This window comes from Cricetulus griseus, chromosome 3 (genome assembly GCF_003668045.3).
Source record: "Cricetulus griseus strain 17A/GY chromosome 3, alternate assembly CriGri-PICRH-1.0, whole genome shotgun sequence".
Taxonomy (NCBI): Eukaryota; Metazoa; Chordata; class Mammalia; order Rodentia; family Cricetidae; genus Cricetulus; species Cricetulus griseus.
The window spans coordinates 196,644,226-196,715,253 of NC_048596.1; the positions used below are offsets into that span (position 1 = coordinate 196,644,226).

Here is a 71,028-nt window from a genome sequence, read left to right on the forward strand (position 1 = left end):
GCAATGTCAGGGATTGAACCCAGGTTCTATTTCCCTGAAAGCCCAGGATGCAGCCCACAGAGGCCACCATGGACCACAGTCCTTATATGGCTCCTCTGATCCAGAACGGAGGAGGCATGATCCTCCCCATTCATTCCATAAATATTTATTGAACAGAGTTGTGTCAGACAGACTCTGGGACTCGGTGGTGAGTAGGCTGACAGGTCTGTGGAGTGATTAATTCCCACAAGGCTTTCCAGGAAGGGGAGCCCATAGTGAGCAGAGGTTCACTGGCGGGCTTGGCAGCGGGCACTCTGGGGTCAGGGGCTGGGCTGTAGGAACAGCGTGTGCAGAGGCTGGGCCGGCAGCTGGTGTCTTAGTTCTGACATCTTCTTGGCAGGCTTCCCCAAACACAGAGCAGCTGGGCCACATGATGCAACAACCTTCCCTGTTGGCCCCTCGTTTCTGGACCAGGGCTTTGCTAGCTTTTCAACAAAACAGCTTTTAGACCCCTAAATGGCATCAAGTGCCATCTGGGACTGGTGGGGTCACTGGAAAGCTAATACAATGACAGCTGCATTGTCTTCAAACCTTCAGAAATCCGGGTTTCCAGTCTTCATTCTCCCTCCAACTTGCCACGCAGACTGCCAAACCTTTTAATGTGTACAGGACTCAGCTTTGTCTGCTGCAAAATGGGGCTGCAGACCTGCTGTCCACAGTCATGTCCTAGTGCATGCCACAGCCCTAGGAATGTAGGCACACCAGCAGAGTTAATTTCACAATCTGAGTTTCACCATTGACCCTGGGATCCAAGAGCACTGTCCAAGCTTCCTGTACTCCCTTGCCTTGTTCTTGTGGGAGCTGGATGCTTTAGCTACCTGGGGGCTCCTGAGTTCTGTTCTGTAACTCTAGCAAAAGAGAACACCATCTTGCAGAGACCCTCTTGGCTGTGTGGTCCTGTAGCCTATGGGGGCAGTCCAAGTTGCTGAGTGATGGAGTGTCAGAGGTTGGTAAGGGGAAGCTTCTCTAGGAATGATGTTGAGAGTCAGAGGGATGGCTCAGTGTGCAACCAAATCCCTGTGCAAGTGTCAGGACCAGGGTTTAGATTGCTGGGATTGTTGTAAAATTCGGGTAGGTGTGGCAGACCCCTGTAATACTAGCATGCAGGAGATAGAGGTGGAATCCCAGGAGCAAGCTGGCTGCATGAACTAGGCAAAACACTGAGAGACTCTGCCTCTATAGACAAAGTGATTGACATCAACCTTTGCACATGCATGTGCACACCTGTAGGTATACATGCAAACATGTAGGGACATGCATATTCACCCATGCACACCATGTACAGAAAAGAAAAGAAGCAAGGGTGTGGAATTTGGTGAGGCTGAGGAGAATCAGGTGAGAGAGACCCAGGAGTGCGGGCCTTAGCCCAGAAACAGAGGGAGCTGGGGCCCTGTTCCCCACTGTGACCAGCTGACAGACTGAGGAAAATGAGGATGCGGCTGCAACTGGAGAGGGCAGCTCACAGTGTGTCAAGGACATAGCACAGATGGTACTGTGTATGTGTTTACCAAGGAGGGGTATGTCCTGGGTCAGTATCCCAGGGGCTTTGTTCATCTCCCTGGGGTGACACATTAGGGAGTCTTCACCTACAGAGTCACCACCCAGCATCCTTCCCAGGAGGCAGGATAGAGTGCCAGAACCCCAGGGCCAGGCCTTGTTGCTATGCTTTTGGGTGTCCCTTAGTAGGGTGCACTGGTATTCTCCAGTCAAAGGGGAGCCCTTCTGGAGACTGTCATGCAACAGTGAACACCCCTCTAGCCCCAGCTCCTGTCTCTGGCTGTCCACTGCTGGGCAGCCATCTTAACGCAAGCTCTGTCCCATTTGTAGAATGGAACCACAGGACCACGGCTCTGGGTAATGGAGAGCCATGACGGCCAGGTGCTCACACGGAAACAGGAGAAATGCAGGGTCCCTTCTAGAATCTGCCAAGACTCTCTGTCAGGATCAGTTCCGTCATTGCTAAGCTCTGGACATCCAGGACATCATGTATGCCTCATTCACAAAAGGTTTTTGGGCCAGTTAGACGATTTAGTGAGTGGGTAAAGGTGCTTGCCTTCAAGCCTGATGACCTACGTTTAATTCCGGGGACCCACACCGACTCCAGCAGGTTGTCATCGGATCTTCCTGTGCACCCCATGGCAAGCACATATCACACACAAATTAAAATGGTAGAAAGGGCAGACACACAAATGCAGTGCCAAGGAATGAGCTTGGTCCCATGCATTCCAGCCCTTTCAAATTTTTATTAAATTTTTCAAAATTAGATTTGCTTATGTGTATGAGTGCTTTTCCTTTGCTTATGTTTGTGCACCATGGACATGTCTGGTATCCATGGAGGTCAGAAGAGGGCATCAGATCACCTGGAGCTGGAGTTATAGATGAGTGTGAGTGAACATATTGGGGCTGGAATCGAACTTGGGTCTTCTGCAAGAGCAGCAAGTGCTCTTACCTACTGAGCCATTTCTCCAGCTGCTTTTTTATTTTGGCATAAGATCTTACCAAGTTGTGTGGGCTGGCCTCACATGTAGGCTAGCCTTGACCTTGTGATCTTCTGGCCTCAGCCTTAGAATCCGGGAATGTGCTGCCACATCTGGCCCCGACTCTAGTTTTTTTTTTTTTTTTTTTTTTTTTTTTTTTTAAGATTTTATTTATTTATTATGTATATAACATTCTGCTTCCATGTATATCTGCACACCAGAAGAGGGCACCAGATCTCATAAGGGATGGTTGTGAGCCACCATGTGGCTGCTGGGAATTGCACTCAGGACCTCTGGAAGAGCAGTCAGTGCTCTTAACCTCCGAGCCATCTCTTCAGACCCCGACTCTAGTTTTGATGCAGATGCCTGAGCAGTGGATGGGGAATGGTCCCCACAGGCTGGGATGTTGACATGTCCCTGTGCCCCATGCTGTGGTTTACGCTTTGACAGCAAGAACCAGGTCCCTCAGGCTCTTGTCTTTCTCCCTCCCTCATGTTCCTTACTGCTACAGCACAGCAACACCTGAGCCACACCTCTTCTTCTTCTTCTTCTTCTTCTTCTTCTTCTTCTTCTTCTTCTTCTTCTTCTTCTTCTTCTTCTTCTTCTTCTTCTTTTGTTTTTGCTTTTTCTTTTCTTTTTTTTTTTTTCGAGGTTTCTCGAAACACAGGGTTTCTCTGTGTAGCTTTGGAACTATCCTGGCACTCTCTCTGGAGACCAGGCTGGCCTCGAACTCACAGAGATCCACCTGCCTCTGCCTCCCGAGTGCTGGGATTAAAGGTGTGCGCCACCAACGCTTGGCAGCACACCTCTTCTTGCTCCTGTATTGCCTGGTGTATTGGTCTGCTGCGGCCTGGCCCCACAGGCCACATGTCAACCACAGTGCCAGAAACCAGGAGCCAAAGATGGAGCTGGGGGTGGAGCTGGCTCCTCCTGGTGTCTTCCCTGGCTTGCAGGTGGCACTGTCTCCCTGTGTCACCCCCCCCATGCTTGTCCCTCTGCTTGTGTTTGTGTCCTGATCTCTTATTTTATTTTGGTTTTTCAAGACAGGGTATCTCTGTATAATAGTCCTGGCTGTCCTGGAACTCACTCTGTAGACCAGGGTGTCCTCAAATTCACAGAGATACACCTGTCTCTGCCTCCCAAATTCTGGAATTAAAGGTGTGTGCTACCACACCTGCCCCACCCCCTTTAAAAATTATTATTTATTTATAGCATGATGTGTAAATTTGTATATGAATATGTACATGTGTATACAAGTATACATGTGTCTATTGTATTTGTCTCTGTGTGTACATGTGTGTATGTATGTATGTGTATCTATATTTGTATGTCTGTATGTCTCTATGTCTGTATGTCTGTGTATACAGGTATATGTGTGTGTGTTCATCTCTCTCTGTTTATCTTTTTCCAGCTCTAAGGATGTAGGACAGCCAGGTGGCCCACTGCCCAAACCCACATTTCAAACATATGTACAGCATCGTTAGTGCCATCTTCTATCAGCTGTTTTTAAATGCACCACCATGCTGTATTTATTAAGACCAAAGCGCAACCCTAGTTGGCTCCTTTTACCTGCTGTATAATTCTCTGCCCAATTTTCCTTTTCCATCACCAATCAATTTACCATCCCCCCTACTGATTGCACTTTGATTGTGTCTGCTTTCGTCAGGCCTAGGTTTTCATCTGGTTGATTGAGGTAGTGTCACATGACAATGGATGCTTTGGGCCTTTGGGCCCTGTCCTTCATGCTACTCAAGCACAAAGTGGGGCATTGCCGTGATCCCAGGGTGGACAGGCAGTGACATGTTTTGGTGTGTCACTTTGACCCGACTCTGTGCAGCTGGAGACGTGCCTATATAGTGGTGTAATTGACCTGAGAGAGTTTGGACACTTTGAATGTTCTACATTCTTGGTGCGCTTTCCGGCTGGGCCCTTGCACACAGTGGGCATCCCATGGTCCCCTGGGCTCTGGCCCTGAGGCCTCCTCCCTGGGAGCAGGGCAGGGCTTCACTCTGGCATCTAGAGAGCAGCTGAGCCCTGCCTCTCTACATAGTGCCTTTGGTCTCACAGGCTTAGCTGGGACCCTGGAGGTTTTCCAGGGTGGGAGGTGAGAATCGTGGCTTTCTCAGGACACCCTACCTGCCCTGCAGATCTCTCTAGAACTCTGGTTCATCTTTCATCCCCTCTCCGCCTATGTTCACCCTGCCCCTGACAGTCCCAAGCCCACGTGACAGGTACACACGCGTTTCTGCATGAGCAAAGACTGGGGGAGATTTTGGCTAAAGGGACAGAGTCCTCCCTGTGCTGGTTTGGTGGTGTTGGACATAGCTGACTTAGGTCTAACTTGCTGTATCCTGCTTCCTCTTTTCTTTCCAGAACCTCCGGTGCCCAGCCTTGCCTCAGGAGCCCAGGCTGCCCTTTCCCCTTAGCTGTGGCTGCAGGCTTGGGGCCATGAGCTGTCTTCTATATAGTGTGATCCCAGTGGGGCTGGCTCTGCTGGTTTGTGGAGCACAGGCCTTTTTCCTCCCCAACACCACAAGCCTGGAGAAGTTGCTGAGCAAGTACCAGCAGGCAGAGCCGCACTCGCATTCACGGGTGCGCAGGGCCATCCCCTGGTCCGATCGCCAGGAAATCCTCATGCTGCACAACAAGCTGCGAGGCCAGGTGTATCCTCCTTCCTCCAACATGGAATACATGGTGAGCAGCCCACAGGGGTGAGGGCAGGCAGGGGCTTTTTGAGAGGTCTCGTGTAGCCCAGGCCGTCCTGAACGTGCTATGTAGTTGAGGGTGACTCAACTTCTGATTGGTCTGCACCAGCCTCTTAAGTGTTGGGGTTACTGGTGTGCATGACTCTCTTTCTGACAGCTTAGGCTGGCTCCACACTTGCCATGCAGTCATGATGACCTTGAACATCTGATTTTCTGCTCCATCTCTCAAGTGCTGGTATTGCAGGTGTCCACCAGCACGCCCAGTTTATGCAGTGCTGGGATGGAGCCCAGGGTTTCATGCATGCTAGGCAAGCACTCTGTCCACTGAGCTACCACACTCTACCTACTGAGCTGCCATACTCTAGCCACTGAGTTACCACACTCTACCCACTGAGCTGCCACACTCTACCCACTGAGTTGCCACACTCTACCCACTGAGCTGCCACACTCTACCCACTGAGCTGCCACACTCTACCCACTGAGCTGCCACACTCTACCCACTGAGCTGCCACACTCTACCCACTGAGCTGCCACACTCTACCTACTGAGCTGCCATACTCTAGCCACTGAGTTGCCACACTCTACCCACTGAGCTGCCACACTCTACCCACTGAGCTGCCACACTCTACCCACTGAGCTGCCACACTCTACCCACTGAGCTGTCACACTCTACCCACTGAGCTACACTCCCACCTCACCTTTTCTGTTCTGATGCCTCATTTCTCTCTTTCCTTCAGTGAAATCAAGGCCTGACTTCTCTCCCTGTTCAGCCCTGTCTCTGTCCTTGTCCCCCAAGTTACAGCCCCACTCCCTCCGGCAAGCAGCCACTGATTTTCTTTCAGAGACTTCTCTGGTACTAACAGGTCCTCCATGGTCTCAAGATCTGGAATGAGTGGCCAGCTATGTGGGCCATGAGCAAGGCCACCTTTGGGGGACACAGTATGAACCCCATCTTTTTCCCTGGGAAAGCTGGGCACTCTTCCAAGATGTCAGCCCATGGAGTGGCTGTGTGCTTTTTTTTGGGGGGGGGATTAGAAATATAAAAAGACACCCTGGGTTCCAGGTGCTTTTGCAGCTGCTCTGTGTGATGCCTGGCTTTTGCCAAGGATGACAGATGCCAGAGAGGTCATCCCTCCTGAGCTCTTGCTACAAGCTGTTGGGGTAGCCAGATGAAGAGCTCATTTGTCCCTGAATTCCAAGGTGGAAACATCCCCCTTGGCTGGTTTTCCAGAATTGGAGTAGGGATGAGGATGGGGAGAGGCTGGTCACACCCCACAGGGTCATCTGCTGTCCACTAGCCCAGATCCTCTACCTCAGTAGCTTTTAAACCTTCAGACACTGAGTCCCACTGCTCCCCAGGCACTGCCCAGGGTGGGTGGGTGCAGCTCACACATGGATGAGGCCTCCAGAGATTGCTCAGAGAGGCCAGGTCCTCATACCTCCTTGTCAAGGCTGAGGCAGCTCCTGTTGGGGGGGGGACCATGCCCTAGCAGCACTCCCTTGGCAGGTGGGTGGGGTGGAGTGTCATCCCATCAGAGATGCCATGGAGAACTGGGTTGGCGGTGTGAGCATGGGGACCTGAGGGACCCTGGTGGGAACCTGGGAGAACAGGAAGTATTAACCTCAATCTGCAGATGGGAAACTAGACTCAGAGAAGCTGATCTGGAAGGGACTGGCCCTTGGCATACATGGTGAGGCTGGCTGTTCCCACACCTGCTGCTCAGAGAGGTATATGGTAAACATGAGAGTGTTGGGAGACTGGGCTCCCTTCTCTACCGTTCAGCCTTCTGCATGCCTGAGGCTTAGCTAACTGGGGATTTCTGTGGAGTTATTGCACCTATGTTGTATGCGTGTACAGAGGAAGAACTTGTCCTTATGGGGCTGCTGACCAGAGGAACAGCCCCCTTCCCCCCCTAAGCAGGCTTCTAGAGGCTGAGGTAACATTGTGAGAAGCTGAGTAGAGTAGCAGGTGAATGGAACTCAAAAGGCCAATGCGGGACTCAAGGCAGTGGCCAAAGCTCGAGGCTGAGGTGGTCACAAGTAGGAGTAGGAAGAGTGAACTCATATGCAGGGAAGGGTGTGAGGGTGGTGAAGCCTCACCACCTCCCACATCTGGTTGCCTAAAACGGAAGCAAGTAGGGTGCCTCTGAGGAGCTGTGTGGTATTGAATTTTTGATTTTTTGCCAACATGTCATGGTGTTCCTCCTGGATAGTCAGTTGCACTCATTGGGTCTCACAGACCTACAGCCAGATCCTGTCTCTAGACTACCTGTGTGTGTTTGTGAGTGTGTATGTGTGACTGTGGCCCAATGGCCTGACTTCTCACAGCCTCGGCTCTCTTTTCTGTCAAATGAAGTAAATGGGCACTCTCCAAGACTGTGGCAGGAAGGCAAGGAGAGACTTGGATGCATCCAGGGATAGCAGTGAGGATGTGGGTGGACTCTCAGCTCCTGAGGATGGCCAAGGGTGATCAGGGCTCTCACCTGCCCTTTATGATTGCTGTCTTTGGGCATCTCCTCCCCCCCCCCAGTTTCACACTCACTGAGGCTGAGAGAAGCTGGGCTCACAGGCATCTGTTAGAGGCCCAACGAGAGCTCTGACAGCCCTGGGATTGGGGTTTCTGCCCTGCCCTCCTGATGTCTGTGCCGTCTCTCTCCCCTGCAGACTTGGGATGAGGAGCTGGAGAGGTCTGCGGCAGCATGGGCACAGGAGTGCCTGTGGGAGCATGGGCCCGCCAGCCTATTGGTGTCCATCGGGCAGAACCTGGCTGTGCACTGGGGCAGGTAAGAGTAGCCGGCACTCCTAGCTGCAGCATCCTCCCACTTGAGTGTGATCTGGTGGCTGCAGGGTGGCTGGCACAGAGAGCTTGGCGTTCCTGTGTGTTGTTAAGATGTGGTGTGGTAGAGTACTTGCCTGAAAGGTTCAAGGCTCTGGGTTCTGTCCCCAGCACCATAAACAAACAAATCATCTAATGGGGCAGCCTGCAGCTCTGGAAGGCTCAGCTCTTCATTTATGGCCTACTGCTTGGCCAGAGAGTGATGTATTTTTACAAAATTCCAACTGCAGCCCAGTCTGCCACCCTGGATGGTACCCCTTTCCTTCTACCAGCCTGCTTCCCTCTAGATTCGTGGTGTCTCCTTGTGCAAGAATGGCTTGTCCATCTGACAGACCCACATACAGCCTTTCTGTACCCATGGCTCTGGCTTGGAGCTTGGCTCTGTTCTGAGGCCCTTCGGTCATCCCTCCAGGGGCTCTGGGACGGTGATGGGATCCTTGATGGGTAGGTTTCCTCCCCTAAGGCATACTAGCATGGTACAGTGTTCCTAGGAATGACAGGAGGGCTCCCTTCTGCCCTAGCTCTTTATGACATGTGCCTCCAAGGGGCTGACCAGGGTGGGAGGCTGTGTCCTGGGGACTTGCTGACCGCAGCTGCTGCTGCTTGGCCCGGGCAGTAATTGTTACAAGACCTCAAACTGCTTGGCTGACCACAATGCTGTCACAAATGGTCATTCTCTACAAACCACTCTGTTTACACTTGCTGGTGACCAAGGGACTGTGGGTTCACAGAGGAATTATTATTCTTCCTGATTGAAACAAAACAGAACAGTGGCTCACACCTGGAATTCCAGTGCTCAGGAAGAGGAGGCATGAGAATCTTGAGTTCAAGGCCTGGGGCAGTGGCCCCCAGCTGTGGTCTTAGCCATGTGTCATTCTTCCGCTATTTACTTTGTGTCTGCTGGCCTTGATATCCCCTTCAAGTGAACCTATATGGGTGTCTACCCTCCTCCTCTCTGTCTCCTTACAAAACCCTCCTGCTTGGTCCTGACCAACCCTGTTTCTGTCCTCCCTCCCTCCCTCCCTCCCTCCTCCTCTCCCTCCCTCCCTCTCTCTCTGCCTCTCTCCCTCCTTTCTTCCCTTCCTCCCTCCCTGCCTCCCCCTTCCCTCCCTTCCTCTTTCCTTTTCTCCCTTCCTCCTTCCCTTTCTTCCTCATTCCATTCTTCCCTCCTTCCTTCCTTTCCTTCTTCCCTCCTTTCTTTTTTCTCTTCCCCCACCCCTCGGGAGCTTCCCACATGGAATCACGATTGCTGAGCCACACACTCCATCCCTTTTCTCACTTTTTGAGTCAAGTTCTCACTGAAATTGTCCAGTGAACTCACTCTGTAGCTCAGGCTGGCTTTGAACTTGACATCCTCCTACCTTAACATCCTCAGTAGCTGAGGTGACAGGCCTCCAGCCCCTTGCCTGCCCTGCACACCCTCTCATCTTACACCAAGGTGGTCTTGGCTGCAGTGTGGCTGAAATCTTCGGTTCTTGAGTTGTTTGTATTTCACCTGTTGTGTATGAAAATGAATACATAATTAAGCTAGCAAATATAAATCTCTCCTGTACACACAGGTGGCTTGGATGCCACCCAAGATGGGGCAGTTTCAGACAGGCGCTGGCAGGGTTGGGAGCCTGTGGACCACCCACCACTTCTGTCCCTCTAGGTACCGCTCTCCTGGGTTCCACGTGCAGTCCTGGTATGACGAGGTGAAGGACTACACCTACCCCTACCCCCACGAGTGCAATCCGTGGTGCCCAGAGCGCTGCTCAGGGGCTATGTGCACCCACTACACACAGGTAATTTGGGGTGAGGCACTTAGCCTGTGTCTCAGACCTGGGGAATGTGTTTGCAAATGTGAATGCTGCAGTGCTTACTACCTGAGGCCTTTGCTCTAACTCAGTGCTTCTCAGAGCACACTGGTTGGGTCCTGTTGCTTGCTATGGATGAGTTCACAGGATGAGAAACTTGGAGTATGCTCTGGAAACCTCTTTGGCAATTTACATGGCTGAGGTCTTTCACTATTGTGTGCATATAGCTTGTTTTTAAAAGGCATGTGCACTACCCCAGTGGGTTACCCTTCTCTGGTGCCCCATATACCAGAGTTGCTCTGGGGAACCCTGCCCCTGAGCTGTAGTAACACAGTGATGTCTTTTCAGATGGTCTGGGCCACCACCAACAAGGTTGGCTGTGCTGTACACACCTGTCGAAGCATGAACGTCTGGGGAGACATTTGGGAGAATGCCGTGTATCTTGTCTGCAATTATTCTCCAAAGTAAGATGGCATTGTCTTGATCACATAAGATGGCTGGGATGCACTTGTTTGCCACAGGGACAGAGGAGGGGATTAGCTAAAATTGGTTTCAAGAGTGAAGTTTTAGTTACCTCACCAACAAAGAGTCTAGAAATCACTGCTTCTAGGTGAGCAAATGGCTTGGATAATCAGCAAGGACTTGGGCCCTTCTTAAGGTCCTCATGGCCCCAAAATGGCTGCAGAGTTCCAGCACTGCATCTTTCTATACAATTCTACTTCACATTGTAGAAATATAGGAATGGGTTGTCTCCTTTGACATCTCTCCACAAAATGTTCTTGGCCAGAATTAGACCGATCATAGACAAGGGGACCACAATTGCACCAACTGAGTTTATGAGTCATCTCCCAAGGCTACTTGGAGTAGCTGTTGTCTGGCAGAGTGGAGAGAGAGGAGGGGGCAAGAGAGAGTGAAAGGTAAGGGAGGGGAAGGGGCTGAGTAGTTTTGTTTTCCCTGCAATGGAGCCACCAATGGAGTCCAGAAGACATGCTCTCCCACCAGGCTGGCTGGTTTGTGTCAGCTTCTCCTTCCCTTCCTGAAGAGGCCACACCAGGTCTCTCCTCAGCATCTCTGTCTCAGTGCGTCACTCACCCAATGGCTCACTGCACAGATATGTGCAGAGCAGAGTCACTTACCCGTTTGCAGTCTGCGGTTTGAACAATGATGCTGGCTGCCATCCCGGCACGGGCACTGGCACTGTGGCGGGCTCTCTGACATGCTTATTTACTGGAGAAATAATGCAGGCCAGAGGAGGTGGAGTGAGGTGGAGGTTGGGAGGGGAAAGACTGGAGAAACCATGGAGCGTGGCTTTGGGGCTTTGAGGCAGCAGCTGAGCAGTGACATTCTTGCAGGCTCTGGTCCCTGAGGCAACTCCTAGCACAGCTGATGGTAGAAAGTGAGGGACAACTTGGATTAAATCTTTGTGTTTAAAAAATGCTGGCAGCTCTCATCAGAAACACAACTCTTGGGGCTGGTGAGATGTCTCAGCAGGTAAAAGGGCGTGCCTCCAAGCCTGATGACCTGAGTGTGATCCCCAGGACCCATATACCAGAAGGAGAAAACCAGCTACCACATGTATACACAGTACACACTAAATAAGTAAATGTGAAAAGATTTTTTTTTTTTTAAACAGAAATGAAACGATCCCCGTCCCTGACACTATTCACTCCCCTTTCTTGGTAAAGGTACCATATTGTCACGATCTTCTACTTTACCAGCCTAGGACCTGTAGTAACCACTGCAGGCCAGGGCCTAATGGCAGACACTTGCTCATGCACTGTTTGGGAGGGTAGACATCTAGAATGAAGGCCTGGAGGCTCTGGTGCTGGGAAGGTCTCCCCTGGCTTGCAGATGCCTATCTTCCTGCTGTGTGCCCACATGGCCATGAGAGACAGCAGATACCTGGTGAGCGTGTGCTTTGAGACTCTTCTCATGAGGGTACTGGTCCTACCGGAGCAGGGCTCCACTCTCCTGATTTCATCAATCTCAGTTACCTTCCTAAAAGCCCATATAGAAATGTGGCCACCGGGAGGTTGGGCTTCATTGTGAGGGAGGGAGGCATTGCCTGTGAGACCATCCACAGTTTGTTTGCTAGTTACCTTGGACTGCCGTATGATATTCCGTGCTTCCCATGGCCTTTTCCTTCAAGAGGCATCCCCGGTCTCTGAGCTGGTCAGGCCACCATCGTGGAACCAGGGATGGAACAATGACCAAGAGCTGGGAATGGTGCAAGATGAGCCTGGCTCTTGTTCCTGTGGCCCTCTTGTGTAAGGAGAATGCCATGAGCTGGTCAGAGGTTTTGGAGCCTGGCCATCTACTGTCTGACTAGAGAGGCCAGCCAGCCTCTGTGAACACTGGTCTCTGCCCTTATAGGCCTGAAAGCCTGGGGGTGTCTATCATTGAGGAAACAGGATCCAGTGTGCTGAGGAGAACTGCTTTTGGGAAGCGGGACAAACCCTTGTGGGGCCTCAGCTTTCTGGCTCTCCAATGAACAGTGCGGGGAGGGGGGATTTCAGTCCATACCTGATGTCCCACTAAGGTTTATCTCAGAGTTCCCCACTGTGTGTCCCCAGCTCAAATACTTGCAGTGTTAGAACTGTGGAGTCTAGCCAGGCATTGGTGGCGCACGCCTTTAATGCCAGCACTTGGGAGGCAGAGGCAGGCAGATCTCTGTGAGTTCAAGGCCAGCCTGGTCTACAGAGGGAGTGCCAGGATAGACTCCAAAGCTACACAGAGAAACCCTGTCTTGAAAAACAAAAAGAAAACAAAACAGAACAACAACAACAAAAAGAACGGTGGGGTCCACACCAATGCCCAGAGGTTGTCTTGACCGTCCAGGTGGGTCTGTGGGGGAGGTGTACTGTGGTAGTAGCAGAAGAGGAGGCAAGACCCCTTCCCTAGTGTGGATACCCCCCTCTGTGGCTCAATGATGTCATCACTCTTTGGCCATTGGAGTGGGCTACAGGATGCATAGAAGAGTCTGTGAGGTCTCTCAGTGGCTCTGGCAGGAGCCCCGCCTCCCTAGAAATCAACCAAGGATCACCCTCTTTGCTTTATAGACACTATCAAGAGTCTTTCCCAAGGATTATCCTGGTGGCTACCCACTGTATGGTTAATGAACCATGGCTCAGGGGAGGGGACACTGTCTGAGGTTGCTCAAATAGGTCTGGGGCTGCATATGTCACCCAGGGAGCCATTCCTCACACAGTGCTCAGTGGCGACAGTCTCATCATTGTGCCCAGAGTTCCCTGGATGACTGGAACTGGAGGGGGAGGCTACTTTTCCTGTACCAGGACGGTGTTCTCCCAACATTAGGGACTCTGTTTGAGGTTTCCCCTTGGGCCTAAAGGATGGGGTTCATAGTGTTTCTGGTCTGTCTCCAGGGGAAACTGGATTGGTGAGGCCCCCTACAAGCATGGCCGTCCCTGCTCTGAATGCCCGCCCAGCTATGGAGGTGGCTGCAGGAACAACCTATGTTACCGAGGTAGGTGGTGTGAGGGTCCCAGCCCTGGTGTGGCTTCCAGCCCTCTGAGCCACAGGTGGTGAAGGCTGAAATGGAAATGAAAGTCAGTTCCAGACTCACCCCTGTAGCCACCCCTGCCACCCTTTAGGTCTGTGTCCCTCTACTCTCTGTACTTGGCCCCTGCCACCTGCAGACCCCGCTGTACTGAGATGTCCCCTCTCCCCAAGGTGGCTTCATGGCCTGGCCACAGTGTACATAGCCCAGACTCCCTCCTCACCTTCTTTAGTGTGTCTACTTAAGACAGAGGGTTGTAAGTCAGAGGTGGTGGCTCATACCTGTCATCCCAGCAGTTGGGTAGCTGAGGCAGAAGGATTGCCACAAATTTGAGATTGGCCTAGACTACATAGCAACTCTATTTTACCTCCTGGAATCTCTCCACAACAAACCTACACACACACACACACAAAAAAAAAAAAATCAGGTTTTTGTTTGTTTGTTGTTTTTCAAGACAGGGTTTCTTTGTGTAGCCCTGGCTGTCCTGGAACTCACTCTGTAGAACAGGCTGGCCTTGAACTCACAGAGATCTGCCTGCTTCTGCCTCCTGAGTGTTGGAATTAAAGGCGTGCTTCGTCATCATCCAGCAAAATCCAGGTGATTAACATGAAATGCAAAGCAAGCGGTTTGTGTTTTGCCCAATCAGTCGCAGGCACTGGTGCCCTTGTCCTTTATCTTCTTGAGAGTGACTGCTGTTAAGGCTGTCAGGGGGAATGGCTGCTTTCTGCCTGTGACTGTTGGCTCACACAGGGCTGCTTAGAAAGCATCCATTTTCCCCCCACCAAAAACACCATATGTTCTCACACTTAACACTGTCTCAGCATTCTGGAATAGTTCTGTCTCTCAGAAGTTGTATCTCAGAAGTGTGTGGGGGGGGGGCGATCCCCAGCTGAGCAGATGTCTGTGGCTGAGATTTATGTTCTGTATGACACTAACAGCTGGCCAGGGCTGACAGGGTAGGGGGTGAGCAGGCTCTGCTGCAGGGGAGGGTGGGTATGCAGTGGTTACCCTCTTGCCTGTACTGTCCTTGGATGGACACCGGGTCAGTCTGTGGGGCTCTGGGATGTGAAATAGCAAAGGTCCTAGTTCATAGAAGGCCAAGCTCTTTCCCACTCCAGCTAGCTGATATGAGGGACAATACCAGAGATAGAAGCAGGGACAGATACCAGGAACAGAAGCAAGGACAATTGAAACTCCTGGGGGTATGGGACATGAACTGCCTTGTGCCGTCACTGTGACAGCTTTTGCCTGGAGTCAAGTCTGATGTCCCCATCTTCAGGGAGTCTAGATGTCAAACAGACATACACCTGCCACCATGTTCTCATGACCTCCAAACTCCTCGGGAACTTGGTTACCCTGTTATTACAGCTGCTGGTGCACTCCAGGGCCCTGGGCAGGTGTGCCCTGCGTGCTGGTGAATAAACAGACCCTCTCCTCCACAGAGGGCTCTTTCAAGAAGTCAGAGCACACAGAGGCCCCAGACACGAGCTTACCCATCCCACGGTGCCCATGTACTTATTCCTTTATTTGTGGTGGAAAACACCCAACTTTGCTTGGCAGACATTGTCGTTTTCTTAGCTAACCATGCAGAAAACCTCCCCTAACTCAGCTTATCTACATAAGCCACTAAATAAGGGTGTGCCATGGCACCCTTAAGGCCATGACCTATAATGGGGACACAAGGATTTAAGGATAAGGATAGAAGTTTCATTTTATCCGGTACCTCCCTGTGGGGGATAACAGGCCAGGGAGGTACCCAACTCCCTGTCCCAGCTTTGTGAGCCAAAATGGGCCTCTTTTCCATCCCCTTGCCCCTCTGAGCCTCAGTTTCCTCATATGTTAAGTGGTTGCCATGTCTCTTATGGCAGAAAGATGAGGATTGAGGGTAAGGGCCTGAATGCTTAGATGGCACTAGTCACAGAGCCAGGGGGACCTGTAGGGGTGGCAATACCCTGGGCCCTGAGACCCTGGCTTGGAGCAGACTATGTGTTGAATATCCTGGGATTGAACAGAGCCTGGTCTATACAGGGATAGTTATTAGGATGTACCTAAGTCCCTTTGGGACACACATCTCACAGAGGGGATTGGGTGCATGTTTTTCAGCTTTCTGCTTTCATGTGTGGGTCTGGGGGCTAGGACTGCCTGCCCTTGTTTTGAAAGGGTGCATTACCTCAGACCCTTCCAAACCAGATTTCTCTCAGTAAAGTTGTCCTTTTGAGTCATCAGATCCTAAAGCCAATGGAAGAAACCCAGCTCACTCCCAGACAGCCTGGCTGTCAACGACGGGTTGTGATGGCTGCATTGATGGGACAGGCATTGAGGCTGCCTGTGCAGCTCAGGGGCTCTGTGGAGGTTCAGCCCAGACTTGGTGCTGCTATACTTTGGGAATTCCAGCCTTGGGAACCTCAGACCTTGCTGGTGGGTGTTCTTTTTCCTTGGCTTTCAAGGGTTTGAGTCACTTGTTCACTTGGGATTTTGTTGAGCTTGTCCTGTGAATGGGGTGTTGAGGGGTACGGTGGGCCATGAAGTTGGGGCTCCTGGTAGCATGCCTTTTCACCTCTGCCTTCCCTGTCCCTTCTCCTCTCAGGCCAGGGCTAGTCTGGGATGAATCAGCCCCCACTCACTGCCCAGTGCTCCACCTAGAAAGACAGGGGCACCTCACTTGTTGGCCCTTCGTTTGGGTACCTGTCATGGTGGCAGGGGACATCACTCAGTAGCCCTTGGGGATGATAGGCCTCTGTGGAATCAGAGGCCTGTGGTGCTTCAGTCTTCCTCCTTGAAATAGTCTTGGTCCAAGTACATTTACTGATTGTCCAACTCTGCACGGGAGATAACGTTTTCTCATGAAGGAGACTGCTAGCTTGGGGGACGGAGGACTCACTCCCCTCACTGGCCTCTGGGAGTGTTAATGAGCAAGGTTAAGGTGGGTGGGCTGAGCTTTGAAGGGGTGGTGAGGGAGGTGTGGGTTTATTGGACATCAGAGAGCTTCTGTACCTTCTTTGAGGTGTGTGGAAGGTGCTTCCTGGCTCTACCATACAGACATTTGTGGAGAACTGTGGCTCTTGGTGGGGCCGCCTGGGGGTAATGTGGCACAGGAGGCCCAGCTCACCCTCAGGCTCTGCTTTGGCTGGAGGTCAGTTTGGTGTCCTGGTAGTCCCACTTTATTGTCCTTCTGAATGGGAATGGAGGTTAGTGACCTGATGCTTAGAGGCGTGAAGTGCTTTGAAACAGGGTGGGGGCATGGGGAGGGGAGGGCATGGTAATGGAGGAGTAACATATGATGCCCTGGGGTGGAAAAAGATTGACACCGAGCAAACCGTAATCTTTTAAACCAGGAGCTGGGGCTTCCCATACTTCCATGTACCAGGTCTAATGCTCTTTGAGACAGGATCTGGTTATGTAGTCCAGGCTGCCTTGAGCTCACAATTCTCCTGCCTCAGCCCTAATGTGAAGGTTGCAGGTCTGTGCCACAAGTCCCGCCCTTTTAATAGAGAGTGTACTGGTTAGGATATTTATTTATTTATTTATTTATCTATTTATTTTGTCCGCTTGACATAAGCTAGTGTCATCTGGGATGAGGGAGCCTCTACTGAGAAAATGCCTCTGTCAGCTTGGCCAGGAGGCATGCCTGTGGGGGCATTTTTCTAGATTAGTGATTGATGTGGGAGCGCCCCTCAGCAGGTGTTCTTGAGTTGTATAAGAAAGAAGGTTGAGCAAGCCATGCAGAGCAAGCCAGTAAGCAGCCCTCCTCCATGGTCCCTGCATCAGCTCCTGCCTCCAGGTTCTGGCTTTGGCTTCCCTCACTGAACTGTAATCTGTAAGTCAAACAAACCCTCTACTCCCCAAGTTATGTTTGGTCATGGTATTTATCACATGAATAGAAAGCCAACTAGGGCATCTCACAATGTGGGCTAGATTGTCATGTTACTCACTTTATAGCCACGTTGGCCTTGAACTTGAAGCAATCCTCCTGCTTTACCCTGCATGCTGAGATTACAGGCATGAGCCACTAGCCAGGTCCAGTGTTAAGACAGTAACTCTCCATTGCTGAGCCATGGCTTGAGCCAGGTGAGCAGTCCCTGTCACTAGGGGTAGAAGTGTGTCTCTGTCCCTGTGTCTCCAACAAAACCAGAAATCAGAGGGACCTTGGAGAGAGTTGCAGCTTTGAGGCTATGGTTAGGGACGGGGACAGATGATTGTATGGAAGAGGAGGTGGGACAAGTGACCATTCTGACATCCAGGTGTGCGTGCTACACTCCACCTCCACCCAGGGCTAATTCTCCGAGGTCCAAAGTAAACATGGAAATGAGCTGACCTTCCATCCTCTCTCTGGGCTGGTAGAATTCCACCTGGACAGGCCTCTCCCCAGCGTAACCTCCTCTCGCTAGTTGAAATGACTCTTTGTGAAGCCAAATCTCAGAGCTTAGTCTGCAGTTTCCAAATCTTAGATGGCTCAGGCTGAACAAACCTTTAATCCTAGCATGTGGGAGGCAGAGGCAAGCAGATTTCTGAGTTTGAGGCTAGCCTGGTCTACACAGCCTTAACAACAAAACAAAACCAAAGAGCATTTTGGTTGAATCCAACATGTTCTCTTTCTTTTCCCTTATTACTTTAGAGGAGCCCTACAGTCAGAAACCGGAGGTGGATGAGATGAACGAGGTGGAACCACCCCCTGCTCCCGAGGTTCAGCCCAGGGTGGTCAGACCCTCGAAGCCCAAGAAGACCCCAACCATCAACTTCATGAGTGAGTTGATGTTCCCAGCCTCGGGGACACCATCCCCACCCCCAGCCACCTTAGCTAGGGGCTGGTGGAGAAGGGGAACTGGGTATCCGGCAACAGGGAGAATGTGGGCCAGAGCTGGCTGGGGTGCAACCCCAATTCTTATTTGAAAATGATACTTTTTTTTAAAGATTTTATTTATTTATTATGCATACAACATTCTGCTTCCATGTATATCTGCACACCAGATGAGGGCACCAGATCTTATAACGGATGGTTGTGAGCTACCATGTGGTTGCTGGGAATTGAACTCAGGACCTCTGGAAGAGCAGTCGATGCTCTTAACCTCTGAGCCATCTCTCCAGCCCCGAAAATGATACTTTTAAGTCATGGAAGCAAGCCTGACAGGAGGTTGCTGGGACGGCGCTTTCCTCCAGGCAGAATGTTGTGTTTGCTTGTTTGAAGGCAGAGTCTCATGGAGCCCAGGCTGTGCTTGAACTTAATGTATAGCCAAGGATGACCTAGAACCCCCTCATACTTCTGCTTCCATATCCATCACATCTAGTGTTCTCGGTGCCTAGGACATAGCCCAGGGCTTCCTGCATGCAAAGCAAATGCTGTACCCACTGAGCTACACACCCCACTCCAAGGCAGATAGTTTAATTTTAGATTTCCCCTGAGTCTTTCAAAGGGAATCTGGCATGGAGTTGGGCTTCTCTGGGATATACTGGCCACTCAGGAATCAGTGTGTACATCTAGGCTGGTGCTGGGATGGTTCAAACATCCTTTCCCAGGTTCTGACTCTCAGATCAGGCCCTTTCTCAACTCTTTAAGGCTCCATTTACTCATCAATACTAGGGAGTGACCACACCTATGACAGGCTGACTGCAGAGATGGCTTGCAGGAGTGTGAGTGAGCCACCCAGAATCAGTGGATGGCTCCCTGCACTTTGATAACAGTGTGAATTGCTTCTAATCCCCAGGATCCTTGTGTACAGGCTGGAATGAGGGCTCTCGCAAGCCCTGTGGCCTATGAGTACACCTCCGACATCTAGCCCTTGTATAAATCTCACTCTGTGTATATTCCACGTCCCACAAGCCATGCCCCTTGTATATCCCTCTCCTTTGTAAGCCTTGCCTTCTCAGAGCAAGGTGAGGTTATGGCAACCTTCATGGTCACATGGTTTTTATTTAGTGCTCATAACAACCTGATTAAGGGTAGTAGTTGGATCTCAGTGGAAAATAACTTGTATAAAGGTCACAACTTCCTCTGGAGCTGGGCATGGTGATGGAGGCCTGTCATCCCAGCATACTGGAGGCTGAGACAGGAGGATTTCAAGTTTGAGGCCAGCCTAGGCTAATAGTGAAAACCTGTCTTTAAAACAGAGGAGGGAGGGGGAACTTGGATTGGAATGTAAACAATAAATTAATAAAAAAGCTAAAAAATGACAAGAAAAAAAAACAGGAAATAGAAATAAAGTCTATTTCTGCTGTTCAAGCCGCCTACAGAAACCCATAGCCAGGAGGTACAGCTCTTGCTCTGGTTATGGTATGGATTCCAGAACATTCCAGAATGTCTCTTGGAATGGGGGAGGGGTCTTCTAACCCAGATTCACCCTCCTGGTCTCACAGTCCCATCTCCATGTCTCTCCTAGCCCAAGTGGTTCGCTGTGACACCAAGATGAAGGACACATGCAAGGGATCCACCTGTAACAGGTGAGGGTGCGGCTGGGCTGGGCTGGGCTGGGCTGGGCTGGGCTGGGCTGGCTGGCTGCCTTAGGACCCTCCTGAGACACACGTCCGTCACATGATCTGCTTGCTTCCTTCTCTGAGCCTCCTGGAAACATGTGAGTCAATGGCACTTTTACTGCTAGCACAATGCACACCAGACTGTACCATGTGCTCCATGTACTAATTAGACTGAGCTTGACACTCCTTTGTCCCATCCCCCAACCATGACACCCACTGTCACACCTGACCACCACCTTCGATTGAGCACTTGGCTGACGAATGATCTATCTCTGTTACATGTCATCAGACTTACTCAGCTGTCATTCCTAGGGTACATGAGACACTGAGGTGGGATACCTTGTATATTAGGGAATTTTGGGCAATCTCCAAGACCTTGATCTCTATCAAATGCCAGTGGGGACAACCAAAACTGGGGATAGCATCCTCAAATAACCAGTGTATCCTAATGGGCACTGGGCACACATTACTGCCAAGTGCTTTGTCTATGGTCCAGAGATGGCTACACCCTGTGGGTATGTGTGTGTGTAGGTCCCCCATGAAGTGTATTATGGGAGTAGTAGACAGGAAACCTCTCATTGTAACTGGTGTTTCTCAACCCAGATAGGGGCTGGCAAACCATTGCTCACTTCAGTTTGTAGCTGACCCCTTCGTGTGCATCCTGCCCTTGGAGCTGGTTTCAAGCTCCCTGAGGTTTAGTCAGCAGCTGCAGTCTCTAAGGGTGCAGCAGGATGCCCTCCCTAGGCAGAACAAGAGACCTGTTCCCCAAGGGGTGTTAGCCTCAGATAATGGAGTGTTGAGAGAGTGTGACTTAAAGAGTGTTGAGAGAGTGTCACTTAAGGCTTCTTGCCAGCATGCTAGCACAGTTTGAGTCTATCAAGAGCTGAGAGGAGATATCTGAAGCACCCGTTGGAAGAAGGTGGCTCTCCATATGACCCAATGGACCTGGAGTCCATTCTGTGGGAGAGTCCTTCACTCACACAAAGAGTAACATGAAACAGTAGCCAGGATGTGGCTGTCCCAGGGGTACACCCATTGGGTGCCCTGCTCAGCTATGGAAGCCTCTGCAGTACTGTCCTGTGGGAGGAAACCACTGAGTGTTAGTGACAGAAGCCAGATGTGGTGGAATAACCACACCCAAACCCAAGGCAGCATTTGCCGTCTGCACTGGGTAAACAGGGTAGTATGCCTGGACCACATCTCATGAGAGCTCTGGAGCCGTCTAAGCTCAGCCGGTGAGATGGCATTCCCTGGACAGGAAGAAGCTGTGGGTTTGTCTACAGAGGCTACAGAGGCCTCCAGTCAGCCAGGGTACCACAAACAATGGCAGCCCAGCTCACTGTAGAAGTAACATTCACTAGGCTTCCCCACAACACCCCCACCCCACTTTAAAGGTATTTTAATTCATTGTATAATGTATAAAAAAAACCCAAGCCAAGCATCCCCAAACCCCCTCAGCTTGGCATGCCCCCCTTCTTTATCCAGGTAGCTGAGGCCAGTCCTGCTCATGCGTTCACTGGTCATTGTTGAAAGTCCACCAGTATTCCTCAGACCCTTCGTTTTTTTGTTTGTTTGGTTTTTTTTTTTTTTTTTTTTTGTAGCTTTGCAACAAACTGACATATGGTGACACAAAGTTACATTTGGCTGTGCCTCTGTCACCTGCTGCCATGTGTCTAGTCCCAGTACACTTTATGCACAGTTGGATAACTTGTTGACTTTGTTGTTGTTTGTTTTTCAAGACAGAGTTTCACTGTGTAGTGTTCTGGAACTCATTCTGTAGATCAGGCTGGCCTGGAACTCACAGAGATCCACCTGTCCCTGCCTCCCCAGTGCTGGGATTAAAGGTATGCAGCCCACCACCCTTCGAACTTGCTGATTTTTTACTGGGCATGTACATATTTACTTTTTGTTTTGTTTTGTTTTTGGTTTTTGGTTTTGTTTTTTGAGACAGGGTTTCTCTGTGGCTTTGGAGGCTGTCCTGGAACTAGCTCTTGTAGACCAGGGTGGTCTCGAACTCACAGAGATCTGCCTGCTTCTGCCCCCCCCCAGTGCTGGGATTAAAGGCGTGCGCCACCAACACCCGGCCATGTACATTTTTACAAGGGAAGTTGGAGGGTCTGTGGACACGAACTTGGAGGCTTTCCTATAGGTTAGTTTTTGGTCTGTGGTGAACAGGGGCCTCATTGTTCTGTTAACCTCATTAAACAACAATCCTTGGGCTTGGGAGACAGCTCAACACAGGTAAAGACTTGTTGTGCAAGTGTGAGAATCAGAGTTTTAGCATCCATAAAAAAGCTGGGTGTGGGTCTATAACCCGAAGGCTGGAGGGAGGAAGCACGGACGGGGGACCCCAAGGATTTACCAGCTAGTCTGCCTATCTAACGGGTGAGCCCCAGGTTTAAAGAGAAACTTGTCTCAAAAAATAAGGTGGAGAGCGATCAAGGGAGATATCCAACATTGGCCTTTGGCCACTGTACCACATATGTACTCACACACACACACACACACACACACACACACACACACACAGACAGGATAGTGTACACCTGTCACACTAACACTGAGGAGCAAAGGCAGGAGGATCGTCAAGTATTTGAGGCCAGTCTTAACTACATAATAAGTTCCAAGCCAGCCTGGGCCACAAAGTAAGACTCAGTCTCAAGACAAATGGGCTAGAGAGATGGCTCAGCAGTTAAGAATGGCTTCTCTACATGGAGGCTAGACTTTGAACCCTAGCACTTACACTGATGACTTACAAACACCTTTAGCTTCCTCTCCAATCTATCTAAACAGCTCTTCTGACATCTGCAGGCACCCACACATACACACAGAAACACACATAATTGTTCACAGTGGTGACATTTCTGAATTCAATAAGAAAGCTAGCAAGGAAACATGGCAACGTCACTGGGCAATTTCACCAATGAGCTTTGCTTTATTTACCCATCAGGTACCAGTGCCCGGCAGGCTGTCTGAACAATAAGGCGAAGGTTTTTGGATCTCTGTTTTATGAAAGTGTGAGTATGGGCAGTATTTCTGTACCCGGCACGTGCAAAACCCCACCAAGTAGCTTAAAGGAAATGAGATTTATAGAGACTGGTGTTCTGTCCTGGCTCAACCTGAATGGACTGATCCACATGGACTAGTGGCGCTAAAGCCCCTGAAGCCGCTTCTGGGAACCAGGACTGAATGTTGCTGCGGCACTGGGGTCAACATGCTTGGCTAAAAGGGCTTAAGCAGCTAGGATAACCTCTTAAGCCATCCAGGAGCAAAGGTTGGGCTAAGGACGGCAGTGAAGGGCTGGGTGGGGTGTGTTTTGGTCCAACTTTTTGGCATTTGGTTGGCCAGGGACAAGTGCCTCAGATGGTTCTGGGAGAGGAACTCTGTACATTGTGGTCTCTTTTGTGCTCTGTAGTCTTCCAGCATATGCCGGGCTGCTCTCCACTATGGTGTCATTGATGATCGAGGTGGCCTAGTGGATGTCACCAGGAATGGGATGGTACCCTTCTTTGTCAAATCCCCAAAAAATGGTGTGGAGTCCCTGAGGTACCTGTCATGTATGTGTGTGTGTGTGGGTGGGGGGGTACTGACAGTGTTCTTTTATTGTAAAAGCAATTTTGAGGGCTGGGAGACGGCTCAGTTGTTAAAAGTGCTTGCCTTGCAAATACAAGGACCTGAGTTTGAGCCCTGTGTGGGCATGTATTGTAATCCTGGCACTGGGGAGGCAGAGAAGGAGGGTCCCCAGAGCTTAGTGGCAGCCTAGCCTACCTGCTGAATTCCAGGCCAGCAAGAGGCTCTGTCCCTTGCCCCCCAAATGTGGATGGAGCCTGAGGCTGATCTCTGGCCTTCACACACATGTTCACACACTTGCATGTGCACACCCAAGCATACAATCCCTCACCCCATGTATTACTGAGACTCTGAGAAGTATCTAAGGAAACAGGAAAACAAAAGACAACCCACGTGGCACAGCTGACTAACTCCTGTGGGCCACCAGCCAGCTGATCCAGTCAGAGGTCTCCAAGAATTGGGCCACCTGGTTATGTTCTGGATCTTACTTCCTCTAGCCTCTAATCCCTGGCCCTGCTTTACCTTATGCATTTAAAAACCTTTATTCTGTCTGAAGCAGGATCACCATGAATCTGAGGCTAGCCCACAATACAGTGAGTTCCAACACTGCTGGAACATATATCAAGAAACCAAAAACAGAAATGTATTAGTCTAAGAAAGGTTCTGGCTGGGCAGTGGTGTTGCACACTTTTAATTACAGCACTTGGGAGGTAGAGGCAGGAGGATCTCTGTAAGTTTGAGGCCAGCCTACAGAGCTGGTGCCAGAAACAGTCAGGGCTACACAGAGAAACCCTGTCTTGAAAAACCAAAAAGAAAAAAAAGGGGGGGGTGGGGGATTCCCCAGGCTGCTGGAAGAGTCCTTGGCGACAAAAGTTTATGCAGTCCCATTCTAGAATAGTCTAAGCTTTTCAGTTCCCATGCTTCAGGCAGAGCAGTGTGAAGCACACAGACTGTTAGGAGGACTCAGTGTGCTCTGACTCGTGTTTTCCTTTCCAGCAAATACAAGCCTTCCAGCTCCTTCACGGTGTCAAAAGTGAAAGGTAAGCAAGCCAGGCCTCGAGGGAGTAAAGTAATGCACCGGGCTCTGGGATTTCCCAGGAAATCTCCCTTTCTTTGTAGTTATCATTTCAGCCTGAGGCCAATGTTTCTAAGAAAGGCTATCAGGAGAGGCCATGTCTCTCACTGTTATTATTTCCTTCTTTCCTTCCTTCCTTCTTTTCTTTCTTTCTTCCTTTCTTTTCTTAGAGTTTCTCTGTGTAACCCTGGCTGTCCTGGCACTCACTCTGTAGACCAGGCTGACCTGGAATTCAGAGATCTGCCTGCTTTAGCCTCTACTATCCACTTGTTCTCTCACTGGTTTCTAAGCATATCTCTGGTTGTAAATGGCCAGAGACTCGGGGTCATGGCTGCCATCTGAATACCATAGACATGGTCAGTGCCAGGGCTGCTGTTTAAAGGCCTTGATGGGTGGAATCACCATCCTGGAAGGGATAGACGCTGGGGAGATGAGAAACTGAGGCAGGAGCTAGCGATCGGGCCATTTTGGCCACTGGGATCATCAAACTTCTCCACGAGTAGACACAGAATCACACCTGGGATAGTAAAAGATGACAGCAGGGGACATGTTTCAAAAGCAAGCATCAGTGTTCAGATGGCAAGCATGAGACTCTCATAGAGAGACCAACGGAGATGTATTCACCTGCAGACACACTGGGCTGTGGGGCTGTCTCCACTCTGTTGACCCATGAGCCATGACCTGACACTTTGTCTCCTGTTCTCAGAGAAGGGTGTGGACTGCCACACCACAGTCGCACAGCTCTGCCCCTTTGAGAAGCCGGCCACCCACTGCCCGAGGTAAGAGGGACTGAGGCCTCTCTCCTCAGCTGTCCTCCTGCAGGCTTATCTGGGGTATGGCTCTGTCCATGCCAGGTATGCATAGAGGGCTCTGTGCTGGGCTGTACCCAGAAGTCATCTGTTATCTAAGCTGGAGATACCTAACTCCCACCCTGGTCCCCCTGCTCCTCATGGGTGGCAGGTTAAGATCATTGACTACCGTGGGTCCCACAGACCCAGAGCCTCAGTGGGAAGAGCTTTCAGCATGGGCACTTCCCTACCCTAGCTTTGGTGAACAGAACAGCCACTGTGTCTAGCTGAGCCTTGACTCACCAGAGAGGGCTCTCCTTGTCCTGGAGACCCATTCTCTAGAGCCCATTGGAAGGGGACACAGACACACAGACACTCAGACACACACAGACACACAGACACACAGACACACACACACACACAGAGACACACACAGACACTCAGACACACACAGACACACAGACACACACACACACACACACACAGAGACACACACAGACACACACACACACACAGACACACACACACACACACACACACACACACACACACACACTTTCCCTGCCTGGTGCCTGGTCCTTCCCTTCCTCCTCAGGAGCTGCCTCAACCTGGCTGATTGGCTTCCTTCCTGCCAAGCATCCTGCCTGTCTCTGGGCCAGGTGGCTTTTAGCCGCCATCTTGGCTTCATGGTCCCTGGGCTCAGTCTGTGGTAAACTGTTCCAGACAGACACAAAAGGCCTTTTCTTAGGCAAAGCTAATGCTTTCTTCCTGGCATGGGGCTTGCCAGCCACCTGGACCCACCCATTTCCAGTCTGAGGAGCCCTCTTCATCCCTGGGGCCATCAGTTGGGCTGAGGCCCCCAGTGCCATAGTAATCTAACCCTTCCTTCCTCAAGTTATCTGTGCCCTTCTTGGAATATTCTGAGTCACTGAGGTGAGGGCCCTCCACCCTTCCTCCGCATACAGGGAAGTGGCCTTAAAAACTCTGTTGATAACAATCTATGTTCTGCACCCACAGCACACCCCGCCAACACCCAGGGAAGGAAGGTGTAATCCCACAGCCCAACACACCTCTCCTGAGACCTTATTCCTCTGCTTTGTTTCTTTGTGACTTTTTCTATGGGATTTTAAAGTTCTACATGCATGGTTAAAGACAAGGATGTGTTTCCCACCGCCACTTTGGGAACATTGTTTCCTTTCCCTCTGTCAGTGCTGGGCTTGATCCTGGGCCCTGTATGTTCGAGGAAATGCTCCACCCCTGAGCTATGATTCCAAGGCCTCTGCATTGTGGTTTTTTTTTTTTTTTTTTTTTTTTTTTTTTAAAGAGAGCAAGCTGGAGACTAGCAAGATGGCTCGGTGGGTGAAGGTACTTGTTGCCAAGCCTGACAAGCTGTGTTCAATCCCCAGGACCCATGTGGTGAAAGAACAGACTCCTGCAGGTTGTCCTCCAACCTCTACACATATGCCATGTCATGTTTGAGTTCATACACATATGCACCACACACACACACACACACACACACACACACACACACACACACACCCCAAATGAAAATGTGATGAACACAAAGAGCAAGATGGTATGATAGTTTTGTTTCCTCATTTAAAGAATGTGAATCTGAAAACTTAGACAAGGAGTGATTGAAGGACGCCGTCTCCTGCTGGTCCCCCCTTCCTACAATTGCTTCTCCATTTCCAGGGTCCAGTGTCCTGCACGCTGTGGAGAAGAGCCGTCCTATTGGGCACCTGTGTTTGGAACCAATATCTATGCTGATGTGAGTAGGGCCAGCTTTCTCAGTGGCCACCTCAGAAACCCAGTCCCAAGGTGTGGAAGCCTTGATCTGAGATCCCATGCCATAGCCTCTGGTTACACTTCCTGCAGCCATGGCCCCAGTGTCCCATTCACAGATGGGTTAGACTTCCTCCTGTCTGTCTTTGTGAATGGATGCTCTAGCATGTCTCCCCTTACCTAGAAGGTCTTCAATGCTTTGAAGACCTTTGTGTTTCACAGACTTCACTTTCTCACATATTTAATCATTTCCACAGCTAGGGTTTCTATTGCTGCCAAAAGCAATTTGGGAAGGAAAGGGTTTCAGCTTACAGCTCTCAGGTCACACTCTGACGGAAGTCAGGGCAGGAATCTGGAGGCAAGAGCTGACTGACTACCACTTATGGCTCCTCATGGTTTGCTCACTTTCTTTCTTTCTTTCTTTCTTTCTTTCTTTTTTAATTTTATTTACTATGTATATAACATTCTGCTTCCATGTATATCTACACACCAGAAGAGGGCACCAGATCTCATAATGGATGGTTGTGAGCCACCATGTGGTTGCTGGGAATTGAACTCAGGACCTCTGGAAGAGCAGTCAGTGCTCTTAACCTCTGAGCCATCTCTCCGGCCCTGCTCACTTGCTTTCTTACATAACTCAGGACCACCTGCCCAGGAGTGGTACTGACCCTAGTGAGCTGGGCCCTCCCACATCCATCATTAATCAAGAAATGCCCTGTGGACAGGCCAGTCTGATGGAGGCATTCTCTCAGTTGAGAGTCCCTTTACCCGGATGACTCTAGCTTGTGTCAAGTTGACAGCAAACTAGCCAGAGCAGCCACCGTCGCATTTCTCTGTATTCTTTTGACAGGTGTTGGTTAGTCTACTCACTGTGTTGTTTCACCTGGCAGGCTCGTAGCCAGAAGCACACAGGAAAAACAAAACAAATTTGCTCTGTCGAGACCCTGGTACATTTGTCAGCCCTTGTCTTATGTCTTCCCTCCTGACTCAGATGTGAAGGCTCGGTTTTCCTTTGTTGATTTTCAGAGCTCAGCCTGTTCTCTCTGGTGTCCATGGCTTAGGGACACAGTGACCCAGAAGGTTCGAGCACCCTCACCCCCCACTCCAGCTGCCCACAGGCTGTGCAATCCCTCTGAGGAGTTCTTTTCCTCTCTGTGAGTGGAAATCCCAGAGCCAGCCAGACTTCTTCCAGTCCAGGGTATCTTCTAGCTCTAAAACCTGCCAGCTGGTCATACCATTTGTCTCCAGCTAATGCATTGCTCACACTTTCCCTGTCCTGTCCATGGTCCTCTCTCCTCACCGCCGCCATCTTTGCTTCCATCTGCCTTCAATTGTCCCAGATTCCTGTAACCGTGAAGTCACTTGGTTCCATAAGGCCAGAGTAGCCTTCATGACTAAGCTTTTTTCCTTTTTTCTTTATGGGTCTAAAAGAAAAAAAAAAACAGAAAAAAAAACCAAAACACAACTTCTGGAAAGCTGTTTGGCTGAGATTAAGTTCTAAAAGTTAGAATTTTTATGAAGAAGTAAAATAGCATATGCTGATTGTTATAGTTCACCAAATATGAAGCTCTGAGTTCCATCCTCAGAACTAAAAGAAAAGAAACAAAGAAAAGAGAAAACAAAACAAAACAAGCCCTATTGTGAATTTAAAATGTTTTCAAAAATAAAAGAATGGACAAAACTATTTCAACCAGATACAAACCATTAAAAAAGTTGCAAGGTCATTAGCTGATAAAATAAAATTCCAATAAAATTCCAATTCCAAAATTCCATTTAAATGGCCTGAATGGAACAAAGCAATTCTTCATACAAGAACAAGAGATGCAGTTTATGAAGATATGGAAATCAAATCTGTATGCGCCAAATAACATAGCAACTAAACCCATAAAGCAAAAAAAGTTAGAAATCCAAAGCAAGAGTGCTCCACTCTTTTCTCATCTACATGGGGCTGCCACACTTTTTATGTGGTACCTGCTGTGTTACAAGTGGTTTTTTTAATACCTTGTTCAGGAATCCTTATCATTTTGCAAAGGGGGAAAATAAGGCTCAGAAGAGCTTGACCCAGGTCTCTCAGTGAACACATAGCAAAGCGAGATGGGTTTGCACTCTCCCTTTCCCCTCTTTCTGCTTACCTGTACCTCCACCATCAGGAGCAGGCACATTTGTGAAGGAAGCCTTTAATGAGTGTGTCCACTTAGGCTTTGAGCCTTGAAAGCGGCAGAGCTTCTGTCTGGGCTTGGCTCACAGTAAAAGCTCAGGATTCAACAACAACAACAAAAAGATGCTGCAGTCATTGATGCTAAAATCCCTTCAAAAAGAAGGTAGTAAGGAAGGAGAAAGGAGGAAACAGTGTGTGGAGGAGTGAAGATGGAGAGAGGGCTGCAGGCAAGCAGGAGGAAGAGTGTGCCTCCATCTCCAGGCTCTGCTGGCCTGTGTTTCTAGGTCACTTTGTATTCTGGGAAATGATGCTGCCTCTTGGAAAATGTCTGTTTAGCTAAGAGATTTATTTTGGGAGTGTAGTCTCCAGACCTTTGAAGGGCCTCCGAGTGCCACGGATACAGCCTTTTGCAGAGTGCCTGTCCTGGCGGCAGCTCCCTTTGTGGTGAGCTGCAGGCAGGATTGTCCGGGCGTGGCTCAGACAGCAGATCCGAGGTCAGGAGGCCCAAACTGGCCCCAGCCAGGGGAGTTACCCATGTGGATGTCTTTCCCCACTGAGCCTCAGTTTCCTTTGCCCATCTGGCCTCATCTACTGCACAAACAAACTCCTGCTATGTGGGCATCAGGATCCCAGAGAGGAGCAGTGTTCAGACGCCTCCCATCCATTCCTCAGTTGTCCTGACCCAGTGGACCTGAGTAGTGCTGCAGAACCTGTGTTTGAACACCTTCCCAGGTGGCATGCTGCTGGTGATTGTGGTTTGCAGCTGTAGACCCTTGGTGGTCAAGGAGAGCCCTTGAGAATTTGGGGTCCTGGTGATGGTGACACTGGGCTTGGCAGTTGCTGGCCTTTGCCTATGGCAGCTATTGTGCACCAGATCATGTGCAGTCCTGAACCTTGCTTTGAGGAACATGGCAGCCTTTGTTCACAGTCCCTGTCTGTGGGATCATGGCTCTGCTGTTTTTCTTGAGTGACTGTGGGTAGGTTGTTTTATTCCTGGCCCTCCACCTCTCATCTGCTGAGAGGGATTGATAATGGCCACTTCCTTGGGGGCTCATGAAGTCAGAGTAAGTGACAGGCTGGGCACAGCTTCAGTGTCACCTGTGCTGGCCCCACTACACAGTGAGCAGTGGGTACAGGCCTCAGCAACCGAATACCAGAGCTGGCTGATCGGCCTCTAGGCTCACAGAGGTTGTTATGAAATGGCCGTGAATGAATGTTGAACCAGCATGAGCAGATAGTGAACACACCCTACATGTGGCAGGAGAGCAAGGGAAGGAAGGATGTGGGCAGAAAAAAGGAGAAAGAACGTGTCTGTCTACTGGTAGTCGGAGATGTGAGCATCCCCAGGCGTGAGAAGTGAGAACAGCCTGCCATGCATGAATGTTTCATCCAGGAAATGTGGGCGTCATGGTATCTGGAATTCCTCCAGGGAGGGGGTGAAGAAGGGCTGTCCCTCAGGCTGCAGCCATAACCTCTTGGCCTCTGGAGAAGGTGCACCTCCCTTGGGGTGAGTGTGCAACCCCAGGGGACTTGGGGAATACTAGGAGGCCTTTCCTGGCATTTGCCCCAGCAGAAGCTTTGCCTTGCTTCTGGAAATGGCAGTCCCTGGACCGGATGAGCATCACTGAGGGACAGACATAGTGATTGGCTGGCTGCCAGTCAGCACAATAAACGATTTGTGCTCCACTTGTATAATGTGCCCCCGAGAAGTAGTTTCTGGGGATTCTGAAACTGAAAGATGACTTGATGTGTCCCCTGGGAGACAGACATGCTCTGTTGCCTCTTAACCTTTCAAAGCACAAACCTCTCTGGGAACTGGAAGTTGTGGATCCTTCTTCAGGGGAAGAAAATAAAATTGCTTCTCCATGAAGACAGGATGACCAGCGGTCCTGCCATGCTCGGGATTGGAACTAGACCCAGCCAATCACCAGCTTCTTCATGGCCTCACAGGTTTCTTCCCAGGAGCACTTGGGGCTAACCATCCTGTTTGCACCATTTGTTGGCTGAAGAAGAACAGAAGTGTCCCCATAGTGTTAAAGACCAGGCCATTGGTTATTTGAGCTTGGGTGTGGGGGTGTTTGAGTGGCTCCTGGACTCTTCAGCTTTTGACAGAAGATCTAACTGGCCAGTGGGGAGGGTAGCTTATCCTGAGGAGACCATGTGATGTTGATTCCCAAAATGGAGGCACCCATAGACCAAAGAAAGAATTCTGTCCAGATTCAGCTTGGTGAACCAGTGAGTTTATTGGGGTTACTTATGGCACTGTGGGTGACTCATAGACCACCAGGAAGTCACAGAGATGGTGTTTAGGCAGCCATACTAGTGAAGAGTCCCTCTGGGTGGCTCACGATTATATAGGAAGAGACCCCACCCAGCCAACTCTTCATCTTCTGAATAACCTCAAGCAGCAGGGGGGTCTCTAGGTATCCTGGGAGCCCCATTCCTTTCATTCAGGAATGTCCACAGGTCAGATCATTCGAGGGCCTCATGTAATGATCACAGCTGCCTCACTGAAGATGGCCATGGCCAATCCAACCTGGAGGAAATGTCCACATACCTTCTTAGGCATCAGTGACTCTTGAGTGTCATGGTTTTGGAGGATGGACATCAACCAGCCTGAAGAAGGCTCTCCAACGAGTGCCTGGGTCACAGTTTTGGGAGGCCACACTCCAGAATCTGATCCTCCATTCACACGCCTCTGGATACTGTTGGGTGTGCTGCTGACTCCATCCTTCAGTGCGGCAAGAGGACAACCAACAGAGCCAGTGCCCAGGCCTCTACTAGTCTCTCCAGGCCACCCACATGCCTTGGCTCCTGACCTATTCAAAGTCAGTAATGCCAGAGGCATCTTACATGCTCCAGCTCTGAGCCCCTCCCTGTTACAGGACTCTGCGATGTCACTGGGCCACTGGGATAAGCCAGGTAATCTCCCATCCCAACATCCTTAACTTAATCCCATCTGCAAAGCCCCTTCTGCCATTCACGGGTTTGGGGATTAGGCTGTGGCCTTCTCTGGTGACCATTGTTACACTGACCGCAGAAGCAGACCCTGCCCTCACCCTGACTTCAGTTGGCGTCGACAGTTCTCAAGTGGCTTTGGCAAAGTGATTGACCCTGTGTGCCCAGCTCACTGGCCTGAGACACGGGAAGAATGGTTGCCACCATCCTCATTAGATCAAATGGGATGACAGGCCACAGCCAGGACTGAGATTCACTCAGGGCTAGCATGTGCTCACACCCAGCAGGAGTTGGCTCAGCCCCACTGTGTGCAGCTGGGACCTCCAGGAAGGAGGTTAAGATGCCTGGGCATTATCTTCATGACAGGGCGGCAGTTAGTCGCATGGTACATTGAAGACGGAGGCCACAGTGTAGGGATGCAGTTCCCAGGCAGGGCACTTGGTTGGCGCTGGCAAGGCTTCGGGTTCCATCTCCATGGAACACACAGGATGAAGAGGTGGAATCCACAATCTAAACCACAAGGCTGCCACAGCCTGAGGAAAGCACCATGGACATGGGGGAGGTGACTCCGTTGCTGTCGGCCTTAAGTGGACGTTGTCTGGGACCCCCCTGGATGGTCCTGCCTCTGGGTGAAAAGTAGATGGATGTGTCCTGCCCATCCTCTGTCTAGTGTGTGCTAAGACCCAGATGAGCCTTGAACTCAGAGCCTCATCATCCAGGCCCGAGTAACCTGAGGTCTAGAAAACAAAATACCCCACACCAGCCTGAGTCCTAGTGCGTACTAGGCATCTGATAGTGCCCACCTGTGTCCACGCTGCCCACCTAACTCACTGTGTCCCAGACATCCTAGCCTCCCTTCTCCTCCTGGGACATGATCTGTTCACTCCTACCTCAGGGCCTTTGCACAGTCTGCTCTCTCTGCCTAGAACACTCTGCTTACAGACAGCCACATGGCTGTGACTGCAACTTCTCTGTCACTAGTTTGCCCACCGCTGCCCTAAAGTGACCTCTTCCAGTCAGTCACCTCTCACAATCTAATTTTATTTTCCTCATCAACCTTGCTTGTGTATTTGTTTTTGTTTGTTTGTTTGTTTTTGTTTTGTTTTTTCGAGACAGGGTTTCTCTGTATTGCTTTGGAGGTTGTCCTGAACTCTCACTGTAGACCAGGCTGGCCTCGAACTCACAGAGATCCAGCTGCCTCTGCTTCCCGAGTGCTGGGACTAAAGGTGTGTGCCACCAACACCCATTGCTTGTGCATTTGTTTATTCACCCCTTCAACTCCGTGGAAGCAGAGTCTTCACTTGGTCCTGGATAAACCCTGCAGGGTCAGGCACAGAGTGACTGCTCAGAAAGCTATTTGTGGGACGAGAATAGAATTTGTGGATGAGTGACAATGGCAGTTTTCTGAGGGACAGTGAGGACCCAAGGTGGTATGGGCTGTTTCCTGGAGTCAGCGTCGTCAGTGGCAACAGGTGCCTGGGTGCCAGCACTAACCCCAGCCTCCTGTCCTTGCAGACTTCCAGCATTTGCAAGGCAGCTGTGCATGCAGGTGTCATCAGTGATGAAAACGGCGGCTATGCAGATGTGATGCCAGTGGACAAAAAGAAGAGCTACGTGGGCTCGCTCAGGAATGGGGTGCAGTCAGAAAGGTAGGGCTGGCCCTTGGGCCGGGCAGCATCTTACTTTGCAAAGCTGATTTGTTCTTTGTCACCATAGTGTCCAGGTTGAGTCTGGGATTCTCTCTCTTTTGATCCTTTTGTTTTCCAAGTTTCCTTTTTCTATTTCTGATGCATGCTTTGTGAAAAGTGTAGAGAGTTTAAATTAAGTCCAAAGCAGAGCATCCGTCTGTTGTCCATCACCTGGGAGAACTGCTGTACATTATTTTTGGTGTATAGGCTTCTAGCTCTTTTTCCTCATGTGTGCATTGTATGTACATATATGTGTCTGTGTGTATATGTGCATGTGTATGTAGGTGTGTGTGCGTGTGCGTGTGCGTGTGCGTGTGCGTGTGTGTGTGTGTGTGTGTGTGTGTGTGTGTGTGTGTGTGTGTGTGTGAGTGTATGTGTGCATTTAATTCATAAGACATAGGGGACCAAAGTCTAGCTTCCCAACAACTCTGAAAGCTGCATACGACTGTAGAGTCCTGCAGACGGCCACAATCTCCAGCACTGTCTGAATCCGTGCTGAAGCCTGCCGTGCTTTGGGTGACTATCATATAAGCCTGGAGGCTGGCCTGTCACCTCATCCTGGAGGCTGGCCTGTCACCTCAGCCTGGGTGCTGGTCTTGCTAAGTGTTTTTTGTTTGTTTGTTTTTGTTTTCTGTTTGTTTTGTTTCATTTTTTATCTCTGTGAAGCAAGCCTAACAGGACCAAGTGATTGTGACACCCACTCCTCCCTGTTTGGTAGTTCTGCCAGCTTCCCCGACCTCATAGGATTGATGACAAGAGTCATTGAGACAGGGCCTGGTGGTGACCAACAGGAAGTACAGGTCATGCTGACAGGTCTGGGTTTTCTCTTATGCAATCACAGGCCTGACTCCCTGCCCCTGCTGTGTCTATTGGCTGCAGTATAGGCCAGTGTTGGGTGCACATGGCTCTGGGCATTTTACCCCTGATGTATAGGGCCATTTCCACTTTGAGGCCTGAGCCACAGTGATGAGTCTCCTTCTTGTGGGACTTTGACACATATCCCAGGGATACTCTCAGATCCCCTACTGTCCTCTGATCCTTATCATGGCTTTCTAGAATGTTCTCCAGACAGTGTCTGTTCCATGTTTTTCATTCATGTGACCCTATTCTGTGGAAGTGAATTGCGAAGACCCATTTCCCCTGTGGTTTCCTCTTTAGGACACTAACTTCAGAGAAGGCCCTGCCTTGGCCCATAATGTGAGAGGGATTATCAAGAGACCTCCCTGGTGCAGAGTTGAGGGCCTGGCTCACACTAGTACACTCTGAAGGCCACAACCTTTCTTTCTCATGATTCTGGAGGCCACAGAGGTGTGAGCAGTCGTGTCTTGTGAGGCTGTAGACAGTTGCTTCTTGTGTTTTCACAAGTCCCAGGTCTGTCTCTCTCCTAGGCTGTGGGAGGGGCCTTGTGAATTCTGTGACTCTCAGGAACTTCCTAAACCTCATGAGGCTCCTTCTTCCCCAGGAGAGAAAGTTCTGATTGGGAAACAAAAGCTACAGCAGGGTGGCTCTAGTAAGTGGATGATGGAGTCCAGTGGTCCTGGCTACTCACATGACTTTCCAGTCTGTTCCAAGCCCTGAGACACTGGGTCTAGAACTAGGGCTGGTCAGCTCTAGTTCAGGAAATACCCACATGAACTGGCTCTCAGAGGGGCACAAAGCCCTTACACATGGTCCCTCCTTCTGACACCAGTGGGTTCTTTTTGTTTGTTTTGTTTTGTTTTGTTTTGAGACAGGGTTTCTTTGTGTAGCCCTGGATGTCCTGGAACTACATTTGTAGACCAGGCTGGCCTCAAACTCATAGAGATCTGCCTGCCTCTGCCTCCTGAATGCTGGGATTAAAGGTGTGGGCCACCACTGCCTGGCTACAAGAGGGCTCTTTAGTCCCTACTCACCCATGTGGCCTCCTCCACACGGGAAGCCCTCACATTCCCAGGCACTGGATCCAGCCAGGAGCTTGAAGTTGAACCTCTGTCCTGTGGTACAGGCCTGACCACCTGGTAGGAACAGACAGAAGTGAGACCCAGGGGCAGAGCAGGTCTGCTGTGGAGGACTGGGAAGCCTGGGCCCTCCTTGGCAATGAGGCTCCAGCAGAGACACCATCTTTGAGTGTGGTAGTGCTCTGGCTTCCTCTTGTGTCTAAAGGACCTCAGTCACCCTTGATGCATGAAGTGACGTGGCTGGGGACACTCTCTATATAACTTGACCCAGTGAGCTGCAGGAACTGGTTTCAGAGCCAGAGGGTGGGTCTGTTCCCAGTGGATGCTGAGACCCTGGAAGCGTCACAGATAGTCCCAATGGTCATTAAGGCATAGGACATTCTGTGGTCAGTGTTTTCCAAATAGCATTTTATTTCTAATTAAAATAATTTTTATTTATTTTTATGCTTACTGTGTGTGTGTACACTCACATATACCACAACAGCATGTGGAGGTCAGGGGGGCGACTTGCAAGAGTCAGCTCTCTCCTCTACCATGTGGATCTCAGGGATGGAATTCTTGTCAGGCTCGGCAGTAAGTGCCTTTACCTGCTGAGCCATCTCACTCTCCCCTGTTATTTTCATTTTGTTTGTCTGAGATAGGATCTCATGAAAACCAGGCTGGCCTCCAACTTTACTGTGTAGCTGGGGGTGTCCTTGAATTTCTGATCTTCCTGCTCCCTACTTCCCAAGTACTGGGGCTAGATAGGTCCATGCCACCACTCCTAGCTTGGCAAATGGTGTTTTAAACCTTGAGTGAGACAGGCAGTGGTGGCACCTGCCTTTAATCCCAGCACTCGGGAGGCAGAGGCAGGTGGATCTCTATGAGTTCGAGGCCAGCCTGGTCTACAGAGCTACACAGGGAAACCCTGTCTCAAAAAACAAACAAAAATCCTGAGAGGCATGGGGTGCTGCTCACACTGGCTGGTATGACAGCTTTGATTTCACAATGGCTTGTTGGAGAAGGTTTCCTGGAAGTTGTGAAAGGTGGGTGTGTAGAAGTGAGATTCTCCAGGACAGCCTGTTCTCTCTCAGACTTGGGGCCTAGGCTGGCTAAGCCACATCCTCAGTGAGAGCAAGCACCCAGATAGACTCCTGTCAGCCCAGGGTGCTTCTTAGACTAGGGTGACAGATGAGTTTCCAGTCACTTGTGAACAGTAAACTGTGGGTAGAGTGGGGTATTCAGGTGCATTTTCACCTGGCTGTGGAATTGTTCAGTCAACAGTATGAGGGACTCTGGGCACTAACCTTGGAGGCTAAGGACAGGCATGGATAGCAGAAGTAAAAATCTCCATCCTAAGGGCCAACAGACACACAGCCTGAGCCATACAGGACCCCAGTCACACTAGTAGCCACAGTAAAAAAATAAAGAAGACAGGTGTTTGCTTGCATTTGATTTTAAGCCCAAGGCTTACAATGTTTCTCAGGAGTGAGTACTAGGCAAACCTGGATTTGCAAATGTGGAAACTGAGGCTCAGAGAAAGGGCTACAAATGGGGGCTTAGACTGGGGCTGCTTCAGTTGTTTTGTTCTCCCCCACCCTCCAGGCAGAAATTCACTATGTAGTTCAGGATAGCCTTGAGCTTGTGATCCTCCTGCCTCAGCCTTCCAAGTGCACACTCTGGCAGTCTCCATCAGTACAGAGGTGAGACTTGGCAAAGCAGGGCTGGGCACACATGTCTGCCAAGGGGAGAGCTGCATATATGTGCCTAGAGTCAGCAACAGCTTCTTCCCTGCCTTTGCCCTCCCTTATTATACTAGGATTGAACCCAGGGTCTCACCATGCTAGGCCAGCACTCTTATTACAGATCCATTTCTCCAACCAGTCTTTTTGCATTTTATTTTGAGAGAGGGTCTCACCAAGTTTCTCAGGCTGAGCTTGAACATGCTCTGAAGCCCAGATAGGGTTTGAACCAAGGATCCTCCAGCCTCAACCTCCCGAGTATCTGTGAACACAGTCCTGTATTACCAGGCCCAACTTCAGTATCTCTTAGCAATAGGAACACAACCACACTTTTCCATGGCCAAAATCATGGACCCCTCTGTGTCCCAGGATTCCATGACTCCCTAAGGCCAGCCGCCAACCCATAGAGGCACAGGTCATGATGCTCCGGAACCAGCTGTTCCCTCTCTCACTCCAGGCTCTGCTGGAAGGTTCCAGATGGCAAGAGCTCTTCCTCTCAGAAGGAAGCTCTGCTGGGCTGCTCTGCCTGCCCTGAGGAAGGCCCGATTCCCAGTACCTCTGCAATGTCCCAGAACAGCTGTGCCATGGCCTTTCAGGGGGCCTCCCTGCCCCTGCCTATCTCCTTTTTCCTTCAGAGGGTCCAAGAAGTTTTTAAGAGGTAGTAAAACTAGTGTGTGTGTGTGTGTGTGTGTGTGTGTGTGTGTGTGTGTGTGGTGTGTTCAGAGGACGAATGTGGAGAGTCAGTTCTTTCTTTTCCACCTTGTTGGGCCAAGGTCTCACTTGTTTCTGCTGAGTAGCGTTCTCCATACTAGCTGGCCTGTGACCTTTGAGAGTTTCTCTGTCTCTACCTTGTATCTAACTGCAGGAGTGCTGGGGTTATAGATGAGTTCCAGCACATTGGCTTCTTACTTGGCTTCCAGGGATCAAACTCAGGTTATCAGGCTCATGTGGCTAACCTGCTGATCCATCTCCTGGGCTCTAGTAGTGAAAATAATTTTTTTCTGTTTTAGGCAGGGTCTCGCTTTATAGCCCTGGCTGACCTAGAACTCACTATGGCCTCATATTCAGAAATCTGCCTGCCTCTGCTACCCCAGTGCTAGGATTAAAAGAAAAGGGCTTGCCACCATGAGAAGGGACCATACTGGCAGCATGAATGAGCACACTGTGGGTATGCTTCACCATACTGCCTTTTGGGTGGCACAGGCACTCACGCTGCAGACAGACAGCTTTTGTTTACCAGTATGGCCTCATTGTTTACTGGATGGCCTCATATCCAGCTGTTTCCTTCCTTGTTCTTACCACACTAAGCAGAGAAGGAACATCTTTGTGCAATCCACATGCTCCCAGCAGGTCCCTCAGGTAACTTCCTTTTAGAGAAGAGCCACAGCCAACTTCTTGTGTCTGCTCTCGCCGCCTGTGGAGCCCTTCCCACCAATGGCTTCCTGCTGTTTTGGGAATAAAACCCATCTGTTGGTGCCCAGACATACATGCTCTGCCTGCAGCCTCCCCCCTGCCACCTCACCACCACACTTCCCCATCGTGGGCTTTTCTGTTTCTGGAACACATGGAGGCCATTTCTACCCCAGGCCCTTTGCACTTGCTGTCTTCGGGCCCTGAACCTTCTCATCCCCTGTGTGCCTGTGGCTGATCATTTCTGCCATTCAGATCTGAAGACAAGTGCTGCCTCCCTGGGAGGCATCCTTCTCCCTCCTGGACCTCCTCCAGGTCCAGCCTGTCTGTTTCTTTCCTAAGTCATCACTCTATGGAATTTCCTTGTACATGTTGGTCTGGTGTAGGCTCCTTGAAGGCCAGAATCCATCTGTTTTGTTACCACCCCCAACATACTGAACCCAGAGCCCGGCATGTACACGGTCCCCAGTAAACAGTAGTTGAATGATAGATGAACTGTTGAGTCTAGCAAGTCATTTAGAACTAGCTGAGAGACCTTTGATGCCTTTTATCAAATTCTTTATATTTGATTTTTTTTTTTTTTTGAGACAGGGTTTCTCTGTGTAGCCCTGGCTGTCCTGGAACTTGATCTGTAACTTAGGCTGGCCTTGAACTCACAGAAATCCATCTGTCTCTACCTCCCAAATGTTGGGATTAAAGGCATGCGCCACCACCACCTGGCTATATTTGATTTTTATGAAAGCCAGTTATCCCCAGGACTGGGGAGTGGCTAGGTAGGTAAAGTGTGCAAGCATGAGGATCTGAGTTCAGATCCCCAGAGCTCACATAAAGTGGGGCACGTTATTAAAGAGATGGTGGTGCCAGGTGGTGCATGTTATTAAAGAGATGATGACAGATGCTGGACACCTCGCCTAGCCAAAAGGGCTAACTCCAGCTTCAGTGAGAGACCCTGTCTCAAAAAGTAAGGTGGACCTGGGTGTGGTGGTACATACCTTTAACTCCAGCACTTGGGAAACAGAGGCAGGAGAATCTCTGTGAGTTCAAGGCCAGCCTGGTCTACAGAGCAAGTTCCAGGTTAGTGAGAGCTACACAGAGAAACTCTGTTTTGCAAAACCAAAAAAAAAAAAAAAAAAAAAAAAAAAAAAGAAAAAACAAAAACAACCTCCCCCACCCAAAAGGTGGAGACACCTGATGTCAACTTCTGGTTCATGTCCACCCCTGAGCCCCTCCCCCCAAATTTCATAGAAACAGCCTGGAAGTACTTCAACTATACTGTCTCCAGACATATGTGGGGATCATGAGTTGACCCATAAAGAGCATCTGAGGGCCAGGTTGGGAAAGGCAGAGCTGGGGAAAGGTTTGGCTTATCACTCTCTACTCTCCTTCCTGGGCCATACACAATGGGCAGGCAACTGACCTGCTTAATGAGTGTCATGGCTTCAGGAAGAGAGCGGAGGAGTCAGCATTCACATGGACCCCTCTGCTGGCTCCTTGCTGCAAGGTGGGCAGAATACTCTGAATTACTTCTGTAGCTCCAGGCAAGTTGTCGGGTGCTCCAGCCTGGAGCCTCCAGCCTGGTTGGCAGCCTCAGGGCTCTCTTGACAGGGTTGTGTGTGCCAGTGTCAGCATTCCACCAGAACCCTTTCCAGCTCCGTTGTTCTTTCCCCCACGTGGCTTGTCCACATGTGTGGCAGGCAGGGAGCACGTGGCAGTGGGCGGTTCTCCTAGCTACTACTCAGTGGACAGAGCCCTGGGAGCTCTTTAGCCTGAAATCCAAGGAGCAGAAGGCACTTTCCAGAAACCAGCCCAGCTGCTGGGTAAGGCCTGGGCAGCTGCTTGTCTCTCTCTGCTTGGCCATGGCAACCTCTGGGAGCATCCCACTGTGTCCTGGTCTCACACCTCTATGCAGCACCATGTCACTGAGCATGCCTATCTGATATGCTTTTCCAGGGTTCAGTCCTGGGGTAGCCAAGAGCATGAGGCTGCCACGGGGAAGGCAGAAAAACAAGCAGGAATTCCAAGCAGCTGTTCCCGTAGGACTGTAGCTCCCTGGTGTACCGCCCAGGGCCTGGCCAGCTGTCAGGTCTAGGAGTTTGGTCCAATCTGGGATCTCCTGCTCCCGGCGGAGACCCTACAGGAAATGGCATTGATAAATCATGGCCAGGCTGTTAAGATCATGCTCAGGCATTTTCTTAATCTGCAGTGTGTATGCTGCAACTGTGGACACCCTTTCCTACTGAGAATGGAACCTTAAAGGTTAACTGGCCACCCTGCACGCCTCCTCCAGGAGGTATCAATTAGTGCAATGTTTATGAGAAACATTTTGGCAGCTATCAAGATCTCAGATGCACCCATGCTTTTATTGTTGTTATTATTTGTGGCACTCAGGATGGAACCCAAGCCTTGTACATGCTAAGTAGCACTCTGCCACTAATTATATTGCCGTGACCCCAGCACTCATGCCTGCTTTACTCTTTGGAGACAGAATCTTGCTCTGTAGCTCATGCTAGCCCAGAATTCATGATCCTTCTGCCTTAGTCTCCCGAGTCCTAGGTTATAGGCATGTGCCACCACATTTGGCTCACATCTGTACTTTGATCCAGCAGTTCCATTCCCAGGGGGGCTTCAGGACTCATAGTGGATGCATGCAACCTCAGCAGTGATGGCCTTGTCTGCCAATGAAATGACAAGAAAGAACTCAGTCTCCATCTGTAGAGTCCCAGATAAATACAATTTAAACCTATCAGCGTACTTACTCTTCAGCAGAGAAAACAGGAAGAACACTCTAGCAAGGTATGGTGGCCCATGCTTTTAATCCTAGTACACAGAAACCTGAGGTAGGAGGATTGCCACAAGTTTGAGGCCAACCTGGGCTACACAGCCAGAACCCATCTCCAAAAACAAATAAAAATAAAAATTTGAGGTGTGTGTGTGTTTTGTATGTGGACAAACATGAGAATATGAGACATTTGTGTAGAAGTAGTGGGTGGGGTATAAAACCTAAGCAGCGGAGACCTTAGGGAAGCAGAGCTCACTGTAGAGCAGGAGGGCTGGAAAGGAAAGGTTCCCCTCCTTTACAGTGTACAGTGTACAGGGTATGCCACACAATAGCTAGGACTCTGCTTTTCCATTAAATCTCTCTCTCTCTCTCTTTCTCTCTCTCTCCCTCCCTCCCCCTCTGTGTGTGTGTATTTGTGTGTGTTGTATGTGTGTTCTGTGTGCATGTGTGTGTGTTGTATGTGTGTGTGTGTTGTATGTGTGTGTGTGTTGTCTGTGTGTGTGTGTTGTATGTGTGTGTGTTGTATGTGTGTGTGTGTTGTATGTGTGTGTGTGTTGTATGTGTGTATACACATGGAGTTCACAAGGTCTCAGGGATCACACTCAGGCGATCAGGTTTGGCAGTCAGGACTTTTACCCATTGAATCACCTCCCTGGCCTTTATTTTCTGTTTTAATTTTGCTGTAAAAAGAGGGCTCCCTAGCTAAAAATTGACAGGTGAAATTGTGAAATTGGGCCAGGCCTCCTACCATGTATAAAAACAGACTCAAATGGATGAAAGGCTTAAAACTTAAAAAGCTCTTAGAAAGAGATAAGCTTAAGTTTGTGTGATCATGAACTAGGTATTGCTTTCTTTAAATATAACACCAAAAGTATAGCTGTGAAAAACTTATGAATTGGTGATTTTAAACTTTTGAATTTTAAGAGACACCATTAAGAAAACGAAGAGAATTGGGGTGGAGAGATGACTAGGTGGCTAAGAGCACTTACTACTCGCCAAGAAGACTGGATTTGGTTCCCCACACCCAAATCTAGTGGCTCACAACTGTCTGTAACTCCAGCTCCAGAGGTTCTGACTCTCTCTTCTGCCCTCCATTGGCACTGTGGGCACACGGTGCACATATAAACACTCAGGAACACACATAAAATAAAAACAAGGAAGTCATAAAAGAGGAAAGAAAAATAGACACCAAGTGTGTGTGCGCGCTCAGAGAGTAAATTGCCTGACAGCCTTCAAGAAGCCTGGCTAGTATCTGCGTGTGGTGATGCACAACTTTAATCTCAGCACTCTGTAGGTAGAGACCAGTGGTCCTCCGAGTTGTAAACTATTCTGGTCTATAGAGAGAGTTTCTAGGGCAGCAGGGCTATCCTGACACAGAAAACAAACAAGCAAAAAAAAATCCTAGCTGTTTGCTGCCAAAGAGAATGGCCTCACAGGAGAACACCCTTAGCACTGGGCCCTAGAACTGTGAGAAGATAAACTTCTCCTCAAGGAGAGGAAGGAGAGGTAGGGTTAGAATTAGGAAGGCAGGACAGCTAGCTACAGAATGAGAGAAAAATTTTGCAAATTGTATATGTACTAAAGGATTTCACTCCACAAGTGTGCATGTTTGTGTGTGAGCATGTGTGTGTCTGCACGTAGGCACACCTGTGTATAAACTCCTACAACTCAACATTGAGATAACCCAGTTGAGGACTTGGAAGATGGGCCAGGGCTGCAACTCTGTGTCGAGGTGTTTGCCTAACATGCACAAGGCCTCAGGTTCCAGCTCCACCACCATGTTAGAAAGAATTGCCAGAGCTTGGAGATCCATCTACCTAGCCATGTTCCAGGGACAGCTGCTGAGCCATGCAGAGCCACTAGTGCACCTGACGCACTAGTGAGGTGCAGATTCAGGCCACGGTCCCCGGTCCACCCATAAGATGGCCAAAGACCACAGCAGATATCAGTGTGGCTGTGGAGCCTCCAAAATACTCAGTGCATTGTGGATGGGCACGGGCACAATGTGGCCACTTTAGAAGAAGCTGGTTGTGAGGTTTTTAAAAGGTGGATATAGTTTTAACAGCAATCTCCCTTCTGAGCATATGACTCTGTGGGTAGAAAGCATTTGTTACCCAGAACAGGCAAATCCACAGAAGCAGAGGCAGAAGCAGTGGAAGGAGGGGAGGCGGCGGGGGGGGGGGGTCTTTGTGAATGTTTACTCATCTCATGTGCGTACATACCACAGCACTGGCATAGAGGTCAGAAAACTTGGCTGAATTTCACAGTATGTGTATTTCTGTAAAGCTGTTTTTAAAATCTGGTTGAGAGCCAGGGTTGTAGTCCAGCAGCAGAGTGCTTGCCCAGCATGCACGAAGCCCTGGGTTCAATGCTGGTTCCCCAGCACTGCATAAACTGGATGCAACAGCACTTGGGAGGGGGAGACAGCAGGATCAAGAGTTTAGGGTCATCCTCTTCTGTATAATAAGTTTGATATCAGTCTAGGCCACATAAGACCCCGTCTCAATAAAACAGACAAAAACCCTGAAGAACTTGACTCCCATTAGTAGAGCATGGTTTTGATTAACTGTACGACTCTGGTTGGTCTATTGATTCCTTGCTGTCTGGGTTTCTACCTGCAACATACAGATAGTAATGATAGATAGCCCTACCTTGGGAAGGATAGTGGACCCAGGACAGCAGATTCGGGTAGTATTCGTTGTGAGAATAATCTGTCAAGATATCTGATCTGAGATAGATGTCAGCAAAACCCATGGGTGGGGCAGGGGAGGGGGTGCTCCCATCTAGGGCCCTAGGCCCAGAAACCCTTGAGTCAGAATGTCCCTTCAAAGTCTCAGCCTGGACTCACACTGCAGTTTCCTGTTAGTACTAGTGGGCTTGTCCAGCTGGGTGTGACTTCTGTGGGCTTTGTCCTCACCACACTGGCCCAAGCAGCCATTCCGTCTTGTAACCTCCCACTTTCTCTTCTCTTTACAGCCTGAGTGCCCCTCAGAATGGAAACGCCTTCCGGATCTTCGCTGTCAGGCAGTGAATGTGGAGAGCTGGGGAGAAGGGGATGTCATCTACTGCGTTTGGGGTCCTGCTTTTTACCTGTACTTTGTCCTTTGGGGGTGGGGTGGGGTTACAGAGAGTCAGGAATCTTTCTTTCAGTGTCATTGAATGTCCTGTCCCTTTGTGGCCTTCGGTGAGGGTCACGTAGCATCATCAGCTCATGAGCAGCATGCCATGGAGTCTCGGGTGGACAACCAGTGCCCAGACTGGCCAGGCTGTGGTCCCCATCTGGCCACTCAGGAGCTGCTCACTGAGGCACTCCTCACCACATTTGCTTTGGTGCGTGGAGGGGGAAGCGTTCAAACCCTTGAGGATACAGGTTTGAGATGTGTCGTGAATGGGACTCTTGTCTGAGTAGAGATGACAGCCCTAAAGTCACAGTACGTCCTACCAACAGGGAAATAGGTTCTATGTTTGCTGGTCAGACAGATGGGCTGCAAGGAGAGGCCCGGGGAAAGACTTGGGCTCTGCCCTGGTAGTGTCCTTGCTTGTGTCTCCTGCCCTCTTGGCGGTCATGTGCTTATATATCCAGCAGAGCTGGTCTATTTAAAGTTGGCAGCACTCCAGAGATTTATCTTGTCTTTGTCCTTGTCCGTGTGGCCTGTTTTCACATGACCTTTGGTCTCATGGAGGACCGATGCATCAGGAGCCTTCCGCCCCATTCTATGACACTGTGGCTTCTTCCCCACCCCAGGCTGGTCTAGGTGTTCTCCTTTGGGGCTTGGCTTTGCACAAGGCTCCAGGTCTTAGATGTCTGTTCACCCCTTAGAACAAGGGCTGTCTCACTGCTGCTGTTTGAGTGACAACTCAATGTCACCTTCCTCTTCGCTTGGGTGACCTAGTTTCTAGCTGTGGGAGGAATGGATTGCTGGCACATTCCTCATGGAGGTTAATGGCGTGGCTTGTGGTTGTAAAACCGCCCATGACACACCAGCCACCAGGGAGAGGCGCCGGGACACACAGGAAGGACTCCTATTCCTATTGGTGCAGCTTAGCTCCTGCCAGCGTTCCTGGGCTCCAAGAGTGTGGTGAGCCCTGGCTTCCATCACTTAGGAGCCTGGCCCAAACCCACTGTAAAATGAAACATGTTCTTGTAAACAGCTTACTCTAGAGAAGGTGAAATCCCACCCCAGCCCTAGGGATGTAGAAGATTGCCCGTGAGTGCTGGCTCCAAATGGGGTTTCATGATCCAGCCAACTATTTCCTGAGGGGGGGTGGAGCAGAAAATAAAACAAAACACTGCCCTAAGGGACAGGCTGGGGAGTTGGCTTGGTGGTTAAGGGCTTTTGTGGCTTCCAGAAGACCTGAGTTCAATTCCCACCACTCACTCACAGGCTGTTCACACCTACCTGTAACTCTAGGCAATCTATGATCTCCACAGGTACCATACACATACACATGAATAAAAGTGCAAATAGTTCTTTAAAAAAACCCTATTTGAGTCTAAACAAAGCCCCCCCCCCCATGGAGCCATGTGGACCTAGTTGGGTTAAATGTTTATTTGTTTGAGACAGAGTTTCACTATGTAGTCCAGGTTGGCCTTGACTCATCATGTAGCCCAGGCTGGCCTCCTCAGTGCTGAGATAGCTTTCCCCAAATCCATCCCTTCTGGGGAGTTTATAAAAAGCACACAATCTTGAGCCAGCCCCAGCTAGCCTTTTCTGGGCTTTTCCCACCTCACGTTGTGAGTGTGGCATTTTGTAGGCATAAACTCTTCACCCCAGATGTCAGAGCAGACAAATGCTCAGCCTGTGGAGGGGGGCTCCAGGTTTCCACCAAACATCTGGAAAACTTCCAGATGCAAGTAGTACTGTGGGACTCTGGCTTCACTCAGCTTACAGGGCAAGGTTGGGATGGTAAGGAAAATTGCTCCCCTCCTGGTTTTCTAGAACGAGTAACCAGGGGAACTTGCTGTGAGAGTCTACACTGGGGTCCTGAGTGCACCCCGGCTGGCCCTTCCACCAGGCATAGGGGCCTTGCTCATCTTCACCAATAGTTAGAAACTGGAAGCCCCTTTCTTCAGGAAAAAAAATGGAAATGAAACTTTGAATGACAAGATCTTGATGTCAGAGCACTTCTGACCTTGTGTCCATCAGTTCTTCCAAGTTTAAAGTGACCACACCCATGCCAGCTGCATCCCGCACTCTGCCCTGTGATAGTTTCCATTTGTTTCTAGGTTGTGCTCGGTCTGTTCTGAGGGGTGTGTTGACTCTCCATGATCTGTAGGCTCTCTTGGCCCGCAGTTTACTGTGTGCTTTTTTCTATGAAAAATGATATATTTTACAACTTCCTATGTACAAAAGTTTATTGTAAGTTTTTGTGCTTCGCATGAATAGGGCCACACTGGTTGTTGCTATGGTTTCAATAAAACTGATTTGATTTCTAACACATCCCTGTACTGCATTTTTTCTAGACACATCATTTATAAACTCATTTGTCTTGTCCCCACAAGCCCCAAGCAGCTGGCAAAGTCCAAGTGGCATTGTAGGGGACCTCAGATACATTCCTGGGAAGTATGGTCAAGAGACTAGTGACTTAACAACATATAGGTTCTGGCATGCAAAGCAAGGATGGGAGTCAAGATACTGTGTTTCCCACAAGCCCCAAGATTGCACTTGGAGCAAGCGATGACCACTGGGGTTTTTGTCAAGGACATGCCAGTGAGAGCTATAGTGGCAAGACTGAAGACTAGGTGGGTGGCTTTAATAACAGAAGGGGGTGTGGGTATTCAAAGTCAACATGTGAGTAGGGCTGCCTTCCTCCCCACCCACAAGATACCTCTGTCCATAGTTTGTATCCTCTTGATGTGTCCATGGCAGGGCCTTTATGTGTCCATCTGGCGTCTCCTTCACCTCTATAAGAACAAGTCACATCGGTAACCCAGTCACAAAAAGACAAACATGGTATGTACTCACTGATATATGAATTTTAGACATAGAGCAAAAGATTACCAGTATATAATGCTCTTCACCAAAGAAACTAGGAAACATGAAGGACTCTAAGGGTAAATGGTCCCCAGGAATGGAAGTGGCATGAACTCCCGAACTAATTGGGGGCATGAGGGTGGGGGGGGAAGGAGCTGCTACAATAAGAGCAAGAGAAGAGGAGAAGAGGAGAGGAAATGGAGGGGCAGAAACATTGAGTTGGGGGAAGAATAGAGGAAAGAGAGCAGGATGAGAGATACAATATCAGAGGGAGCCACTATAGGCCCGAGAAGGGATCTGGAACTAGGGAGATCTCCAGAGACCTACAAGGATGACACGTTCTGACAATCCAGGCAATGGTAACCTAAAAGCCCTTCCCCTAAAATGAGATTGATGACTTCTCTTTATGCCATCCTAGACCCCTCATCTAGTGGCTGATGGAAACAGAGACAGACATCCACAGATATACAATGAGCCGAAATCGGGAATTTAGTTGAAGAGAGGGAGGAATGAAGATCGAAGGGGTCTGTACCAGGTTGGAGAAACCCACAGAAACAGCTGGCCTGAACAAGGGAGAGCACATCGACCCCAGATGCTGTCCGGGAGGCCCGTACAAGACTGATCCAGACCCCTGAACATGGATGTCAATAAGGAGGCCTCTGCACTCCAGGGAGCCTCTGGTGGTGGATTAGTATTTTTCCCTGGTGCAAGAAGGGACTTTGAGAGCCCATCCCACGTGAAGGGTTACACTCTGGCCCTGGACACATGGGGAAGGGCCCAGGACCAGCACAGGAAGATTTGGTGGACTTTGCAGAGCCCCCATTGAGGGCCCTACCCTGCCTGGGGAGTGGTGGGTGGATGGGGTGGGGGTAGGGGGGGGAGGGCTGGGGGTGAGGGAGGGAGAGGGAGAAGGGACTTGAAATAAGCTTGTTCCCTAACTAGAACTAAAAAAAAAAAAAAAAAAAAGAACAAGTCACATCATGACCCCACATCCTGATATGTCCGTTTCAGGGGTTGCAAATCAAACACAGGAATCTAAGACAGGATGCAATGCAGTCCCAAACTTGCCTGTTCTTCATAGCATGAGCCCAGGGACAGCCCTGCAAACCTCACTATTTGGAGGGGGTGGGCTTCTCATCTAGGGACCCTGCCACCTAGCACTCTTCCTAGACACTCATGCTGAGAACTGTCGTATATGGACCGTGTTTACTGCTGTGCATGCACGTGTGCGAGTGCACACACACACACACACACACACACACACACACACACACACACACACACACACACACAGCATTGGAAAGCTGGGGTGGTGCTGGCCAGGGTCAGCTAGGGGCCAGGATGCCTGCTACCTCTCACCTTCTGCCCTTTATCAGAGGATACTGGCCAGATCACCTGAGCCTAAGACAAGAGGAAAGGTGTGGAAGGACCACCCCACCCCTACACATGTCATCTTTGTTAAGAAAGAGAGGGCTATTAATCCTAGCACTTGGGAGGCAGAGGCAGGCGGATCTCTGTGAGTTCGAGGCCAGCCTGGTCTCCAGAGTGAGTGCCAGTATATGCTCCAAAGCTACACAGAGAAACCCTGTCTCGAAAAACCAAAAAAAAAAAAAAGAAAAAAAGAAAAAAAAAGAAAGAAAGAAAGAAAGAAAGAAAAAAAGAAAGAAAAAAAGAAAGAAAGAAAGAGAGGGCTATGAGTCTACTTTGGGGGTCTGTTGTTTATTTGTTTGTACATAATTTGATTAGTTGTTTGGTAAGTCACTGATTGATTGCTTGGTTATTTGGTTGTTTGGTGGGTTTGGTTGATTAGTTAGTTGGTTGCTGGACTGATTGATTGGTTAGTTATTTGGTTGGTTAATTGATTTGATTGTCTGGTTGGTTGGTAACTTGACTGATTTGTTGGCTGTGTGGTGGGTTTGGCTGATTGGTTAGTTGTTGGCTGGTTGGTTGATAGGTCTTCGGTATTGGAGATCAACCCAGGACTCTGCATGCCACACAACACTTTCCCTCTGGGTTACATCCCAGCCCTCAGATTTTATGTCTCTTTATAAATGAGCCATACATCTGTTTCTAGAACTATAAGCAAGGGATCAGAGGACAGAGGAGGGCACAGGGCCATGAAGGTCACCTCTACATACTTGGAAAGACTTACCTCAGGCACTGGTTAGCAGCTGAGACTCAAATGTCCCACTTTGCCGGCCTGACACTACTCGGTGGGACACTGGTCATGCAGCTGTACCTCTCTGAGCATCTGTTGTCATGCCACTCAGAGGCAGCAACAATAGTGTCTTGTTGCCGACGGTCTTGTGTGGTCATGGGTGAAATGAGGCTGACGTGAGTGGCACTGAGCACATAGTAGAGTGTGACAGCTGTCACACACAAGCATTGATGCCTTTGTGCTGTGAGTGGCTGCTTTCAGTGAGTGTGTGTTCCAGGGAGACACTTCACCAAGCATAGGAAAGGAACTTCTAGTGTGCAGAACCATCACATGAGTCCCTGTCCTTGTCAGAGGACAGGCAGTAGCCAGAAGAGCCTGGGCCTGGGTCCAAGGCCATCCTGTGGCTCCTCATCTCCCCCCCCCCACCCTGCTTCATCTTCATTTGTCTCCACTGTGTCACGAATGACAAGAGTCTCTGCAGGGAGCTGGGTGTGGCTCGCGTGTCTTGGGCATCCTCGAATCTGGAGAAGTATGCTTTGCTCCTCCATTTATGCTGTCGGTGTGGTACAGAATACTGGCAGATGGCTTGTAGAATGTGCCTCTACTGAGAGATTGCCAGTGTTAGGTAGTAAGATACAGGGTGTGGATGCTGGGCAGGGGGATCATGGAAGGGATGCTGTGTCCTCGTGTGTCACTCTGGAGGCTCAGTTGGTGTTCATTCTGTTCACTTGCTAAGAGATCCCAGATGTGAAACTCTATTTCTTTGGTTTTTTTTGTTTGTTTTTATTTTCACAGTAACTCACTCTGTAGCCTAGGCTGGCCTCCAACTTGCTGTGTAGCTCAGGCTGGCCTGGAACTCTTAGTTCTGCCAGCCTGGGTCACATAGTAAATTTGAGGCCAGCCTGGGGAATATGAGACCCTATCTCAAAAAAAGCAAAATGAAACAAAACAAGCAAACAAATAATCCTTTTATAGAGAAAGTGTCTTAGTTAGGGTTTCTATTGCTGTGAAGAGACACCACAACCTTGACAACTCTTATAAAGGGAAACATTTAATTGAGGTATCAGCGTATAGTTTCAGAGATTTAGTCCATTATCATCATGGCAGGGAGTATGGTGGCTGGGAGTATGCAGGCATGCAGACAGACATGGTACTAGAGTAGCTGAGATTCCCACATCTTGATGCACAGGCCACAGGAATAGTTTGTCTCATAGAGCATGACTGAGCTTTTTTTTTTTTTTTTTTTGAGACCTCAAAGCCCACCTCCACAGTGACACACTTCCTCCTAATAGTGCCATTCCCTTTGGGGGCCCATTTTTCTTCAAATCACCACAGAAAGCTTGAGGCTAGGCATCCTGGTCTCTAGAAAACCATCATTTATGGGTTTTAGCTTCTGTTGTCTCTTTCCTGAGATGAGCATCTGGGCATAGCTACAGAACAGTGGCCTTTTTATAAAGCAGGTCATTTTAGTTCACATTTTGTTATTGTTGTTGTACAAAAACCCTCCTCTTTGGCCAGGCATGGTGGCTCAGAGGGATTAGTCCCAGCACATGGGAGGTGGAGGTAGGAAGATTTCTGTTTGAGGCCAGCTAATTTACATTGTAAGACCTTGTGTCAAACAAATAAATATTAATAATAATTTTTAAAAATCCCTGTGTGGTAGCCATAACTGGAGCCTAGGTCCTCTGCATGGACACTCTGCTGTGAGTTTTCATAAGATGCCTGGTGAGTTTCTGATAGGGAAACTTGGTGGATCTAGTCTCTTTCCAGGAGTCAGGGTCAGATAGGGGTCTTGTTGGTATCTGTGGTGGTTTGAATGACTCTGGTCCTTAAAGGCTCATGGAACTTTTTTTAAAGTTAGAAGGATTAGGAGGTGTGGCCTTGTTGAAGGAAGTATGTCACTGTGGATGGGCTTTGAGCTTTCCAAAGCCCATACTAGACCCAGTCTTTCTTTGTCTCTGCCTGTGGGTCAGGATGTAGCTCTCAGCTACTTCTCCAGCACCATGCCTCCCAGGTTCCTCATCATGCCCCCTGCCATGGTGTTTGTGAACTAACTCTATTAAACTGTAAATGAGAAAACAGTTGAATGTTTTCTTTTATAAAAGTTGCATGGTCATGGTGTCTCTTCTCAGCAATAGAACAGAGGCTAAGACAACATCTAAGATAGTCTTGGTAAAGTTGCTCAGGATCACTGACATGTGGCAGTCATCAAAATAGACCAGCAGCAACAGCAGCCTCTGGGACACAGGAACAGACTCCATGTGGAGGCTTCTGGGTTAGTGCACCAGCAGTGACACAGGGACCATCACCTTGCATAGGATGGCATTGGGCTTGCCAATCATGTTCCCCCAGTAGCCTTACTGCACATGGACAGGAAAAGCTTGGCAAGTGATGGTCCTTCAGACGGCAAGGGCTACCTCCTTATAGCACTCACCACCCAGACCAACATGACCCTGTCCCAGTAGTGACAAAAGTCTTAAACACGGTCAGCTGGCCAGCCCAAGTCTGCTTCTGCTCCAGCATGACCTTCCATGCCTCATCCCTAGAGGACACCCTAGAAAAGTCAGTCATTTCAGACTCTTTGATGGGCAGCAGAGGGGGGCAGATCTCCTTAAGGGGCTTGTCCTTGAGCAGGTGGCCCAGCTAAGTAATAATGTTTCACTCCTTGGCTTTGGCTTTGCCTCCGGGAGCCCCATGATCCCAGAGACCATAGCCTCCCGATCCTGAGCCCCAGGACCCTCCTCTTCTCTGCGGCTCTGGTGTCATCTGACATTCTGTATTTTCCCAAGAAAGAAGCAATGTTGACTTTTCTAATGTCACTGTCCCTTTATGATCAGCAGGTGGCACATGCCTGTTTAACTTGTTTACCCCCCACCCCAGTGTGTGTGTGTGTGTGTGTGTGTGTGTGTGTGTGTGTGTGTGTGTGCACGACACTAGCAGAAAAAAGTAAGTGTTGGACTTGGGGAGGCACAGCAGCCAGTAAAATTCTTGTTATGGAAGCATGAGGACCTGAGTTTGATCCTCAGAGTCTATATTAAAAAAATAAAAAATAGCCAGAAGGCAGTGGTACACACCTTTAATCCCAGCACTCAGGAGGCAGAGGCAGGCAGACCTCTGAATACGAGGACAGTCTGATTTCCAGAATGAGTTCCAGGCCAGCCAGGGCTACACAGTGAAAACTTGTCTTCAAAAACCAAATAATAGCTGGGCGTTGGTGGTGCACGCCTTTAATCCCAGCATTCAGGAGACAGAGGCAAGTGTATCTCTGTGAGTTTGAGGCCAGCCTGGTCTCCAGAGCAAGTGCCAGGATAGGCTCCAAAGCTACACAGAGAAATTCTGTCTCGAAAAACCAAAAAAACAAAAAAACAAAAAAAAAAAAACCAAACAAACAAACAAACAAAACCCCCAAAATATAATATAATATAATATAATATAATATAATATAATATATGTCAAGCACAATATGCTGACTTCTAAGCCCAGTACTGAGAAAGCAGAGACCAGTGACTTTCTGGAGCTCACTCACTCATCAGCAATGTGGCAAGTCCCAGACCAGTGAGAAAAGCTGAAGGTGGGGCTGGTGAGATGGCTCAGCAGGTCAAGGTGCTTCTAGTGTAAACATCTTGACTTCCACTAAATCCTTGGAACCCACATAAAGGTTGAAAGAATGGGACTCCACAAAGTTGTCCTCTGATGTCACATATGTGTGAGTCAGGTTGCTTTGTGGTTTGAATTCCCTGGGGGTTGGTAGCATGCATTCAGACTGACCTTCACCAGCCTACATGTCTCAAGCCTTGCCCATGATCCTGCACCAATTCCTGGAGAGGCTCATGGAAACATATAGGTGCCAGGCCACCTCACAGGATCCAAGCCAAGGGTTGTCAAAGGTTGAGCATCTGTGCTTCTAGCATATTCCTAGGCATCTTCATGGTCTAGAGATACCATCTGTGAGAGGATATGCTGTGTCCATCTTGACACGAGCCCTGTTTCTGTCCATAGATGAATCACACACTCATTCAAGACATAAGGTTTCTGTTACCATGTTCCTGACCCTTGAAGTCCAGCAAAGGCTTCTGAGGCTAGGCCAGCCCTGCACTGACCAGGGAGCAGGACTTGGCCCCTAAACTGACCATCATCCAAACCCCAAACTTCCCCTTCAAACAGTTATGTAAGTGTTCCTTGAGGCCTGGAAACTTCCAGATGGCTTTGAGGCCCACCCCACCAGCTGCTCTGGGGATGTCAGTGCTGGCTACTTCCTGGGGACATGGACCAGCTGTCAAGGATGATCAAGCATGCTGAGGGTGGACCTAGCCCAACCCCACAATAGTCTTTGTATCTCCATGGCCCCTTGTGAAAGCTACGGGGCCAGAGGACAAAACCAGAGCTGTGTGACCCCAACATCTGGGCCACAGCCCCCGCCAGCTGCCCATCAGTCTTAGAGGAAGGTGCGTGGGTGACTCTTGTCCAGCCCAAACAATGGGTCTCTTGTCCCCTCCTCTGCCCAAGTGTAGTCCTGGGGCCCAAGCCATCATCACTACTGTGACCATGAGCCACAGGCTTCCAGGGAGGCAGTTGCCTGGAAAGCTTGCAGAAGTTCCCATTTGGGGACATCACTTATACTAAAGATACAGCTGGGCAGGGATGAGAGTACTTGCCTGGCATGCATAAGGCTATGAATTTTATCCCTAGCATCACATCCAGAGATGCCAGAAGGTAGAACCTAAATTTTTGACAAGATTCTAGGCAATTTGACCATTGCTCTCCATGGATTTTGGGAGGATCCCTGCCCCTGCTTTCTCTATCTGGTAGATGAGGTTTAAAAGCAAGAGCAGAGCTTTTCTGTCCTCTATACATGAACTTGGGATTAAATGGCAGTCTTCCCCAGAGATCATAATCAATGATTCTGGGCTTATTTTTACTAAAGTGAAGAGGGCTGACAGCACACCAGTTCCCAGAAGATAACAAATATTAGCACCCTGGCTTTGAGTTCCAGAATGTAGGGGTCCTTGGCTTTGAGGGTCTCATGCCTACTAAATGGAGTCAGTGTGTAGATGCCCATGGCTAGTAGGCAGCAGAGCATCCAGGACAGTGTGTTAGAACCAAGCAGAAGATACCTTTGTCTGGGCAGCTCCCTCTTCCTCTTCCTCCTTGCAACTCATGGCAAGTTCTATCCAGGCTACTGGATACAGAACACCAGCTAAGAGCTCAAGGGATTTCCCAGGAAGCAGCACTCTCAGTTCAGGAAGACAGGGTGTGCTAACTAATGTTATGTCAATTTGACACAAGCTAAAGTCTTCTGAGAAGAAGGAACCTCAACTAAAATGCCTCCCTAAGGCTGGGCTGTAGGCAAGCCTGTAGGGCATTTTCTTTAGTGATTGATGGGGAAGGGCCTAGCCCATTGTGGATGGGGCCTTCTCTGGGATGGTGGTCCTGGATTCTGTAACAAAGTAGGCTGAGCAAGCCATGGGGGAGCAAGCCAGTAAGCAGCGCCTCTCTGTGGCCTCTACATCAGCTCCGGACTCTGGGTTCTCACCCAGTTTGAGTTCCTGTCCTGACTTTCTTCAGTGATGAACTATGGGTGTGGAAGTGTAAGCCAAATAAACCCTTTCCTCCCCAACTTGCTTTTGGTCATGGAGTTTCATTATATCAACAGAAACCCAAACTAAGATAGCAGGATAGTGGGGTATTGCTGTGACAGACCTGACCATGTTGTTTTGGGGAGGATTGTAGAAGGACTTTGGCACTTTAGGCTATAAGAGCCGTCGAATGTTGAGAGCTCAGTGGGCTGTTCTGTAGGAGCTTGAAAGATAAGAATGTTGTGAGCAGTGCAGATGATGGAGGCTTGGCTTGTTTCAGAGGGAAGCAAAGACTCTACCAGGCCTTTTATGTGAAGAATCTGTGGTGTTGGTGTCAGCTCAGCTGGAACTGAAGAATCATCTGTGAGTAACTAGAGATCAGAAGCACTAAAGTCAAATCTTTGCTTTGCTGGGACAATGGATGCTGGTCAGCTGGGGCTGGAGAATCCGCTGTGATTAAGAAGGGGCCACCATCACTGGGGTGATATCTTCTGGGAAGTGTTTCCTCAGGGTCAGCACACAGAAGCTGTGTTCCAGAAGTGGCCAAGGTTGTACCTTGTGCTGCCAGCCAAACTGGTCATGTGTCAGAGTCACCCAGGAGGTACTGGTTTTGAAGGCATGAAGGGGTCATGGAGTCTTGGCACTGTGAGAGGCCAGAGGAGGTCATTGGTGAAGGTGCAGATAGAGCCCCAGGATTGAAGGTTTTTCACCATGAAGAGAGCCCAGGAGAAAGTGCAGCCTAGCTGCTGCAGAAGACCCCAACAGTTTGGAGATGTCAGTACCACTAAGAACAGCAGCAGCAGTGGAGTGGAGCCTGCCTGAGCCTAGAAGACAAGCTGTGTGTGCTGCAGGGGGCAGAGATGGGGAAGTGGCTGAACCCTTTGGAGGAGCCCAGAAGATTGTGAATGAGTCCCAGATATTGGACATTGAGTTATTTACGCTGTTGGAGTTTGGTTTTGCTTTGTTCATATTATGTCTGTGCCCTGGTTCTTCCCTCTTAATGCAAGAAATTATTGAACTTATTTTTGATCTTACAGGAACCTACAGTTGAGAGACCTAGAATTTTTAAGAGAGATTTTAGATTTTAAAAGAGACTTTGGATTTTTACAGAGACAGCTTTTAATGTATTTGAATTGGTAAAGACGTTGAGATCTTTGAGTTTGTAATATGTTTATATTTGTGATATTTATTAATCTGAAGTCTTGGGGATGAACCAAGAAAAAAAGGAGAGGTTATGTCTTAAAAAGTGTCATGTTGACAAGGGGCCAATTGTACTGGCTAGTTTTATATCAACTTCACATAGTCTAGAATCATCTGAGAGGAAGCAACCCCAATTGAGAAAATACCTCCATGAGATTGGGCTGTTGGCAAGCTTATAAAGCATTTTTTTTAACTTAGTGATTAATGGGGGAGGGCCCAGCCCATTGTGGGTGGTGCTGCTCCTGGTGTGGTAGTCCTGGGTTCTGTAAGAAAGCAGGCTGAAACCGGGCAGTGGTGACACATAGCTTTAGTCCCAGCACTCAGGAGGCAGAGGCAGGTGGATCTCTGTGAGTTCAAGTCCAGCCTGGTCTACAGAGTGGGTTCCAATACAGCAAGGGCTACAGAGAAAACCTGTCTCAAAAAAACCGAAAAAGAAAGAGAGAAAGGAAGGAAGGAAGGAAGGAAGGAAGGAAGGAAGGAAGGAAGGAAGGAAGGAGGCTGAGCAAGCCATGAGGAGCAAGCCAGTAAGCAGCACTCTTCCATGGCCTCTTTGCCTCTTGCCTCAGGTGTGCTGTTTGATTCCTGTTCTGACTTCCTTCAATAATGGACTGCAATGTGCAAGCCAAATAAACCCTTTCCTCCCCAACTTGCATTTGGTTATAGGGTTTCATCATAGCAAAGTAACCCAAACTAAGACACAGGGCTTCTTAACTTTCCCCACTCCCAACCCCATTTTGTGCCTCCAGAATTGTGATCAACTCAGGTATATAGATGGGTATCTAATGTGGGTAAAAATTAAACCCTGGCTGACAGCAAATCATAAAAACATTTATTTTTTAAAAACAATTTATTTAACTTTATTTTATATATATTGGTGTAAAGGCACCAGATCCCCCTGGAAATGGAGTTACAGACTATTGCGAGCTGCCATGTGGGCCCTGGAAATGGAGTTACAGACCATTGCGAGCTGCCATGTGGGTTCTGGGAGTTGAACCCAGCTCCTCTGGAAGAGAGAGCAGCCAGTGCTCTTAAGTGCCAAGCCATCTCTCCAGTCCCAGCAACATTTATTTTTAAACAGCTCTTTGGGTTTAACTGTTGAAGTATGCATCTATAATCCCAGTGCTCCTATACCAAGATGGAAGTGGAGACAGGAGTCCCCTGAAGCTTATAGGCCAGCTAGCCCTGGGCATACACAGTCTGAACAAGAGACTCTGTTTCAAGGTAGATGGTGAGGGCCAACTACCGAGGTTGTCTTCTCTCCTCCATACGCACAGTGTGTCCCATATATACCTGGACATACATACACACACACACACACACACACACACACACAGAGAGAGAGAGAGAGAGAGAGAGAGAGAGAGAGAGAGAGAGAGAGAGAGAGAGAGAGAGAGAGAGAGAGAGAGAGAGAGAGAGAGAAACACCAAACCTAGTTCTGGGCTGGAGAGATGGCTCAGTATTTAAGAGCACTTGCTGTTCTTGCAGAGGATCCAAATTTAGTTCCCAGCACCCACACTGGATGGCTCATAACCATCCCTCCAGAGGATTCTGTTCCAGGGGATCTAATGCCCTGCCTGGCAGAGAGGTATTAGAATTACCCCATGGTCACTGATCCACGTCAGCACTTTTTTTTTTTTAAATAAACAGGCCACATGAGTTGTGAAAATCTGTGTTTTCTTAATCTGTCTAGAGGTTATGCATTTGGCAAACCCCCTTGTTAGTGTCCACACATGGTAAATGGATATGTGTACACACAGAAGCTTGCATGGGGACACTCACATCAGCCCTAGTCAAAAAAGCCAAGTGGATGCTGTCCAGATCCCTGCCAATAATGACAGCTATAGGCAATGTGTGGAATATTACACTGGCGGCACAAAGGGAAGGAGATCTGGCACAAGTTACCATGACTCTCAAAGGCACTATGCAGTAAGACACGACTCAGGTGGTATGATTTATATGAACTGTCTGGGGTAGGCAATGCTGAGCCCATGAAGCTCAATGGAGCAGAGCCATCAATCAAGTTGGGGATTTTCCTGAGGCTCTAGGATGGTTAACTTTGACCTTTAACAGTCTAGGATCATCTAGAAGACAAACCCCAGGCTTGTCTAGAGTAGGTTGATGGAGCAGGGATTAAGCCACGGGGCAAGCCCATCAACCAGGGCATGGGGAATGGGACATGGCTGGAGGAGGAGAAGGCTACTACAGTCTGCCAGAATTTGGGGTGTTGGAGAGGGCTAGGGGAGCAGGGAGCTTGTGAGTCAATAACCCCACTAGCCACAGGAAAAGAGGGCTATGCCCAGGCTGTGGCTGATCCCCATAGTCAGTTCCTCAGCAAGGACATGGCGAGGACTACCTGGCCTGCACACATTTTCAGTAAGGCTTCAAGTGGCTCATTTGTCATTCACCCTATTCAAGTCTTCATCAGCAGAGACAGGTACTGACGATGGCTGCTCGAGCCAGACAGGCGGGCAGTTCGAGGGAGGACCTTTGGCTGTCTGTGTCATCCACCCAGCAGAATCCCACAGGCCCAGCTCAGGGCCTCTGTTTTCCCTTTCACTCCTGGATCTGCTTCTTAGAGAAGCTGGCCTGTACCTCTGCAAGCTAGAGGCCAAGTCCCCAAGATCTCCCTGGCTATAGCAGAGCTCAGGGCTGGCCCCAATCACAGAGCAAAGCCACCTGTGCGTTCTCCAGGCCCCCAGAGGCTGCATGCCCGCCCTTGTTCATGGTATGTTTGGTGATTAATACTATTACCTTGATAGGACCTAGGATCCCCTAGGAGATGAGCTCTGGGCAGGTCTATGAGGGGTGTCTGGACCTAGTTAACTGAGGTGGGAAGACCCAGCCTGAATGTGGGCAGCATCATCCCATTGTGTGGGGAGGGGGGAGGGGGGAGGGGGGAGGTCCTGGCCTGGATACAATGGAGAAGATGAGCTGGGCAGCAGCATCTCATGGGCTGGGGGCCTGGATACAAAGAAGATGAGATGGTAGCAGCATCCCATGGTTTGGGCGGCAGCATCCTGTGGTCTGGGATCCTCAACTTCATCAAAAGGTGAAGGGAAGCTGGGCACTGGCATTCATTTCTCTCTGTTTCCTGTCTGTAGTTACCACTTGACCAGGTAGCTGCCTCCTACTCCTGTTGTCAGGAGGCCTTTTCCACCATGACAGAAAACCCTTTTGTCCTGCCTGGTTTTTGTGTGTCAACTTGACACAAGCTGGACTCATCAGAGAGGGTGGAGCCTCAGTTGAGGAAATGCCTCCATGAAATCCAGCTGTAAGGCATTTTCTCAATTAGTGATCAATGAGGGAGGACCCAGCCTGTGGTGGGTAGTGCCAGCCCTGGACTATAGGAGCTCAGGCTGAACACACCAGAGGAAGCAAGCCAGGAAGCAGCACCATGTCCCTGTGGTCACATGAGGGAGTCTAGGCAGGTTAGGCCAGGGTTCACACAACCTCAGCTTCGAGATGTGAATCTAGAGCCGTCTCTTCCTGGAGCTGTCTGCAGCATCCTTTCCTGGCTTCTCTCTGTCACAGTAGACTACCTCAGCAATGAACTACATTTCTCAGCCTCCTCTGCAATTTGGCATGAGCATATGATGGTGATCAGCTGGCTGCTTGGAGCAGAAGCCCTTTTCTTCCTCTTGCTCTCTAGGATGTGTGTGTGATGGCTCCGGCCATCACACACTTTGGGTCCAAAGATGAAAGCCATGGTGGAAGCATAGCAAGCAACTCTGCGGGGCACCTGTATTGCTCAAACCAGCTTGTTAGGGTGTCTCTTTGTCACTCAGACCAACATTGTGTCATAATTCAGACAATGGATCCAGGTATAGCTGGAGGTTTCTCTCCCACCCACCAGTTCCTGAATAACCACTCTGAGGCTTAATGTAATTACAAACTGCTTGACCTATTAGCTCAGGCTTTTACTAACTAGCTTTTGCAACTTAAACTAATCCATTTCTATTAGTCTGTGTATCACCACATGGCCAAGGCTTACCGGTGATGCTTGGACATGATTCTCCTTTGGCAGCTGGACGGCATCTTCCTAACTCTGCCTTCCTTCTCTCTGTATCTGTTTGGATTTATTCTTGCTCTATTCTGCCTGGCTATTGACCAAATCATCTTCTTTATTAACCAATGGTAATAAGACATTTTCGCAGCATACAGAAAGGCATCCCACATTATCCAGGAGTCTCTGCCTAGATTCCTGTCTGGAGTTGTGGAAACTGCAGCTCGAAACCACTGCCCAGGGCAGGCTTTTTGCTCACCAGGCCCCTGGGAACTCATGAGCAATGGAGAAGCTTTATGCCAGCTCAACCCTTCTGTGTCAGAGCTTATGCTCCTCAGAAGCCCAACCACCAGGCCCACCTCACATTCGGGTCTCTGTGTGACCTGCCCTCCAGGTCGGTGCCTTGCCATCTTCCCTGCCTGCTCCTCATCCCCAGGCTAGCCTGTGCTTCTGGTGAAAACTTGTCTGTCTCCTGAATTGTGTGCCCTCAAATCCTTGCTTCAGTCTCTGCTTCTAGGAACTCAGATTGCCACCCCATTGAACTGTCTTATTCCTCAGGGAAGTGGCTGTAATGTTGAAGTGTCCCTGTTCTGAGGTCCATCCAAGCCTGTTCTCAATCTGACCTTGAGTTAGAGAAATCCAATGACAGCTCAGGCACCTCCCCAACACTTAGCTCACACTGCTTTTCTGCCCTGGTCCTGTCTGCCCACTTCCAGCCTCCAAGGTCATGCCCAGGGTGAGTAACTGTGTCCTCAGGTGTACTGCTGGGAACCCCTGGCCAGGTGCCCATTCCCTGCCCAACTCCAGGCCCTCTTGAAGCCTGGTCAGCATCTTGGTGCTGGCTCAGCCTGCCTGCCTGGTCTGGCTTCCAGCCGGTCTGGCTTTGCTTGGTTTGGAACCCAGGCATTGATCCTGGGCACTGATCCTTGCCTGCACTTGCCCCAATGGCTTTGCTTGGCTCTGTCAATACTGACCTCAGATCACTTTCTTGGCCATCAGCTCCAGCCTCCTTCCTCTTGTTGCTGAGGTGCCCTGACGAGGTAATGGACTTACCAGGGCAGCAGAGCGCCCGGCCCTGAGTTCAGATCTGGCAGAGAACAGAGCTCATCCAGCCAGGCTCAGGTCAATGTGGACTTCCCTGGCCAGCTGGCCCAGCCCTTGGCTGCTCCACGCCAAGCCCAGAGGTACCACTTGCCTCAGAGCCCACAGCAACAGCCACTGATGGCACTTGACTCCCAGAGCCCTTGAGGGGTACAAGGCAGATGACTCTATTTTACTGGCCTATGTGAGGTCCACAGACCACCCTGGCCACCAGGAGACATGTGGCTGGCTGCCTCAGGCTAACTTGCTCTCCCAGCATTGGCTGCAGTGGACGAGCCTTCCAGAAACCCCACTTCCTGTGCCTGAATTTCACCCTGCTCCAGTCCTGAGTCATAGAAGGTTCTTTGGTCTATAACTGCATAAAATTAATAGAAGACGTTTTGGGGCATGGGTGGAATATATGGTGGGCCATGGGAACAAAAACCATGCCCCCGTCTGTGGATGTGTGTCCCTCTGTGCGTGAAGGCCAGAGGTCAACCTTAAGTATTGCTCCTCAGACACCACCATGCCCCCTTTTTTTGATAAAGAGAAGTTCTCTCACTAACCTAGAACTTGCCAACTAGGCTAGGCTGGCTGACAGCCCCAGGGACTCTCCTGCCTCTGCCCTTCCACTACGGGGCTAACAGGTGTGGACCACTGCGCCTGGATCTTTATGTGAGAACTGGGGATCAAACACAGACCCTCATGCTTACATGGCATGCACTGACCACATGACTGCACTGACCACATCTCCTCAGTCCCCAAAGCTATTTTCCTAAGGGAGAATCTCATTTTTTCATGTGGAAAATTCTTCTGAGTTAGACCATCAACCTTGCTCATACCTTGATCATATGACGCCTGCTCCCCACCCCTGCTTTTCCAGAGAGTCTCATGTAGCCCAGGCTGGCCTTGATCCCACTGAGGATGGTCTTGAACTCCTGATTCTCCTACCATCACCCCTAGTGGAACATGGCTGCCATGTCCCACCTGGTCTGGCCCCTTCTATGTCCCAGGTTCATCTGTAAGTGTCCCTGTTCACACCCCCTGAAACTCCTTCGTGTGAGGAGTTTCCAGTTTAGTGGAATGATAACTGCTGTCGTTTGTAAGTGCTTATGATATGCAGAGCCCAATCTCAGCTGATACCTCACCCCTATGAGTTGAGCTGATGACTGTCCCCACTCACAGAAATGGCATGGAGCTCAGAGAGGCAGAGCCATTGTCCCGAGTATGTACAGCAGAGCTCATATTAGCTCTCTCAGGGAGGACAGAGGTGTCCTGATGACTCATTCGGGAATGTCTGTCTTCTTGTGGGTTTTGCTTTTCCAAATGAAAATCAGTTGTTGTTGTTTTGGGTTGGGCTGGGTGCTGGTGACCTCTCGAAATGGGAAGACAGGGCCTTTCCAGAGAGCATGGAAATGTTTATCTCACGTTTCTCAAATGCGCGAACAGGAAATAAATCATATAGAATAACGTTAGAGAGGCTGGCTGGGCTTAACCCCCCAAATTGCTTCCAGCTCTTTGGAAAACATTTTCTCCTCCTTTTTCCTCATGTTTGTTTATTTCAACATTTTTTCCCTCTTGTGTAAAATTTCCCAACCTGGTTTTGCAAAGCTGTTGACTGGGCCCACGGATTTACCCTGTGCTCAAAAGGGATCACCAGACAGCATCACCCAGACGTTAAGGCACATCATCCATCGCCTCTGTGTCCACAGTCATCTGACACCCTTGGCCCTGCCACCCTCCCTGACAAAGTTCCTAACCCAGCCTTTCAGGATCACAGTGTCCCTTGCCCTGTGGACCCCGCCTGCTTCCCACCTCTGCTCACCACTGCTCTCTTTAGGAAACCCTGGACAGGCCGATCCCCAGGTTCCCATTCCAGTGGACCTTGTGTGACTTCACTGCAAACCGTTCCCCCCGTGGTGTGGGCCTCAGCAATCCCTCCATCACCAGATTTGACCACTGAATGGCTCTACCAAGCCAGATGCAAACCTTAGAAGGTTCTGGAAAAACAGAGGAGCCTCTGAAACTGCGTCAATGGCCCGAAATGCTGTGTCACCTTCAGCAGATGGATGTCACTTATTTCAACTTCTGTGTCCCCAAAGCATCAAGAGAACTCTGCAGGAAGGAGGGGCACTCCATCAGTGCGTGTCTCCAAACATGCACATCAGGTGAGACCCAGAGAAAATGTTTTTCCTGGGTTCCCTCTTGTCTACCCAAGGGTTCCAGTTCCTTCCCTAGTTTCTGCTGAGGGACAACAGAAGGCTAGACAGCTATAACCCTGCCTGCCCAGAGCCGGCATCAGACATACAGACAGCCAGACAATGGTCATAAAAGCAGGTGGTACTCAAGTATATGGAAGCAGGAGAGAGAGCCCACCCAGTTCCTGCCATGGTGGAGGGGAGCAGCTGGGGGTCTGGGAGGCAACACCAGGTGGGTTTTCCTGGGGAAAGTGACCAAGGTGATCAGATCTCACCTGGGCATGAGGACCTGGTCAGACAGAACAGTGCACATATGAAGTGGGGCTCACACTGGCCTCGGGGTTGGGGAGCCCACTTAAGTTGGGGCTGTGGATGTTAGCTCAAATGTTGAAACCCAGTTAGATGTGAATGAACAGGAACTGGCAAAGTTTTGTCAGGAGGTCTTTGTCATGATGTTTTAACTGGCACCCAGGAAGTTCACATGAAGCTCTGACCCAGTTTGGGAAAAGGATGGGCATTTCTGGGAAATCTGAACATGTCAGGGTACCCCTATTCCTAGAAAGCTAGAACAGAGTTACAGACAAAAGCAACAGCCCAGAGAGGGCTCCAGATGTGAAGGCATAAGCCCAGATCTGGGAAGGCAACTCACAGAAGGTTCCAGAATATCACATTCATCAACAGAATCCAACCTTTTCCTGAAGACCAGGAATTCATGGGGTGAACATCTCTCCATTGGCAGCATTCAGGAGTTCTTTGTGGACCTCTCATACCTTCTCTGACTCTGGGGTACCCCCTTCCCTTTAGATTTGAGGAATCTGCCCTACCTGATATGAAAATGGCCAGATTCCAGCCCCAGAAGGACCAACAGTGGATCCTAGAGACTTGAAGAGGTTTGGCATGTGGCCCACCCCAGTGCATCATGGAACATAGCCCCCTGCTCCTTGTATCCCAAATGCATGGGCCCCAGCAGGCACACCCCTACCACATACAGTCTGTGCTAAAACTCTGCATACAGATAGCTGGCTTGGTCCTGGGAAGGAGGTGGGGAGACTGGGAAATGTCACATCTCTCCTCATGACTCATGTGGGGAAGACACTTACATGAACAGCACCCTATTTCAGGAGGCACCAACTCTCCAGTTCTACACACAGACAGCTCATCTCTACTTTCAGAAGCTTCTGGAAGCCTTTGTACTTCTGACCCTAATGTGCACTACCAACAAATAAACACATTAGCAATGGAGGGTCAAGCTCATCAGAACATGCACAAAGACTACAGATCAACAAGTTTTCAAACAATAGGATATTTTTAGACTCAGTGTCTCCCTACCAATTATTTCTTATTTACAAAGAGAGGAATTGGAACTCATCAGCTGATAGACATGGCTGCCCCAGGTTTCCTCAGTGAGCACACTAGGTCCTGGGACAAACCCACACTATCTGTTGCCTCATAAGATGCCCTAGGAGGACACCATGACACTCTGTGCTGGCCTTGTTTGAATGCCTAAGTCAAGCTCAGCTTGAAGGCTGGGTGTGATAGTGCATACCTTTCATGCCAGCACTTGAAAGGCAGAGGCAGGTGAATCTCTATGAGATGGAGGCCAGCCTGGTCTACAAGAGTGAGTTCCAGGACAGCCGGGGCTACACAGGAAACACTGTCTCGAAAAACAAATAAGAAAAAAAAAAAAAAAAAAAAAGCTCAGCTTGATACATCTCAATATGAAAACATACTGCAGAATGCCATGTGGTTTGGAGGTGTCACCCATGCTGGGCTGTTCAATGAGGCAGCTGCCTAGGTCACCTGAGTTTCTGTGAGTGACCCCAATAAGCTCGCTGGATTATCAGGTTGGACTTGGGCAGATCTGGAGTCAATGGGTGTTTGCTCACATCTTCCCAGGAAAAGTCACGAAATATCTAAATATAAAGCTACTGTTTGGTTTGAACCTGAAATGTGTACCAACCATGTTCCGAGTGCTGGGTCCCCACTATTGATACTACTTGGGGAGGGTGGTAGAACTTTCAGGGACAAGTATACCTGGAAGAAGTGAGTCAGGGGGCAGGCCCTTGAGAGCACATCACCCTGCCTGCTTCCTGTACGTTCTTCTTCCTGGTCAATGCGATGTGAATAGCCTTGCCATGGGCTCCCACAGCCATGATGATCCAAGCACTTCCACTGTGATGGATGGGAGCCCTCAGAGTCATGAGCCAAATCAACCTTTCTTCCCTCGATTCTGACAGGCACTGTGGTCACAAAGATTAAAAAAAAAAAAAATCAGTGAATGCAGTTACCAAAAAAGGAAGGAAGAAAGGAAGGAAGGAGAGAAAGGAAGAAGACAAGGTCCGGAAGCTTCTTTAGCCCAGCATTGCTGCAGCTCTGTTTTCCTGTGTTTCCATTTGGGTCAGGCCATGTGCAGCCCACAGCCACTGGCTGGAGACCTGGGCTTCTCTCCAAGTGTTGTGTCTTCTTCACCAAGCGAACTGAAGTTCCACTTGGGCAGACATTGTACAGCCTGGAACAGACCAGATCAGCTTCCTGCCCACTGCTCACTCAGCTGCGGCCTGGGTCCAATGTGCTCTCCATCCCACACATCTGTCTAAATGAAGTCCTGGCCCCACTGGCCCGTCTTAGCTGCCTTTGGCCCTCTTGCCATCTGTAAGCAATCCACCACCTGCCACTCAGCTCTCATTAACAAGAGGCAATCGGGAGGCCAGGCTGCAGGCCAGAGCCTGGGAGGGACCTTCCGGAACTGCTGGGCTTGGCCACAGGCTTCTACTTTGTCTCCATCACACTCTAATTCCACCTTGGTCAGAAAGGCTAACGAGATGCTGTGATGGCCCTAAGCCCACCTGTGCACCACAGGGCCTCTGTGCCAGGCGTGGGTGCAGAACCATGCCATCTCATTCATCTGCAGTCCAGAAGGTCTGGCAGGCCAGACTTAAGCTCCTGTGACATTTACCAAAGGGAAACTGACACCACAGACTTGTCCTGCACCGTGCTGACTGACATCCAGGTGTTTTCCTCTCCCTCCCGATGGCAGGGTCAACTTATGAAGGCACTTTTCTTTCCTTTTCTTCCTTTTGTGGCCTCGGAATGGGACTGCAGAGCTCACACATGCCACACACATGGTCTGCCCTTGAAGTAATTGCTTTTCTCAGAAGCATTCAGAATGGGTAATACAGACATCACAGAGATCAAAGACCATAATGATGTCCGAAGGTGCCCAGCACCTGCGATGCAGCTGCTAGAGACCTTGTCAGATAGGAAGGAGTCCTGTCAGATAGTGCAGAGTTCCTGTTGAGTGCCTCAGAATTCAGGGATTGAAATGTGACACTCAATACCCAGCCTGAAGCCAGTGATACTGGGGTGGGGATGCTAAGGTTGGGGATGCTGAGGTGGGGATGCAGAGGTTGGATGCTGATATGGAGATGCTGAGATAAAGGATTTTGACATGGAGATGTAGATATCGGGGGTGCTTAGATGGAGGATGCTGAGATAGGGATTTAGGAATACAGACTTCTGTGTGGTCCACTGTCAGTGAAAAAGTCAGTGTAGACCATGCTCTATCTTCAGCCTGGTTCTTTTTTTTTTTTCCTTAGCATTTTTTTTATTAATTTATTTTTTACATCCCAATCCCATTTCCCCCTCCCTCCTCTCCTCCTGCTCCTCCACCCCTGCTCTCTCCCCTCCTCCCATCTGCTCCTTGGAGAGGGTAAGGCCTCCCCTAGGAAGTCTACTAAGTCTGTCCCATCATCTCGTTGAGACAGGACCAAGGCACCTCTCCACCCACCTTGCTCTCCACAGGAGCAAGGTATCTCTCCATATAGAAAGGACTCCACTAAGTCAGTTTGTGCATTAGTGTTAGGTCTTGGACCCACTGCCAGTGGCCTCATATATTGTCCCCAGTCACACCATTGTCACCTATATTAAGGGAGTCTAGTTTGGTCTTATGCAGATTTCCCATTTGTCAGATCCGAGTCAATGATCTCTCACTAGCTCAGGCTAGCTCATTCTGTGGGTTTCCCCATCATGGTCTTGACTCCTTTGTTCATATTATCGCTCCTCCCTCACTTTGATTGTACTCCAGGAGTTTGGCCCATTGGTTAGTTGTGGATTTCTGCATCTGCTTCCATCTGTTTCTGGAAGAGGGTTCTAGTTTCTCTGGGGTTGTGGATTATAGGCTGGGTATCTTTTTGCTTTATATCTGGTATCCACTTAGGAGTGAGTATATACTATATTTGTCTTTCTGGTTCTGGGTTACCTCACTCAGGATGCTTTTTTCTAGTTCTGTTCATTTGCCTGCGAATTTTAGGATGTCATTGTTTCTTACCTCTGGGTAATACTCCATTGTGTAAATATACCACATTTTCTCTATCCATTCTTCAGTTGAGGGACATCTAGGTTGTTTCCAAGATCTGGCTATTATGAATAATGTTGCTATGAACACAGTTGAGCAAATGTCCTTGTGGTTTGAATGTGCATCCTTTGGGTATATGACCAACAGTGGTATTGCAGGGCCTTGAGGTAGGTTGATCCCTAATTTTCTGAGAAATCACCATACTGATTTCCACAGCAGTTATACAAGTTTTCACTCCCACCAGCATTGGAGGAGTGTTCCCCTTTCTCCACATCCTCTCCAGCATAAACTGTCATTAGTGTTTTTGATCTTAGCCATTCTGATCTGTGTAAGATGGAATCTCAGAGTGGTTTTGATTTGCGTTTCTCAGATGACCAAGGATGTTGAGCATTTCCTTAAATGTCTTTCCTCCATTTGAGATTGTTCTGTTGAGAATTCTCTGTTTAGATATGTACCCCATTTTTAATTGGATTATTTGATAGTTTGATGTCTAGTTTCTTGAGTTCTTTGTATATTTTGGAGATCAGCCCTCTCTCAGATGTGGGGTTGGTGAAGATCTTTTCCCATTCTGTAGGGAGCCGTTTTGTCCTGTTGACCACGTTCTTCGATTTACAGAAGCTTTTCAGTTTCAGGAGGTCCCATTTATTAATTGCTGCTTTCAGTGTCTGTGCTACTGGTGTTACCTTCAGGAAGTGGTCTCTTCTACCTATGCACTCAAGTGTATTTCCCACTTTCTCTTCTATGAGGTTCAGTGTGGATGGATTTATATTGAGGTCTTGGATCCATTTGGACTTGAGTTTTGTGCATGGCGATAGACATGGATCTGTTTGCATTCTTCTACATGTCAACAGCCAGTTATATCAGCACCATTTGTTGAATATGCTTTCTTTTTTTTTTTCATTTTATATTTTCAGCTTCTTGGTCAAAAGGAAAGACTATGGCAGTGGTTCTCAACCTTTCTAATGCTGCAACCCTTTAGTACAGTTCCTCATGTTGTGCTGACCCCTAACCACAAAATTACTGTTGCTACTTCATAACTGTAATTTTCCTAGTGTTATGAATTGTAATGTAAGTATCTGATATGCAGGATATCTGATATGTGACCCTAAAGGGGTTGTAACCCACAGGTTGGGAACTACTAGACTATGGGTTAGCATTTCTACTTTCCACCCCCTACCCCCACCCCTTGCAAGCCAGGGAAGGCTTCCCCAAAGGCTGGGGCAATGTAGTTTTGAACCACGACCTCTGGTGGCTATGTGCGGCAGGGCATCCTCAATGCTGGCAGTATTGGATAGGGAATGGCCTGTGAGATGTCCCAGAGGTGCCAGGTGAACACAGATCACACGGCCAGCCTCCCCACAAAGGCAATACCTGTGCCTTCCTTACAGGAGATGTCTGAGAGGGCCTGCACCGATCTATTCCCCAGGCATCCTGGTACCATCCCCAGCTGCTCTGAGCATTCCCACACAGATCTGGCTGATCAGTAGGTTTTTTTCCCCCTTGGGCCTGCCCTCTGAAGTTGAGCAAGGGATGAATGGAATGTGATTACCTTCCCAAGCCTTTTTGGGGGTCGGTTATGAACCTCAGACTTCAGACACACATGTGCATGGTTTATGTCCAGACAGGCAGATGAACAAATGACTGAACTCTCCTCCTTATAGGAGTGTAATCAACCAGCCAGCTTGCTACTCAGTCATCCTAGGGAGGCCTGGACTCTGTCTGAGGTCACAAATGCTTATCACTTGCTTGGGAGAGGCATTAGTCACACTTCGGCATGTCCTCAAAGCCCAGCTTCAAGCAAAAGATCTCTATCTGCCGCGCCTGCTGCACCAAAGACCTGTTAATGGAGGCAGTCAGACCTTCTGGAAAGTGAGGCCAGGCCATTTGGATGTACATCCAAGATCCAGTTCCTCCGTGGCCAGGACCTGGTCCTCTCCCCTCTCCTACCCTCACTTTCTTCCTGTGGTGAATGTCTGAGAGACTCCATGCCCCATCTCCATGTACCTTTTAGGAATACAAAAGGAACACACATCCCCCCATGCACAGGGATCCAGCTCTGAACCCAGTTGTAAATGGCCATTTTCTGGATGAACTGAATTCAGACAGACATGCTGATACTGGCTAGTGAGACAAACAGCCACACTCTTAAGAATGGATGTTCTGGAGGCTGTAGCCAGGACAGGGTGATAGGCTAGGCTCTTTCCCAAGTTGACCCCTATGGCCCTAGGCCAGGGTTTAGTGACCCCACCTACCCAGCAAGATACCCAAGTGCCTCTGTGTTTAAAGGAAAAACAAAGCAGAGAAAGACACATCCCACAACAAGAGAGACATGCTGGTGGGAGGCAGGAGGCAGGAGGCCTGGGGCTGCCTGGAATTTGATTGTCTGACTGGTGAGGAAAGGGAGAGGGCGGGGCCTGTGGAAATTTTCCAGGACCGTGTGCTGGGAAGCATGGTTTGGCAGGCCTGCTGGTTTCCTCGGCTGCACAAGGTTTCTTTGAATAGAACCAGAAACAGCAGGAAGATGGAAATGGCTGGAAACACACTGGTTGTGTCGGGATCCTCTACTTCTAGAAGAAACATCAAGGCCAGCGGGAGTCAACCCTGCTTACCTGTGATTAGCAGAGTGCTGCAGACCCCAGATATCCCTACCTTAACCCCCAACACCTGGGCTTGCATAGCTGACTGGCAAAGGGGCTTCACACGTGAACTGAGGGGATGAGAAAGAAGCGTCCTAGGCTGCCAGGTGGGTCTTGTAAAGCACCCAAGTCCTTCAC

At 49.5% G+C, this 71,028-nt stretch overlaps 1 protein-coding gene across 1 annotated transcript; it reads left to right on the plus strand.

The window, feature by feature from the left end:
• Positions 1 to 4,964: 4,964 nt before the first annotated feature.
• Crispld2 (cysteine rich secretory protein LCCL domain containing 2) lies at positions 4,965 to 47,151 on the plus strand. Its single transcript, XM_035442718.1, has 15 exons — positions 4,965 to 5,210; positions 7,886 to 8,004; positions 9,709 to 9,841; positions 10,202 to 10,317; positions 13,237 to 13,337; positions 17,049 to 17,051; positions 17,986 to 18,114; positions 19,745 to 19,805; positions 22,789 to 22,855; positions 23,254 to 23,384; positions 24,405 to 24,448; positions 25,190 to 25,262; positions 26,970 to 27,045; positions 33,691 to 33,824; positions 44,687 to 47,151. Exons 1-15 carry the CDS (start codon positions 4,965 to 4,967, stop codon positions 44,739 to 44,741), a joined length of 1,488 nt encoding a protein of 495 aa, XP_035298609.1. The 3' UTR covers positions 44,742 to 47,151.
• Positions 47,152 to 71,028: the final 23,877 nt, after the last annotated feature.

Bases quoted from the DNA above. Each gene is read 5' to 3' on its own strand.
- Crispld2 (XM_035442718.1), top strand. From the start codon at position 4,965: ATGAGCTGTCTTCTATATAGTGTGATCCCAGTGGGGCTGGCTCTGCTG. The intron at 5,211-7,885 runs GTGAGCAGCCCA...TCTCCCCTGCAG, and splicing joins CCTCCAACATGGAATACATG to ACTTGGGATGAGGAGCTGGA. The intron at 9,842-10,201 runs GTAATTTGGGGT...ATGTCTTTTCAG, and splicing joins TGTGCACCCACTACACACAG to ATGGTCTGGGCCACCACCAA.